Raw genomic sequence first — 72,089 nt, forward strand, 5'->3', positions numbered from 1 at the left:
ATTGTAGGATCATTACTCCTGATATTACATCCATACTCTGGGTAAGTTACTCATTGTAGGATCATTACTCCTGATATTACATCCATACTCTGGGTAAGTTACTCATTGTAGGATCATTACTCCTGATATTACATCCATACTCTGGATAAGTTACTCATTGTAGGATCATTACTCCTGATATTACATCCATACTCTGGGTAAGTTACTCATTGTAGGATCATTACTCCTGATATTACATCCATACTCTGGGTAAGTTACTCATTGTAGGATCATTACTCCTGATATTACATCCATACTCTGGGTAAGTTACTCATTGTAGGATCATTACTCCTGATATTACATCCATACTCTGGATAAGTTACTCATTGTAGGATCATTACTCCTGATATTACATCCATACTCTGGATAAGTTACTCATTGTAGGATCATTACTCCTGATATTACATCCATACTCTGGGTAAGTTACTCATTGTAGGATCATTACTCCTGATATTACATCCATACTCTGGATAAGTTACTCATTGTAGGATCATTACTCCTGATATTACATCCATACTCTGGGTAAGTTACTCATTGTAGGATCATTACTCCTGATATTACATCCATACTCTGGGTAAGTTACTCATTGTAGGATCATTACTCCTGATATTACATCCATACTCTGGGTAAGTTACTCATTGTAGGATCATTACTCCTGATATTACATCCATACTCTGGGTAAGTTACTCATTGTAGGATCATTACTCCTGATATTACATCCATACTCTGGATAAGTTACTCATTGTAGGATCATTACTCCTGATATTACATCCATACTCTGGGTAAGTTACTCATTGTAGGATCATTACTCCTGATATTACATCCATACTCTGGGTAAGTTACTCATTGTAGGATCATTACTCCTGATATTACATCCATACTCTGGATAAGTTACTCATTGTAGGATCATTACTCCTGATATTACATCCATACTCTGGGTAAGTTACTCATTGTAGGATCATTACTCCTGATATTACATCCATAATCTGGGTAAGTTACTCCTAATACCACAGTTAGGCTCTGTTCACACGCTTACTAAAAATGTCTGTAGATACGGAGCTGTTTTCAAGGGAAAACAGCTCCTGATTTTCAGCCATTTTTTTTAGCAGCTCGCATTGTTTACGGACGTTTTTGGAGCTGTTTTTCTAGAGTCAATGAAAAACGGCTCCGAAAACGGCTCAAGAAGTGACCTGCACTTCTTTTTCAAGGGCGTTTTTACACGGCCATTTAAAAATACGCCCATTAAAATCAACGTGCAGATGTTTGGAGGCGTTCTGCTTCCGATTTTTCGGCCCAAAAAGCGGCCGGAAATAAGCCGTGTGCACATACCCTTACTCATTCTAGGATTGTTACTCCTGATATTACATCCATACTCTGGATAAGTTACTCATTCTAGGATTGTTACTCCTGATATTACATCCATACTCTGGATAAGTTACTCATTGTAGGATCATTACTCCTGATATTACATCCATACTCTGGATAAGTTACTCATTATAGGATCATTACTCCTGATATTACATCCATACTCTGGGTAAGTTACTCATTGTAGGATCATTACTCCTGGAGTTAATAACTGGTTACTTATTCAGGATTATCCCTTTTGATATTACGTCCATACTTTGGTTTCGTTATTCCTACTTCCTCATTACTAACTCCGGCATTATCACTACTGATATTACTTTCACACTCTAGGATAGTTACTCACTACAGGATTATCACAGATAATATTACATCCTCACTCTAGGATAGTTACTGCTGCTTCTACATTACTCATTCTAGGATCATCACTTCTGACATTACATCCATACTCTGGGATAGTTACTCCTAATATCAGTTACTTCAGAATTATTACTCTTGATGTGACATCCATATTCTGGCATAATTACTCCTAATACCACAGTTACTCCCTCCGGGATTATAACGCCTGATAATACATCTATACTTATGAATAGATACTCCTAATATCAAACTCCAGAATTATTACTCCTAATACCACATTTACTCACTCCATTACATCCATATTCTGGTATAGTTACTCCAAATATAACAATTACTTCAAAATTATCACTCCTTATATTACATCCATACTCTGGTATACATGTAGTTACTCACTCCAGGTTTATCACTTTGGATATTACGTCCATACTCTGGGATAGTTACTCCTAATACCAGCAGTTACGAACGCAATTATTATTACTGCTGGTGTTACATCCATACACTTGTACAGTTACTCATCATATTAGTTACTTACTCCCAGAGTATCACTCCTGATATTACATTCACACTCTGAAATAGTTACTCCTATTACCACAGTTACTCATTCCAGGATTATTATTTCTGATATTACATCCATACTTTGGGAGAGTTATTCTTAATACCACAGTTACTCACTCCAGGATTACTACTCCTGATATTACATAAATAGTTAATCCCGATACTACATTATTCACTCTGAGGTTATTACTCCCGATATTACATCCATACTCCGGTATGGCTACTCTTGACACTAGATTATTTATTCAAGCTATATTACCTCCAATGCAGTTAAAACCATAAAGCCTGTTTCTATTACATCAGATATTATAATAGTCACTCCGGAACCAAGGACGGGACAAGAGATAGATGGACAAGGTGGCAACTTGGGGCGCCATTAAAGTGGGGGTGCCATGTATGACATAACACGCGTTCTCAGCAGCATCAAAGGTGCACGTTGCTGGGTGAATCAGGGCTATTATTACAGAATCTAAGGAACTCAGTATAGGGGTGCGTTCCAAAACTCCTGTGTCAGGCACTGACAGCTTGTCCAGGACTATTTCATCTCCGGAATTTTTTTTTACTCAATTTGTTACCCTCAAGCGAATTACAAAACTATTATGACTACTGTATGAAAGTCTATGCTATGCTTGGAGTTATCCAGAGGAGCATCTACATCTACTCTATTGGTGCTCGGTGCCTCTTACCTTCTGATATTCCAGTCCCCCCGAAGCTCCAGGGTCTCAACCAGTCCGGTATTAGTGAATTATCTTGAACTTTAGAGTTACTATCATTATTATAACTCTCACGACTTACTACAAGATTATTACTCTCAAGTAACCCACTACTGACTCTGATTTGTACCAGGTAATGCACTACTTACTCCAAAATGATTCCTTGAAGTACTCCACCTCTGACTCCAACATGTTCAATACTTCAGGATTATTACAACTATTCCAATATTACTTTACACAAGAGCAGTGCATAAATATTATTATTCTAAAATATTCCAATGCCTCAAGATGATTAGGGCTAGTTCACACGGAGTATTTTGGCTCTGTTTTTGACGTGGAAACCGCGTCGGAAGCAGCGCCAAAAAACGTCCGAAATCGCCACCCATTGATGTCAATGGAAGGCGGAGACGTTTTATTCCCGCAAGCGTAAAAAACGCTCTCCAGAGAAAGAAGCGACATGCCATTTCTTCGGGTGACCCGTCTCTGACATCCCATTGACATCAATGGGAGGCAGAGAATACGTTTCTCGCGGTGGTTTGTGCACACGGCGTTCAATGGCCGCAGGTGAAAAAAATCTGCCTAGAAATGCCTTATTTTTCTGCCTGCAAAATACTCAGTGTGAACATTCCCTAACTCTGAACTGTTCCAATACTTCATGAATATTCCTCTATAAGTAACTTACTTCGATAACTCCCCCCCCCCTTCTTATTCCAGGATTCTTATTATTGACTGTCCCATAATATTCTTTACTATTCCCATAATAAACTCCACGGCTCCTTTTAGCCAACATGGCCACCAATTGTTATGTATATCTGAAATATGAAAATATGAAATAAGATAATTGCTCACTACAACAAAAACAAAAACTTCTGTTCAGGGTAATAAGAGCCGTGGCGCTCGTTCTGGCCACACAGGTGATAAATCAATCAAGATATTCTGCCATTTGAACCCATCGTCCTGAGATGACATGAAGATTAGATTGGTCTTGAGAGCCCTCATGGTTTTCCTAGTAACCTGGATAATATGGTTCCCGGTATTTAGAGGCGCTTGGTGACCCCGATTATCACTGAAGTGACTCCCTCAATAGCATAGCATAAAAGCCTACGATTGGCGAATGTTTGGTCATCTTATGGTCAATGCAGCGTGGCAAAGTCCATGATAAGAGTGTGTGATCTGCAGACGTGGGGCAGAGATCATGTCTCATCCTGCAGCGGAGGGGAACAGGGTGGCTACTCTGTCTACTAATTGGGCACCAGGACTGTAAAAGCAGAGGATGCTCGTTAGGGTTAGCACTAGGGAGGTGCTGAGAGAGTCTGAGCATCCTTACAGCTGCTACAAGACAGCTAGATGGAGTGAAAGTGGGTGGGAGGGAGGCAGAAAGAGGGGGAAAGGAGCGAAAGTGGGAGGTGGAGGGAGAGACACAGACACAGTATCCTCACTACCAGACACACGCTGCTTGCTTTGTGTCGGGGGGTGGGTGGGTAACGGACCCCTTTAGGGTTGACCTGTGAGGTTTAGTGTCCTGTGTCCCACTCCATTTTCCTAACTAACACCAGGAGACTGCAGGAGAGAGGACAGAAGGACAGAGAGGAGGTGAGATGCTCACAAATAGGTGTGTCGGGAGGGGCGGTGTGCAGCACAATCGCGGGGCTTCTTTTTTTTACGTTGGGCGCATATGTTCATTTGTCTGTATGGGGTGTTGGCGCATGGGATCTGCTGACGAGGGGCAGGTGTGGGGGGTTCGTGGCTATAACACGCTATCTCACAGCTATGCGTTTTTTGGGTGCAATAGAACGATGTCTCATGATATACTGGTGCTGCTGTTAGTATGGGAGGAGGAGGAGGGATGGCTATGGAGTGATATGCTTACTATACAAGCTTCCAAACACATGCTGCGTAGGCATGGGTGAGCACACATGTACACAGGCACCACACGCGAGCCGAAGAGCCAAGTTGGCGCACACCTGGCACATGACACGAGTGTGTGTGAGACAGCGCGGCCGGCACACAACTAGTTAACATCTCATTCATCCCTTGTCCAGGTAAAGAGCTGACTCTGCGCTGCATCTTCATCCTCCCCCTCCCCCCTACTTTCCTGCATCTCATCTACATTCACATCTAATAGGTCCAGGAGCTGCAGAGGAGACAGTGCGGGTGCGCCATGTGTTGGTGCACAGCGGCTGTCTGGTGTGTGTACAGTATGAGGGGGGTGTACGGTGTGTATTGTGGGGGTGTCTGGTGTCTGTAGGTTCGGATAAGCGGAGCTTTTATATAATGAAACGTTTCTTCTGAAGATGAAATCCTGATGAGCATAGACATATATATATATAGTGGGGGGATAGTTACAGGTGGAGCGCTGGTGGGACATACATTAAGTAATAGCATTTATTATATGGAGTCGTCACACAGAATCATAGGGGGAGTTATATGGTGTAAGAAGAAGAGATATAATGAGGGGTGGGAGAGCGTCTGTAGTATAATAGGAGGAGATATAGGGAGACGTTATACGGTGTAAGAGAAGGAGTTATTGGGAGAGCATCTCAGGTGGAATACGAGGTGTTATAATAAATAGTAGCTATAGGGGAGTTATGTGGGGTAAAAAGAGGAGATATAATGAGGGGCGGGAGGAGTTTTTAAAGTAAGAGGTGGAGATATATAGGGGGGTATAGGAGTTATAAAGAGTAGGCACAGGATTTATGGAGCTATAGGGGAAGAATTATAATAAGTGGTGGGAGGATTCTAAGAGTAATAGGAGTTCTATGTAACATATATAATATAATGAGGGGTTATATGTAACTTCTATAGAATAACAGGAGGGGTTATATGTAACATCTATAGTATAATAGGAGGGGTTATATGTAACTTCTATAGAATAACAGGAGGGGTTATATGTAACTTCTATAGTATAATAGGAGGGGTTATATGTAACTTCTATAGAATAACAGGAGGGGTTATATGTAACTTCTATAGTATAATAGGAGGGGTTATATGTAACATCTATAGTATAATAGGAGGGGTTATATGTAACTTCTATAGTATAATAGGAGGGGTTATATGTAACTTCTATAGTATAATAGGAGGTGTTATATGTAACTTCTATAGTATAATAGGAGGGGTTATATGTAACTTCTATAGTATAATAGGAGGGGTTATATGTAACTTCTATAGTATAATAGGAGGGGTTATATGTAACTTCTATAGTATAATAGGAGGGGTTATATGTAACATCTATAGTATAATAGGAGGGGTTATATGTAACTTCTATAGTATAATAGGAGGGGTTATATGTAACATCTATAGTATAATAGGAGGGGTTATATGTAACTTCTATAGTATAATAGGAGGGGTTATATGTAACTTCTATAGTATAATAGGAGGGGTTATATGTAACTTCTATAGTATAATAGGAGGGGTTATATGTAACTTCTATAGTATAATAGGAGGGGTTATATGTAACTTCTATAGTATAATAGGAGGGGTTATATGTAATTTCTATAGTATAATAGGAGGGGGTTATATGTAACTTCTATAGTATAATAGGAGGGGTTATATGTAACTTCTATAGAATAACAGGAGGGGTTATATGTAACATCTATAGTATAATAGGAGGGGTTATATGTAACTTCTATAGTATAATAGGAGCGGTTATATGTAACTTCTATAGTATAATAGGAGGGGTTATATGTAACTTCTATAGTATAATAGGAGGGGTTATATGTAACTTCTATAGTATAATAGGAGGGGTTATATGTAACTTCTATAGTATAACAGGAGGGGTTATATGTAACTTCTATAGAATAACAGGAGGGGTTATATGTAACATCTATAGTATAATAGGAGGGGTTATATGTAACTTCTATAGTATAATAGGAGCGGTTATATGTAACTTCTATAGTATAATAGGAGGGGTTATATGTAACTTCTATAGTATAATAGGAGGGGTTATATGTAACATCTATAGTATAATAGGAGGGGTTATATGTAACATCTATAGTATAACAGGAGGGGTTATATGTAACTTCTATAGTATAACAGGAGGGGTTATATGTAACTTCTATAGTATAATAGGAGGGGTTATATGTAATTTCTATAGTATAATAGGAGGGGTTATATGTAACTTCTATAGTATAATAGGAGGGGTTATATGTAACTTCTATAGTATAATAGGAGGGGTTATATGTAACTTCTATAGTATAATAGGAGGTGTTATATGTAACTTCTATAGTATAATAGGAGGGGTTATATGTAACTTCTATAGTATAATAGGAGGGGTTATATGTAACTTCTATAGTATAACAGGAGGGGTTATATGTAACTTCTATAGTATAATAGGAGGGGTTATATGTAATTTCTATAGTATAATAGGAGGGGGTTATATGTAATTTCTATAGTATAATAGGAGGGGTTATATGTAACTTCTATAGTATAATAGGAGGGGTTATATGTAACTTCTATAGTATAATAGGAGGGGTTATATGTAACTTCTATAGTATAATAGGAGGGGTTATATGTAACTTCTATAGTATAACAGGAGGGGTTATATGTAACTTCTATAGTATAATAGGAGGGGTTATATGTAATTTCTATAGTATAATAGGAGGGGGTTATATGTAATTTCTATAGTATAATAGGAGGGGTTATATGTAACTTCTATAGTATAATAGGAGGGGTTATATGTAACTTCTATAGTATAATAGGAGGGGTTATATGTAACTTCTATAGTATAACAGGAGGGGTTATATGTAACTTCTATAGTGTAATAGGAGGGGTTATATGTAACTTCTATAGTATAACAGGAGGGGTTATATGTAACTTCTATAGTATAACAGGAGGGGTTATATGTAACTTCTATAGTATAATAGGAGGGGTTATATGTAACATCTATAGTATAACAGGAGGGGTTATATGTAACTTCTATAGTATAACAGGAGGGGTTATATGTAACATCTATAGTATAACAGGAGGGGTTATATGTAACTTCTATAGTATAACAGGAGGGGTTATATGTAACATCTATAGTATAATAGGAGGGGTTATATGTAACTTCTATAGTATAATAGGAGGGGTTATATGTAACATCTATAGTATAATAGGAGGGGTTATATGTAACTTCTATAGTATAATAGGAGGGGTTATATGTAACTTCTATAGTATAACAGGAGGGGTTATATGTAACATCTATAGTATAACAGGAGGGGTTATATGTAACATCTATAGTATAACAGGAGGGGTTATATGTAACTTCTATAGTATAACAGGAGGGGTTATATGTAACATCTATAGTATAATAGGAGGGGTTATATGTAACATCTATAGTATAATAGGAGGGGTTATATGTAACTTCTATAGTATAACAGGAGGGGTTATATGTAACTTCTATAGTATAATAGGAGGTGTTATATGTAACATCTATAGTATAATAGGAGGGGTTATATGTAACATCTATAGTATAATAGGAGGGGTTATATGTAACTTCTATAGTATAATAGGAGGTGTTATATGTAACATCTATAGTATAATAGGAGGGGTTATATGTAACATCTATAGTATAATAGGAGGGGTTATATGTAACTTCTATAGTATAATAGGAGGGGTTATATGTAACTTCTATAGTATAATAGGAGGGATTATATGTAACTTCTATAGTATAATAGGAGGGGTTATATGTAACTTCTATAGTATAATAGGAGGGGTTATATGTAACTTCTATAGTATAATAGGAGGGGTTATATGTAACTTCTATAGTATAATAGGAGGGGTTATATGTAACTTCTATAGTATAATAGGAGGGGTTATATGTAACTTCTATAGTATAATAGGAGGGGTTATATGTAACTTCTATAGTATAATAGGAGGGGTTATATGTAACTTCTATAGTATAATAGGAGGGGTTATATGTAACTTCTATAGTATAACAGGAGGGGTTATATGTAACTTCTATAGTATAATAGGAGGGGTTATATGTAACATCTATAGTATAATAGGAGGGGTTATATGTAACTTCTATAGTATAATAGGAGGGGTTATATGTAACTTCTATAGTATAACAGGAGGGGTTATATGTAACTTCTATAGTATAACAGGAGGGGTTATATGTAACTTCTATAGTATAATAGGAGGGGTTATATGTAACATCTATAGTATAATAGGAGGGGTTATATGTAACTTCTATAGTATAATAGGAGGGGTTATATGTAACTTCTATAGTATAATAGGAGGGGTTATATGTAACTTCTATAGTATAATAGGAGGGGTTATATGTAACTTCTATAGTATAATAGGAGGGGTTATATGTAACATCTATAGTATAATAGGAGGGGTTATATGTAACTTCTATAGTATAATAGGAGGGGTTATATGTAACTTCTATAGTATAATAGGAGGGGTTATATGTAACTTCTATAGTATAATAGGAGGTGTTATATGTAACTTCTATAGTATAACAGGAGGGGTTATATGTAACTTCTATAGTATAATAGGAGGGGTTATATGTAACTTCTATAGTATAACAGGAGGGGTTATATGTAACTTCTATAGTATAACAGGAGGGGTTATATGTAACTTCTATAGTATAATAGGAGGGGTTATATGTAACTTCTATAGTATAATAGGAGGGGTTATATGTAACTTCTATAGTATAATAGGAGGGGTTATATGTAACTTCTATAGTATAACAGGAGGGGTTATATGTAACTTCTATAGTATAACAGGAGGGGTTATATGTAACTTCTATAGTATAACAGGAGGGGTTATATGTAACTTCTATAGTATAACAGGAGGGGTTATATGTAACTTCTATAGTATAACAGGAGGGGTTATATGTAACATCTATAGTATAACAGGAGGGGTTATATGTAACTTCTATAGTATAACAGGAGGGGTTATATGTAACTTCTATAGTGTAATAGGAGGGGTTATATGTAACTTCTATAGTATAATAGGAGGGGTTATATGTAACATCTATAGTATAACAGGAGGGGTTATATGTAACTTCTATAGTATAACAGGAGGGGTTATATGTAACTTCTATAGTATAACAGGAGGGGTTATATGTAACTTCTATAGTATAACAGGAGGGGTTATATGTAACATCTATAGTATAACAGGAGGGGTTATATGTAACTTCTATAGTATAACAGGAGGGGTTATATGTAACATCTATAGTATAATAGGAGGGGGTTTATATGTAACATCTATAGTATAATAGGAGGGGTTATATGTAACTTCTATAGTATAACAGGAGGGGTTATATGTAACTTCTATAGTATAACAGGAGGGGTTATATGTAACTTCTATAGTATAACAGGAGGGGTTATATGTAACATCTATAGTATAATAGGAGGGGTTATATGTAACATCTATAGTATAATAGGAGGGGGTTTATATGTAACATCTATAGTATAATAGGAGGGGTTATATGTAACTTCTATAGTATAACAGGAGGGGTTATATGTAACTTCTATAGTATAACAGGAGGGGTTATATGTAACTTCTATAGTATAACAGGAGGGGTTATATGTAACTTCTATAGTATAATAGGAGGGGTTATATGTAACTTCTATAGTATAACAGGAGGGGTTATATGTAACTTCTATAGTATAACAGGAGGGGTTATATGTAACTTCTATAGTATAATAGGAGGGGTTATATGTAACTTCTATAGTATAATAGGAGGGGTTATATGTAACTTCTATCGTATAATAGGAGGGGTTATATGTAACATCTATAGTATAATAGGAGGGGTTATATGTAACTTCTATAGTATAATAGGAGGGGTTATATGTAACTTCTATAGTATAATAGGAGGGGTTATATGTAACTTCTATAGTATAATAGGAGGGGTTATATGTAATTTCTATAGTATAATAGGAGGGGTTATATGTAACATCTATAGTATAATAGGAGGGGTTATATGTAACTTCTATAGTATAATAGAAGGGGTTATATGTAACTTCTATAGTATAATAGGAGGGGTTATATGTAACTTCTATAGTATAATAGGAGGGGTTATATGTAACTTCTATAGTATAATAGGAGGGGTTATATGTAACTTCTATAGTATAATAGGAGGGGTTATATGTAACTTCTATAGTATAATAGGAGGGGTTATATGTAACTTCTATAGTATAATAGGAGGGGTTATATGTAACTTCTATAGTATAATAGGAGGGGTTATATGTAACTTCTATCGTATAATAGGAGGGGTTATATGTAACTTCTATAGTATAATAGGAGGGGTTATATGTAACTTCTATAGTATAATAGGAGGGGTTATATGTAACTTCTATAGTATAATAGGAGGGGTTATATGTAACTTCTATAGTATAATAGGAGGTGTTATATGTAACATCTATAGTATAATAGGAGGGGTTATATGTAACATCTATAGTATAATAGGAGGGGGTTATATGTAACTTCTATAGTATAACAGGAGGGGTTATATGTAACATCTATAGTATAATAGGAGGGGTTATATGTAACTTCTATAGTATAATAGGAGCGGTTATATGTAACTTTTATAGTATAATAGGAGGAGTTATATGTAACTTCTATAGTATAATAGGAGGGGTTATATGTAACTTCTATAGTATAATAGGAGGGGTTATATGTAACTTCTATAGTATAATAGGAGGGGTTATATGTAATTTCTATAGTATAATAGGAGGGGTTATATGTAACTTCTATAGTATAATAGGAGGGGTTATATGTAACTTCTATAGTATAATAGGAGGGGTTATATGTAATTTCTATAGTGTAATAGGAGGGGTTATATGTAACATCTATAGTATAATAGGAGGGGTTATATGTAACTTCTATAGTATAATAGGAGGGGTTATATGTAACTTCTATAGTATAATAGGAGGTGTTATATGTAACTTCTATAGTATAATAGGAGGTGTTATATGTAACTTCTATAGTATAATAGGAGGTGTTATATGTAACTTCTATAGTATAATAGGAGGGGTTATATGTAACATCTATAGTATAATAGGAGGGGTTATATGTAACTTCTATAGTATAATAGGAGGGGTTATATGTAACTTCTATAGTATAATAGGAGGTGTTATATGTAACTTCTATAGTATAACAGGAGGGGTTATATGTAACATCTATAGTATAATAGGAGGGGTTATATGTAACTTCTATAGTATAATAGGAGGGGTTATATGTAACTTCTATAGTATAATAGGAGGGGTTATATGTAACATCTATAGTATAACAGGAGGGGTTATATGTAACTTCTATAGTATAATAGGAGCGGTTATATGTAACTTTTATAGTATAATAGGAGGGGTTATATGTAACTTCTATAGTATAACAGGAGGGGTTATATGTAACATCTATAGTATAACAGGAGGGGTTATATGTAACTTCTATAGTATAATAGGAGCGGTTATATGTAACTTTTATAGTATAATAGGAGGGGTTATATGTAACTTCTATAGTATAACAGGAGGGGTTATATGTAACATCTATAGTATAATAGGAGGGGTTATATGTAACATCTATAGTATAATAGGAGGGGTTATATGTAACTTCTATAGTATAACAGGAGGGGTTATATGTAACATCTATAGTATAATAGGAGGGGTTATATGTAACATCTATAGTATAATAGGAGGGGTTATATGTAACTTCTATAGTATAACAGGAGCGGTTATATGTAACTTTTATAGTATAATAGGAGGGGTTATATGTAACTTCTATAGTATAATAGGAGGGGTTATATGTAACTTCTATAGTATAATAGGAGGTGTTATATGTAACTTCTATAGTATAACAGGAGGGGTTATATGTAACATCTATAGTATAATAGGAGGGGTTATATGTAACTTCTATAGTATAACAGGAGGGGTTATATGTAACATCTATAGTATAATAGGAGGGGTTATATGTAACTTCTATAGTATAATAGGAGGGGTTATATGTAACTTCTATAGTATAATAGGAGGGGTTATATGTAACTTCTATAGTATAATAGGAGGGGTTATATGTAACTTCTATAGTATAATAGGAGGTGTTATATGTAACTTCTATCGTATAATAGGAGGGGTTATATGTAACATCTATAGTATAATAGGAGGGGTTATATGTAACTTTTATAGTATAATAGGAGGGGTTATATGTAACTTCTATAGTATAACAGGAGGGGTTATATGTAACTTCTATAGTATAATAGGAGGGGTTATATGTAACTTCTATAGTATAATAGGAGGGGTTATATGTAACTTCTATAGTATAATAGGAGGGGTTATATGTAACTTCTATAGTATAATAGGAGGGGTTATATGTAATTTCTATAGTATAATAGGAGGTGTTATATGTAACATCTATAGTATAATAGGAGGGGTTATATGTAACTTCTATAGTATAATAGGAGGGGTTATATGTAACTTCTATAGTATAATAGGAGGGGTTATATGTAACTTCTATAGTATAATAGGAGGGGTTATATGTAACTTCTATAGTATAATAGGAGGGGTTATATGTAATTTCTATAGTATAATAGGAGGTGTTATATGTAACATCTATAGTATAACAGGAGGGGTTATATGTAACTTCTATAGTATAATAGGAGGGGTTATATGTAACTTCTATAGTATAATAGGAGGGGTTATATGTAACTTCTATAGTATAACAGGAGGTGTTATATGTAACTTCTATAGTATAATAGGAGGGGTTATATGTAACTTCTATAGTATAATAGGAGGGGTTATATGTAACTTCTATAGTATAACAGGAGGGGTTATATGTAACTTCTATAGTATAATAGGAGGGGTTATATGTAACTTCTATAGTATAACAGGAGGGGTTATATGTAACTTCTATAGTATAACAGGAGGGGTTATATGTAACTTCTATAGTATAATAGGAGGGGTTATATGTAACATCTATAGTATAATAGGAGGGGTTATATGTAACTTCTATAGTATAATAGGAGGGGTTATATGTAACTTCTATAGTGTAATAGGAGGGGTTATATGTAACATCTATAGTATAATAGGAGGGGTTATATGTAACTTCTATAGTATAATAGGAGGGGTTATATGTAACTTCTATAGTATAATAGGAGGGGTTATATGTAACTTCTATAGTATAATAGGAGGGGTTATATGTAACTTCTATAGTATAATAGGAGGGGTTATATGTAACATCTATAGTATAATAGGAGGGGTTATATGTAACTTCTATAGTATAATAGGAGGGGGTTATATGTAACTTCTATAGTATAATAGGAGGGGTTATATGTAACTTCTATAGTATAATAGGAGGGGTTATATGTAACTTCTATAGTATAATAGGAGGGGTTATATGTAACTTCTATAGTATAATAGGAGGGGTTATATGTAACTTCTATAGTATAATAGGAGGGGTTATATGTAACTTCTATAGTATAATAGGAGGGGTTATATGTAACTTCTATAGTATAATAGGAGGGGTTATATGTAACTTCTATAGTATAATAGGAGGGGTTATATGTAACTTCTATAGTATAACAGGAGGGGTTATATGTAACTTCTATAGTATAACAGGAGGGGTTATATGTAACTTCTATAGTATAATAGGAGGGGTTATATGTAACATCTATAGTATAACAGGAGGGGTTATATGTAACTTCTATAGTATAACAGGAGGGGTTATATGTAACATCTATAGTATAACAGGAGGGGTTATATGTAACATCTATAGTATAATAGGAGGGGTTATATGTAACTTCTATAGTATAACAGGAGGGGTTATATGTAACATCTATAGTATAATAGGAGGGGTTATATGTAACATCTATAGTATAATAGGAGGGGGTTATATGTAACATCTATAGTATAATAGGAGGGGTTATATGTAACATCTATAGTATAATAGGAGGGGTTATATGTAACTTCTATAGTATAATAGGAGGGGTTATATGTAACTTCTATAGTATAATAGGAGGGGTTATATGTAACTTCTATAGTATAACAGGAGGGGTTATATGTAACTTCTATAGTATAATAGGAGGGGTTATATGTAACTTCTATAGTATAATAGGAGGGGTTATATGTAACTTCTATAGTATAATAGGAGGGGTTATATGTAACATCTATAGTATAATAGGAGGGGTTATATGTAACTTCTATAGTATAATAGGAGGTGTTATATGTAACATCTATAGTATAATAGGAGGGGTTATATGTAACTTCTATAGTATAATAGGAGGGGTTATATGTAACTTCTATAGTATAATAGGAGGGGTTATATGTAACTTCTATAGTATAATAGGAGGGGTTATATGTAACTTCTATAGTATAATAGGAGGGGTTATATGTAACTTCTATAGTATAACAGGAGGGGTTATATGTAACTTCTATAGTATAATAGGAGGGGTTATATGTAACATCTATAGTATAACAGGAGGGGTTATATGTAACATCTATAGTATAACAGGAGGGGTTATATGTAACTTCTATAGTATAACAGGAGGGGTTATATGTAACTTCTATAGTATAATAGGAGGGGGTTATATGTAACATCTATAGTATAACAGGAGGGGTTATATGTAACATCTATAGTATAATAGGAGGGGGTTATATGTAACATCTATAGTATAATAGGAGGGGTTATATGTAACTTCTATAGTATAATAGGAGGGGTTATATGTAACATCTATAGTATAATAGGAGGGGGTTATATGTAACATCTATAGTATAATAGGAGGGGTTATATGTAACTTCTATAGTATAACAGGAGGGGTTATATGTAACTTCTATAGTATAATAGGAGGGGTTATATGTAACTTCTATAGTATAATAGGAGGTGTTATATGTAACTTCTATAGTATAATAGGAGGGGTTATATGTAACTTCTATAGTATAATAGGAGGGGTTATATGTAACATCTATAGTATAATAGGAGGGGTTATATGTAACATCTATAGTATAACAGGAGGGGTTATATGTAACTTCTATAGTATAATAGGAGGTGTTATATGTAACATCTATAGTATAATAGGAGGGGTTATATGTAACTTCTATAGTATAATAGGAGGGGTTATATGTAACTTCTATAGTATAATAGGAGGGGTTATATGTAACTTCTATAGTATAATAGGAGGGGTTATATGTAACTTCTATAGTATAACAGGAGGGGTTATATGTAACTTCTATAGTATAATAGGAGGGGTTATATGTAACTTCTATAGTATAATAGGAGGGGTTATATGTAACTTCTATAGTATAATAGGAGGGGTTATATGTAACTTCTATAGTATAATAGGAGGGGTTATATGTAACTTCTATCGTATAATAGGAGGGGTTATATGTAACATCTATAGTATAATAGGAGCGGTTATATGTAACTTTTATAGTATAATAGGAGGGGTTATATGTAACATCTATAGTATAACAGGAGGGGTTATATGTAACTTCTATAGTATAATAGGAGGGGTTATATGTAACTTCTATAGTATAATAGGAGGTGTTATATGTAACATCTATAGTATAACAGGAGGGGTTATATGTAACTTCTATAGTATAACAGGAGGGGTTATATGTAACATCTATAGTATAATAGGAGGGGTTATATGTAACTTCTATAGTATAATAGGAGGTGTTATATGTAACATCTATAGTATAACAGGAGGGGTTATATGTAACTTCTATAGTATAACAGGAGGGGTTATATGTAACATCTATAGTATAATAGGAGGGGTTATATGTAACTTCTATAGTATAACAGGAGGGGTTATATGTAACTTCTATAGTATAACAGGAGGGGTTATATGTAACTTCTATAGTATAATAGGAGGGGTTATATGTAACTTCTATAGTATAATAGGAGGGGTTATATGTAACTTCTATAGTATAATAGGAGGGGTTATATGTAACATCTATAGTATAATAGGAGGGGTTATATGTAACTTCTATAGTATAATAGGAGGGGTTATATGTAACTTCTATAGTGTAATAGGAGGGGTTATATGTAACATCTATAGTATAATAGGAGGGGTTATATGTAACTTCTATAGTATAACAGGAGGGGTTATATGTAACATCTATAGTATAACAGGAGGGGTTATATGTAACATCTATAGTATAATAGGAGGGGTTATATGTAACTTCTATAGTATAATAGGAGGTGTTATATGTAACATCTATAGTATAATAGGAGGTGTTATATGTAACTTCTATAGTGTAATAGGAGGGGTTATATGTAACTTCTATAGTGTAATAGGAGGGGTTATATGTAACATCTATAGTATAATAGGAGGGGTTATATGTAACTTCTATAGTATAATAGGAGGGGTTATATGTAACATCTATAGTATAATAGGAGGGGTTATATGTAACATCTATAGTATAATAGGAGGGGTTATATGTAACTTCTATAGTATAATAGGAGGTGTTATATGTAACATCTATAGTATAATAGGAGGTGTTATATGTAACTTCTATAGTATAATAGGAGGTGTTATATGTAACATCTATAGTATAATAGGAGGGGTTATATGTAACTTCTATAGTATAATAGGAGGGGTTATATGTAACATCTATAGTATAATAGGAGGGGTTATATGTAACTTCTATAGTATAACAGGAGGGGTTATATGTAACTTCTATAGTATAATAGGAGGGGTTATATGTAACTTCTATAGTATAATAGGAGGGGTTATATGTAACATCTATAGTATAATAGGAGGGGTTATATGTAACTTCTATAGTATAATAGGAGGTGTTATATGTAACTTCTATAGTATAATAGGAGGTGTTATATGTAACATCTATAGTATAATAGGAGGTGTTATATGTAACTTCTATAGTATAATAGGAGGTGTTATATGTAACATCTATAGTATAATAGGAGGGGTTATATGTAACTTCTATAGTATAATAGGAGGGGTTATATGTAACTTCTATAGTATAACAGGAGGGGTTATATGTAACTTCTATAGTATAATAGGAGGGGTTATATGTAACTTCTATAGTATAATAGGAGGGGTTATATGTAACTTCTATAGTATAATAGGAGGGGTTATATGTAACTTCTATAGTATAATAGGAGGGGTTATATGTAACTTCTATAGTATAATAGGAGGGGTTATATGTAACTTCTATAGTATAATAGGAGGTGTTATATGTAACTTCTATAGTATAACAGGAGGGGTTATATGTAACTTCTATAGTATAACAGGAGGGGTTATATGTAACTTCTATAGTATAACAGGAGGGGTTATATGTAACTTCTATAGTGTAATAGGAGGGGTTATATGTAACTTCTATAGTATAATAGGAGGGGTTATATGTAACTTCTATAGTATAATAGGAGGGGTTATATGTAACTTCTATAGTATAATAGGAGGGGTTATATGTAACTTCTATAGTATAACAGGAGGGGTTATATGTAACTTCTATAGTATAATAGGAGGGGTTATATGTAACTTCTATAGTATAATAGGAGGGGTTATATGTAACTTCTATAGTATAACAGGAGGGGTTATATGTAACTTCTATAGTATAATAGGAGGGGTTATATGTAACTTCTATAGTATAATAGGAGGGGTTATATGTAACTTCTATAGTATAACAGGAGGGGTTATATGTAACTTCTATAGTATAATAGGAGGGGTTATATGTAACTTCTATAGTATAACAGGAGGGGTTATATGTAACATCTATAGTATAATAGGAGGGGTTATATGTAACTTCTATAGTATAATAGGAGGGGTTATATGTAACATCTATAGTATAATAGGAGGGGTTATATGTAACATCTATAGTATAATAGGAGGGGTTATATGTAACTTCTATAGTATAACAGGAGGGGTTATATGTAACATCTATAGTATAACAGGAGGGGTTATATGTAACTTCTATAGTGTAATAGGAGGGGTTATATGCAACTTCTATAGTATAATAGGAGGGGTTATATGTAACTTCTATAGTATAATAGGAGGGGTTATATGTAACTTCTATAGTATAATAGGAGGGGTTATATGTAACTTCTATAGTGTAATAGGAGAGGTTATATGTAACATCTATAGTATAATAGGAGGGGTTATATGTAACTTCTATAGTATAATAGGAGGGGTTATATGTAACTTCTATAGTATAATAGGAGGGGTTATATGTAACATCTATAGTATAATAGGAGGGGTTATATGTAACATCTATAGTATAATAGGAGGGGTTATATGTAACTTCTATAGTATAATAGGAGGGGTTATATGTAACTTCTATAGTATAATAGGAGGGGTTATATGTAACATCTATAGTATAATAGGAGGGGTTATATGTAACATCTATAGTATAATAGGAGGGGTTATATGTAACTTCTATAGTATAATAGGAGGGGTTATATGTAACTTCTATAGTATAATAGGAGGGGTTATATGTAACATCTATAGTATAATAGGAGGGGTTATATGTAACATCTATAGTATAATAGGAGGGGTTATATGTAACTTCTATAGTATAATAGGAGGGGTTATATGTAACTTCTATAGTATAATAGGAGGGGTTATATGTAACATCTATAGTATAATAGGAGGGGTTATATGTAACTTCTATAGTATAATAGGAGGGGTTATATGTAACTTCTATAGTATAATAGGAGGGGTTATATGTAACTTCTATAGTATAATAGGAGGGGTTATATGTAACATCTATAGTATAATAGGAGGGGTTATATGTAACTTCTATAGTATAATAGGAGGGGTTATATGTAACTTCTATAGTATAATAGGAGGGGTTATATGTAACTTCTATAGTGTAATAGGAGGGGTTATATGTAACTTCTATAGTATAATAGGAGGTGTTATATGTAACTTCTATAGTATAATAGGAGGGGTTATATGTAACTTCTATAGTATAATAGGAGGGGTTATATGTAACTTCTATAGTATAATAGGAGGGGTTATATGTAACTTCTATAGTATAATAGGAGGGGTTATATGTAACTTCTATAGTATAATAGGAGGTGTTATATGTAACTTCTATAGTATAATAGGAGGGGTTATATGTAACTTCTATAGTATAATAGGAGGGGTTATATGTAACTTCTATAGTATAATAGGAGGGGTTATATGTAACTTCTATAGTATAATAGGAGGTGTTATATGTAACTTCTATAGTATAACAGGAGGGGTTATATGTAACTTCTATAGTATAATAGGAGGGGTTATATGTAACTTCTATAGTATAATAGGAGGGGTTATATGTAACTGCTATAGTATAATAGGAGGGGTTATATGTAACTTCTATAGTATAATAGGAGGGGTTATATGTAACTTCTATAGTATAATAGGAGGGGTTATATGTAACTTCTATAGTATAACAGGAGGGGTTATATGTAACTTCTATAGTATAATAGGAGGGGTTATATGTAACTTCTATAGTATAACAGGAGGGGTTATATGTAACTTCTATAGTATAATAGGAGGGGTTATATGTAACTTCTATAGTATAATAGGAGGTGTTATATGTAACTTCTATAGTATAATAGGAGGGGTTATATGTAACTTCTATAGTATAACAGGAGGGGTTATATGTAACTTCTATAGTATAATAGGAGGGGTTATATGTAACATCTATAGTATAATAGGAGGGGTTATATGTAACTTCTATAGTATAACAGGAGGGGTTATATGTAACTTCTATAGTATAATAGGAGGGGTTATATGTAACTTCTATAGTATAATAGGAGGGGTTATATGTAACTTCTATAGTATAATAGGAGGTTATAAAGAGTAGGAGTAATGAGTAATAGGAGGAGTTATATGGAGAGGTTATTTTGTGTACTGGGAGGTGTTATAAGGAATAATAGATGGGGTTATAGGGACACGTTATATGGAGCAATAGTAGGAACAATAAGGAGCTCAGTTACATATTGGAGTAACAGGGAGAGGTCATAATAATAGGGGTTAAAATGCTTTTTAGTTGTATTTATTATGTGTGATTATATTGAGCAAGAAGTGAGGAGTGAGACACGTGGAGATGTAGGGTTTAATGGCTTTTCCTATCATAGAGTAATAGGACAGGGTCATGAGGGTAAGGAATTTGTAGAGGAGGGTTACAGGAGGTAGCGGCACAGGTTACTGTAGGTACAGGGGATAGGAGAGTCGGCTATGGAGTTTAGAGGAGAATTATCCCGTTACGCTCTGTTCGTCAGTTTTCCTTTTTGGCCATCATTAAAATAATGTAATAGATGTAATTAATTCCCAGCTTTTTTCACCAATGTCCCTGCTAACCACTAACGTCTGTGTATTTACAGCCAGGCTTATGACTCTTCTATTTCTTCAACCATTTCAGAATCCAGCTCTTGCTTTCCTTCTTGACGTATCTCTTCTGGGCGCATTATCTCACAATCTTTCACAACTTTCTTCTCAACCTTCTCCACTGGCTCCTTCACCCATGGCAACACCTCCTGCAGACGCGGGGCCTCCACTTGAGGTTGAGACCACCACTCCAGCGGAGCCCTCCGAGCCTGTATGCTCTACCACAGTGGTGGTGGTAGAAGAGCCAGAGCCTGCTCAAGAGGCTGCTGCTTCAGAAGTGGAACCATCTGTGACCATCCAATCGAAATCTTCATCGCTTAATGATCTGAAGGCCCAGTCGGCAGTCAATGGAGGACCTCGGGCTCCTAGTCCGACTGGCTCTGAGGGACGGCTGGCTCAAGCCGCTTCCAATTCTCCCCGGCCAAGTCTCTGTCGACAAGGGTCTACTGCCACTGCCAGCGCCATTGAGGCAGAAAAGCCCAAGGACTATCTGCTCATTGCCATCTTGTCATGTTTTTGCCCTATGTGGCCGGTCAACATCGTTGGCTTTGCATATTCCATCATGGTAAGAAAAATGTCCATTGTCTTAAAGTCCTTTATGGATATCAAACATGATGTTCATTCATCATAAGGTCATTACTGCATTGTCTAACAAGTCTCGTCACCTATTATTTTCCTCTCTACATGACAAACATTTGGTGTGAGACTTAAAGATGTATTCCGTCTTCTTCCCATGGTATGCAGAGGTATATCTGCCCGTATGTGATATAGAGGATGAGTGTGCACAGCTAATGGGGCCGCCGTGTTCATGGTCATTAACAATGGTGGGCAGAGAAGTGATCACATCCATGCATCATTGATGACCGTCCTCACGTCACGGTCAACAGGTCGGCGGTAAATTAGTAGTCAGAAATTCAAACAGACAATTCGCAATTATCGCCAAGTACCCTCTCCGGTATTTATAAATGTGAGGCATTGAGAGTAGAACAAACATTGTGCAGTCATGACTTTAGCCGCGAGTCCAGTGAATCGAGGGCAACAGGAGATGAATTGGAAGGAATGACATGTTGCAAGGTTTTCGCATATTATTAAGCGGTCTGCAGAACCGGAGAGAAAGGGAAAATAGGAACCGAAGTAATCCAGACATCGATTTATTGCTGGTCAGAAGAAAATATCAGACATTCATTTCAGCAAGACATGGAGATAGGAAGGCCTTCCAAAGACGACAGATCCAGAGGGAGGAACTCTCATTGAGTGTAGAAGATCAATGGATATATCTAAGAAGGGCTTGTAGATGAGTGGATAGATGAATGGTAAGGAACACATAGCAGATGAAGAGCAGTAGGTGGAAGACTTCATCTTGAAGTAATATTAGGTCGACGGGAAGTTGAGTGAATGTGAAGAGTTAATATAAGCAACAGGGAATATTGAGATATTGAGGATATAGCAGCAAGGCCCGAGGAGGTAATATTAAACAAGAGAAGATCGAGGTGGGTGGCGTGAGAATGCGGCATGAAATGAGGAGGTGATGACAGGAGGATCAGCGATTTACAGCAAGGGTTTGAGAGGACTTTAATGATTTGTAAACAGGAATATGGTGTTTAGTGGATATTGGAAAATAGGGCAATAAAGAGTTAGATGGAGTGGAGGAACCATCCGTATTGAGGGAGTAGTTATGTCGGTGGAGATGTTGATCTGATGTCAGTAGCATGACGGACAGTGATATCAGGAAAGAAATAAGGGCGGGTGATGTAAGGCCATGGATAAGGTGTGGAATGATGGTAGATGATGTACAGATGGGTGATATGGTGGTGGGTGATATAGAGAGTTGTGCCTAGATGGAGGAGAAAGGATGGATGATGGGAGATATGATAGAGAAGGGCATTGGATGATGATATGAAAGGATGGATGATGGGAGATATGATAGAGAAGGGCATTGGATGATGATATGAAAGGATGGATGATGGAGAATGATAGAGAAGGGCAATGGATGATGATATGAAAGGATGGATGATGGAGAATGATATAGCACAGACATTGATTCTTCCCTTTCACTAATCCTACGGTTTTCCTTTATCCCAGTCCCGTAACAGCCTCCAACAGGGCGATGTGGACGGGGCCCTCAGACTGGGTCGTGTGGCCAAGCTGTTAAGCATCGTGGCATTGGTGGGAGGACTCCTGATCATCACTGTGTCCTGTGTCATCAACTTTGGAAGTAAGTGACGCAAATCCTACAACATTGGAACGTTCATACAGAATAAGTTATTACAATATAGAAGATGGATTCATAGAGAGGAGACAGATACATAGATATGAGATAGATAGATAGATAGATAGATAGATATGAGATAGATAGATAGATAGATAGATAGATAGATAGATAGATAGATAGATAGATATGAGATAGATAGATAGATAGATAGATAGATAGATAGATATGAGATAGATAGATAGATGAGATAGATAGATATGAGATAGATAGATAGATAGATATGAGATAGATAGATAGATAGATAGATATGAGATAGATAGATAGATAGATAGATAGATATGAGATAGATAGATATGAGATAGATAGATAGATATGAGATAGATAGATAGATAGATATGAGATAGATAGATAGATAGATAGATAGATATGAGATAGATAGATAGATAGATAGATAGATAGATAGATACATAGATAATAAAAAAAGAAAGAAAAGCAGCACAATAATAAGTATTGAGATGTGTGGACCTCAGACTCCAATCCAGAATTTGGAGAATAAGAAAGGCCCATGTTGAGGGCTGAATGAAACGTTGCATTCATGTATGGGTGAATAAAATCTTTTCACTTTTGAAATTTGTGTGGAGTGCTGCCTATTCTTTTCTATAAACAATTCTAGATAGATAGAAAGATAGATAGATATGAGATAGATAGATAGATAGATAGATAGATAGATAGATAGATAGATAGATAGATAGATAGATATGAGATAGATAGATAGATAGATATGAGATAGATAGATATGAGATAGATAGATATGAGATATAGATATGAGATAGATAGATAGATTGATAGATAGATAGATATGAGATAGATAGATAGATAGATATGAGATAGATAGATAGATATGAGATAGATAGATATGAGATAGATAGATATGAGATAGATAGATATGAGATAGATAGATATGAGATAGATAGATAGATAGATAGATAGATATGAGATAGATAGATATGAGATAGATAGATAGATATGAGATAGATAGATAGATAGATAGATAGATAGATAGATAGATAGATAGATAGATAGATAGATAGATAGATAGATATGAGATAGATAGATAGATAGATATGAGATAGATAGATATGAGATAGATAGATATGAGATAGATAGATATGAGATAGATAGATAGATAGATAGATAGATAGATAGATAGATAGATAGATAGATAGATAGATAGATATGAGATAGATAGATATGAGATAGATAGATAGATATGAGATAGATAGATAGATAGATAGATAGATAGATAGATAGATAGATAGATAGATAGATAGATAGATAGATAGATAGATAGATAGATAGATAGATAGATATGAGATAGATAGATAGATAGATAGATATGAGATAGATAGATAGATAGATAGATAGATAGATAGATAGATAGATAGATAGATAGATAGATAGATAGATAGATATGAGATAGATAGATATGAGATAGATAGATATGAGATAGATAGATATGAGATAGATAGATAGATAGATAGATAGATAGATAGATAGATAGATAGATATGAGATAGATAGATATGAGATAGATAGATAGATATGAGATAGATAGATAGATAGATATGAGATAGATAGATAGATAGATAGATAGATAGATAGATAGATAGATAGATAGATAGATAGATAGATAGATGAGATAATAGATACAGTGAAGGAAATAAGTATTTGATCCCTTGCTGATTTTGTAAGTTTGCCCACTGTCAAAGACATGAACAGTCTAGAATTTTTAGGCTAGGTTAATTTTACCAGTGAGAGATAGATTATATAAAAAAAAAACTGAAAATCACATTGTCAAAATGATATATATTTATTTGCATTGTTCACAGAGAAATAAGTATTTGATCCCTTTGTCAAACAAGACTTAATACTTGGTGGCAAAACCCTTGTTGGCAAGCACAGCAGTCAGACGTTTTTTGTAGTTGATGATGAGGTTTGCACACATGTTAGATGGAATTTTGGCCCACTCCTCTTTGCAGATCATCTGTAAATCATTAAGATTTCGAGGCTGTCGCTTGGCAACTCGGATCTTCAGCTCCCTCCATAAGTTTTCGATGGGATTAAGGTCTGGAGACTGGCTAGGCCACTCCATGACCTTAATGTGCTCCTTTGTTGCCTTGGCTGTATGTTTCGGGTCATTGTCGTGCTGGAAGACCCAGTCACGAGCCATTTTTAATGTCCTGGTGGAGGGAAGGAGGTTGTCACTCAGGATTTGACGGTACATGGCTCCATCCATTCTCCCATTGATGCGGTGAAGTAGTCCTGTGCCCTTAGCAGAGAAACACCCCCAAAACATAATGTTTCCACCTCCATGCTTGACAGTGGGGACGGTGTTCTTTGGGTCATAGGCAGCATTTCTCTTCCTCCAAACACGGCGAGTTGAGTTAATGCCAAAGAGCTCAATTTTGGTCGGTTCCCAATCACTCTCAGAATCATCCAGATGTTCATCTGTAAACTTCAGACGGGCCTGTACATGTGCCTTCTTGAGCAGGGGGACCTTGCGGGCACTGCAGGATTTTAATCCATTACGGCGTAATGTGTTACCGATGGTTTTCTTGGTGACTGTGGTCCCAGCTGCCTTGAGATCATTAACAAATTCCCCCCGTGTAGTTTTCGGCTGAGCTCTCACCTTCCTCCGGATCAAGGATACCCCACGAGGTGAGATTTTGCATGGAGCCCCAGATCGATGTCGATTGACAGTCATTTTGTATGTCTTCCATTTTCTTACTATTGCACCAACTGTTGTCTCCTTCTCACCCAGCGTCTTACTTATGGTTTTGTAGCCCATTCCAGCCTTGAGCAGGTCTATGATCTTGTCCCTGACATCCTTAGGAAGCTCTTTGGTCTTGCCCATGTTGTAGAGGTTAGAGTCAGACTGATCATTGAGTCTGTGGACAGGAGTCTCTTATACAGGTGACCATGTAAGAGCTGTCTATAATGCAGGCACCAAGTTGATTTGGAGCAGTAACTGGTCTGGAGGAGGCTGAACTCTTAATGGTTGGTCGGGGGTCACATACTTATTTCTCTGTGCACAATGCAAATAAATATAGATCATTTTGACTGTGTGATTTTCTTTTTTTATATAATCTATCTCTCACTGGTAAAATTAACCTAGCCTAAAAATTCTAGACTGTTCATGACTTTGACAGCGGGCAAACTTACAAAATCAGCAAGGGATCAAATACTTATTTCCTTTACTGTATATAGATAGATAGATATGAGATAGATAGATAGATAGATATATATATATATACGAGATAGATAGATAGATAGATAGATAGATGATAGATAGATAGATATGAGATAGATAGATAGATAGATAGATAGATAGATAGATAGATAGATATGAGATAGATAGATAGATATGAGATAGATAGATAGATATGAGATAGATAGATAGATAGATAGATAGATAGATAGATAGATAGATAGATATGAGAGATAGATATGAGAGATAGATAGATAGATATGAGAGATAGATAGATAGATAGATATGAGATAGATAGATAGATAGATATGAGATAGATAGATAGATATGAGATAGATAGATAGCTAGATAGATATGAGATAGATAGATATGAGATAGATAGATAGATATGAGATAGATAGATAGATAGATAGATAGATAGATATGAGATAGATAGATAGATAGATAGATATGAGATAGATAGATAGATATGAGATAGATAGATAGATATGAGATAGATATATAGATAGATATGAGACACTTCTTCCCATTAATCAGGCACTATAAGGAGCTCCCTCTTAGTCATGACATGTCTCATCTCCAGTAGAGCGAGTCTCAGGTTGGCTGCCGGTGGCAGGATCCAGTGAAGCGTGACAGACAGAGACACACAGGACACGCCATCTCTCTTGTAATTTCACTTTCCATCAATCTCTCGAGGTCTCTTCTCCCATTAGATCGGCTGTGTGTTACGTGGGGGGGGGGGGGGGGGGGGAGGGGGCTAATATTACATTCTCTATGGCTGTGTATATTGTGTCATTCCGGCCTTCTCTCTAATTCATAGTAAATTGACAGGTGGTGTTCCCATTACTTGCCTCAGGTGTATATATAGATCATGGGGCCTATACAATCAGGCATCGTTAGTCAGGGTGCAGGCTCTCACTCTTTTTGCTGTTGGTTGACAATAACCCGAATGATTGGACCTGAAGATGATCTGATTGGAGCGTACCCTAGAGTGGATGAACACGAGAATACGGATGTTGACTGCGTTCTGATTTACATCCCGTGCAGGGTACATATAACCCAGACTGACCCTTTGGTTTAAGATGATGCCAACTTTTTCTTGAGATCCCTTTACCCATTTCCATTTTGTTGACATGCAGTAGAAGGAGAGCAGATGCCCCTGTGTGGAGAACCATTAGTAGGAGGTTTTAACTCGCTAGATAAAATCTTCCAGGGGCCACTTCTATTAGCCAACCACTTTTTTTTTTTTTTAAAGGAGTTCACTTCTTTGGACAATTCCTACTTGTTAAAAAGTATCTCTCGACAATTAGCAGATCACAAAGTGTCTCCATACTGGGACATCACGCGATCAGCTGTGATCTGTGGGGAGGGGTTTTGCTTCCCTGCAGCACCACCATAGGGGAAATGAAGTATTACACAGGGTCCGTTCATATCAATGTGATGCCTGTGCAATACAGGACAGATCCTCCAGAGCGAGAGACGCTCTATGTAACTCAAATAGGGCATACAGACAAAGGTGGTCTTCATCAGACAACCCCTCTCATCAATTCCCCAATTATCGGTCCTTCCTGTTATAATCTTTGTCTTCCTTGCATTTAACAGAACTCCCATCTTTTCACTGTTCTTTATCTTTCCTTTTGTTGCTTCACTTTTTCTTATGCTAATAAACATAGCAGTGCATTTTTTTTCTTTTAAAAACAGGCCGTATAAAAAAAAAAATTTCCAAGGAGAATTATGACACTCTTTTGCCCAAGTAATAAAACGTCCATGTTTGCCAGAGGGCGACTGCCCATTATTTCCCTTGTTAGTGCAGCAGTTTGTTCTTCAGAGCGGTCATTCCTATTGTAATTGAGGAGAGGAAACTGTAACCATTTTCAGCCATTTTGGAGAAGATAGAAAGTGGTCACCCGGTCACCCACAGTGTTTACACTTTTCCGCCTGTCAATGTTGTGTATGTTATTTCCACAGTCCAGACTGCGATTTCTGGACCTGTCTAGAATTATTTCACAAGAGGACGCAACACCTGCGTTGAGGTTGGAAGGCCCACATAACAGCCGCCCGGGGAGCGCCAACTCCTCATTTTAGATTTTCCTTTCATTTTAATGTGATACATAGGCTGAAGACAGATACAAAAATATGTCATTACAATTGTGAAATAAAAATGATACAAAACGAACCGTGCAGCTTGAGGCACCGCACAACAAGAAACAAAGGATTCCAGGCAGCACTAGATCCCCCGACTAGACATACATACCCTCCGGCTGCTCCCATCAACAGCAAAATCAAAGAGTAATTGAATCTCTTTGTTCTTCTTGATGCCCCCTCCATGAGACTGGGCCCTTTGGTCTTTTATTGTTGCAAATACCACTCTTGATAGAAAGATTTCCCTGTAAAATATGTAAAATTTACAACAGAAACATTGATCACAAAGAAGTTGAGGTAGAAAACGATTATAGCCAATGTTTACCTTTGCAAACGATTTTTATTACTCCAATGCATCTAAAAGTAAGCAATACCATTTTGTGTCTACAGCTCCTATGCAGGCTCATGTGTCTCCATGGTTACAGACTGCAAAAAAGACCCTGCGTGGTCTGAATCTGCGGTCAAACTAGTTTGCATCAACCCCCTCTTTTTATTACCTACTAAATATATGTTACCAAGTAGTAAGGACAGATGGAAGGGAGTAACACATGAGTTCAGGATCAGACTACACAGGCTTTGTAGTCTGTAACCATGGAGCCAACTATATCTTTGATCCAATATGTCTGGAATCTATTTAAGAAAAAGCATGACAATTATTCCCAGAGTATTTACTCACTGATATGGTATAATAATCAAATTCCAGAATGTCAAAGAGGAATGGCGGTCCAAAGGCATCATATTATTATCTCAATTGTACATTGGAAATTCTTTTGAATCATTTGAACAACTTGGGCTTCGTTCACATCTGCGTTGGGGTCCAGTTTTGACGCTCCATCAGAGGTTTCCGTTTCCATTACCATTGATTTGAATGGTGACGGATTCGGTGCCCATGGTTCCCTTTTTTGTCTTTTGTGCACCGGACCCGTCAATTTGGTGGAAGCAATAGCGTAGTCGACTACGTTATTGCTTCCGGCAAAACGACGGTTCCGGGTGCACAAACGGGAACCATGGGCACCGGATCCGTGTATGAAGCCTTAAAGAAAAATTGAATCTTAAAAATAAATATTTTTATAAATATTTGCAATTGAGGTCGACAATAGTTAAACAAAATGTAAAATATTATTTAATTTAAAAAAAATAAATTAATAACTAGAACATAATCCTTTAAAAATCAAACCAAGAGAGGGGGAATTGTAAGGGTATGTGCACACACACTAATTACGTCTGTAATTGACGGACGTATTTCGGCCGCAAGTCCCGGACCGAACACAGTGCAGGGAGCCGGGCTCATCATAGTTATGTACGATGCTAGGAGTCCCTGCCTCTCTGCAGGACAACTGTCCCGTACTGTAATCATGTTTTCAGTACGGGACAGTAGTTCCACGGAGAGGCAGGGACTCCTAGCATCGTACATAAGTATGATACTAGGAGCCCGGCTCCCTGCACTGTGTTCGGTCCGGGACTTGCGTCCGAAATACGTCCGTCAATTACGGACGTAATGAGTGTGTGTGCACATACCCTGAATGTTAGTGAGTAACAATGAAAATCTTCTAGAACTGAAAAGAAAATGGGAAGATGATTGTTGTCTTAAGGGGGTTTTACACAGGGCGATTATTGGGCAGATAATTAGTTCATAGAACGCTCGTTGACGATTATTGCCCAGTGTAAACAGATCAGTGATCAGCCGATGAACGAGCAATCACTGGATCATCTGCCGGTCGTATAGTTTTAAAAAAAGTTAAATATTCCGGTTGTCGGCATGATAATAATGTATGAGGACGAGCGATTGTAGGGACGAGCACTTGTCCCCATACATAGATCTTTGTGACAGGAGCAAAAGAGCGCCAATCAACGATGTCTCAATGATCGGCACTCGCTGCACCGGCCGGTGCAAAAGGGCCTTTAGTTTGGGTGATGAATGGTTAAAGGGCTTTTCCCATCAGAGACATTTACGACATATCCACAGGATATGACAGATAGGTGCGGGGCCCAGAGTTGGGACCGGCACCTCTCTCTAAAGCGGGGCCCCTGAAACCCCGTTCTACTGCTCTGAGTTACGGCAGAAGCTTGTGATTTCCGACCATGAAGGAGAAAACAGCGTAGCTCGCAACGCTACGCTGTTTCCGTAACTACCATTCACTACTATGGGAGTTACAGAAACAGCGTAGCTCAGCGAGCTACGCTGTTTTCTCCTTCATGGTCAGAAATCACAAGCTTCTGCCGTAACTCAGAGCAGTAGAACGGGGTTTAGAGGGCCCTGTTCTAGAGATAGGTGCCGGTCCCAGAGTTGGGACCCGCATCTATCTGACATTTATAACATATCCCGTGGATATTCTATGTCATAAATGTCCCCTTTAAGGATATTGAGGATGTCCGACCCCTCATCTCCAATAGATTCTCCAATCTTGTTCTGCTATGTCAAGCCATCTTTTTTTCAACGGTACCGGCTAAATGTGGACCTAGAGTTTCGCCTCTGTGTCCTAAATGTTGAACTTAGGCTACATGCACACGAATGTAATTTTTATCCGTAATTGCGGATAAAGATAATAATACATTCATTTCTATGGCCCACGGACACCTTACCTTATATTTATCATGTGTGTCCTGGCCGTAGAAATGACCCGCAAAAAATAGGATGACCTATTTTTTTAATTTATTTTGTAATCACGGACCGTGCACACGGCTGGGGCTTTACCCAGGAACAATAATTGATTTACTTAGGAACTGCCCAAAATGAAGACGTTACTAGTCTGGCGTTATTCAGAAGATTAAAGGTCTACCATACAGATGTTATTTGATATCACATTTTGTATTCTTGGTTATACTTCTACATATAGTGAAACCAGTATACATTGTATTGGGTATATATAGGTTATTGTTAGCGGCTAGGCAAACCGTTCTGCAATTTTGGATCTCTCACAAGATACTGAGTCACAATGACTGTCTCGTGTGGGCATAATTACCCGAATTGAAAAATTGTATTTTGCCTCGTTAAATAACACAGAGAAAGCATAGCCATCTGGAGCCCATGGTTGGGCACATTGAATCATATTGTTGTGCCAGGTATGGGGAATAAAACGTGAATTTACGTGATTATTTAGTTGGTTTTTTTTTCTTTCTTACGGATGTTTTCTTTGTTAGAATAAAGATTGTGAAAATGAAAAAAAAAACAAAAAAACATGGAGCCGCATAGGTACGCATGGGAGCTGTATACACAACACAGTATTTCTTGATTTGTCTTTTTCGATCCATAGTAACAATGACATTAAATCGTTACAGTGTAAATTGTGTAAGAGATTTATATTAACTCCTTCCGATCCATAAACCGTGTGGTTTTGTCTTGCTAGGAAGAAAGATATAAAACGCTTTATTCCTATTTAATATTTAATTTGAGGAGACTTTACTTTCCTCTGTGGTTTCCTGTTGGGGAATGTTCTTGTTGTAGAATGCTATTATGTAGCTGGGGAGAGACAGATGGTGCCCATGTTATATGTAAGAGATGTAGCGTGCTCTGTATGTAGCTGGAGAGACAGATGGTGCCCATGTTATATGTAAGAGATGTGGCGCGCTCTGTATGTAGCTGGAGAGACAGATGGTGCACATGTTATATGTAAGAGATGTAGCGTGCTCTGTATGTAGCTGGAGAGACAGATGGTGCCCATGTTATATGTAAGAGATCTAGCGCGCTCTGTATGTAGCTGGGGAGAGACAGATGGTGCCCATGTTATATGTAATAGATGTAGCACGCTCTGTATGTAGCTGGGGAGAGACAGATGGTGCCCATGTTATATGTAAGAGATGTGGCGCGCTCTGTATGTAGCTGGAGAGACAGATGGTGCCCATGTTATATGTAAGAGATGTAGCGCGCTCTGTATGTAGCTGGGGAGAGACAGATGGTGCCCATGTTATATGTAAGAGATGTAGCGTGCTCTGTATGTAGCTGGAGAGACAGATGGTGCCCATGTTATATGTAATAGATGTAGCGCGCTCTGTATGTAGCTGGAGAGACAGATGGTGCCCATGTTATATGTAATAGATGTAGCACGCTCTGTATGTAGCTGGGGAGAGACAGATGGTGCCCATGTTATATGTAAGAGATGTGGCGCGCTCTGTATGTAGCTGGAGAGACAGATGGTGCCCATGTTATATGTAAGAGATGTGGCGCGCTCTGTATGTAGCTGGGGAGACAGATGGTGCCCATGTTATATGTAAGAGATGTAGCGTGCTCTGTATGTAGCTGGGGAGACAGATGGTGCCCATGTTATATGTAAGAGATGTAGCACGCTCTGTATGTAGCTGGGGAGAGACAGATGGTGCCCATGTTATATGTAAGAGATGTGGCGCGCTCTGTATGTAGCTGGGGAGAGACAGATGGTGCCCATGTTATATGTAAGAGATGTAGCGTGCTCTGTATGTAGCTGGAGAGACAGATGGTGCCCATGTTATATGTAAGAGATGTGGCGCGCTCTGTATGTAGCTGGGGAGACAGATGGTGCCCATGTTATATGTAAGAGATGTAGCGTGCTCTGTATGTAGCTGGGGAGAGACAGATGGTGCCCATGTTATATGTAAGAGATGTAGCACGCTCTGTATGTAGCTGGGGAGAGACAGATGGTGCCCATGTTATATGTAAGAGATGTGGCGCGCTCTGTATGTAGCTGGGGAGAGACAGATGGTGCCCATGTTATATGTAATAGATGTAGCGCGCTCTGTATGTAGCTGGAGAGACAGATGGTGCCCATGTTATATGTAAGAGATGTAGCGTGCTCTGTATGTAGCTGGAGAGACAGATGGTGCCCATGTTATATGTAAGAGATCTAGCGCGCTCTGTATGTAGCTGGGGAGAGACAGATGGTGCCCATGTTATATGTAAGAGATGTGGCGCGCTCTGTATGTAGCTGGAGAGACAGATGGTGCCCATGTTATATGTAAGAGATGTAGCGCGCTCTGTATGTAGCTGGGGAGAGACAGATGGTGCCCATGTTATATGTAAGAGATGTAGCGTGCTCTGTATGTAGCTGGAGAGACAGATGGTGCCCATGTTATATGTAATAGATGTAGCGCGCTCTGTATGTAGCTGGAGAGACAGATGGTGCCCATGTTATATGTAATAGATGTAGCACGCTCTGTATGTAGCTGGGGAGAGACAGATGGTGCCCATGTTATATGTAAGAGATGTGGCGCGCTCTGTATGTAGCTGGAGAGACAGATGGTGCCCATGTTATATGTAAGAGATGTGGCGCGCTCTGTATGTAGCTGGGGAGACAGATGGTGCCCATGTTATATGTAAGAGATGTAGCGTGCTCTGTATGTAGCTGGGGAGACAGATGGTGCCCATGTTATATGTAAGAGATGTAGCACGCTCTGTATGTAGCTGGGGAGAGACAGATGGTGCCCATGTTATATGTAAGAGATGTGGCGCGCTCTGTATGTAGCTGGGGAGAGACAGATGGTGCCCATGTTATATGTAAGAGATGTGGCGCGCTCTGTATGTAGCTGGAGAGACAGATGGTGCCCATGTTATATGTAAGAGATGTAGCGCGCTCTGTATGTAGCTGGGAGAGACAGATGGTGCCCATGTTATATGTAAGAGATGTAGCGCGCTCTGTATGTAGCTGGAGAGACAGATGGTGCCCATGTTATATGTAAGAGATCTAGCGCGCTCTGTATGTAGCTGGGGAGAGACAGATGGTGCCCATGTTATATGTAAGAGATGTGGCGCGCTCTGTATGTAGCTGGGGAGACAGTTGGTGCCCATGTTATATGTAAGAGATCTAGCGCGCTCTGTATGTAGCTGGAGAGACAGATGGTGCCCATGTTATATGTAAGAGATGTAGCGTGCTCTGTATGTAGCTGGGGAGAGACAGATGGTGCCCATGTTATATGTAAGAGATGTAGCGCGCTCTGTATGTAGCTGGGGAGAGACAGATGGTGCGCATGTTATATGTAATAGATGTAGCGTGCTCTGCTTGTAGCTGGAGAGACAGATGGTACCCATGTTATATGTAAGAGATGTAGCGTGCTCTGTATGTAGCTGGGGAGAGACAGATGGTGCGCATGTTATATGTAATAGACATAGCGTGCTCTGTATGAAGCTGAGGAGAGACAGATGGTGCCCATGTTATATGTAATAGATGTAGCGCGCTCTGTATGTAGCTGGGGAGAGACAGATGGTACCCATGTTATATGTAAGAGATGTAGCGTGCTCTGTATGTAGCTGGAGAGACAGATGGTGCCCATGTTATATGTAATAGACGTAGCGTGCTCTGTATGAAGCTGGGGAGAGACAGATGGTGCCCATGTTATATGTAATAGATGTAGCGCGCTCTGTATGTAGCTGGGGAGAGACAGATGGTACCCATGTTATATGTAAGAGATGTAGCGTGCTCTGTATGTAGCTGGAGAGACAGATGGTGCCCATGTTATATGTAAGAGATGTGGCGCGCTCTGTATGTAGCTGGGGAGACAGATGGTGCCCATGTTATATGTAAGAGATGTAGCGTGCTCTGTATGTAGCTGGAGAGACAGATGGTGCCCATGTTATATGTAATAGACGTAGCGTGCTCTGTATGTAGCTGGGGAGACAGATGGTGCCCATGTTATATGTAAGAGATGTGGCGCGCTCTGTATGAAGCTGGGGAGAGACAGATGGTGCCCATGTTATATGTAATAGATGTAGCGCGCTCTGTATGTAGCTGGGGAGAGACAGATGGTACCCATGTTATATGTAAGAGATGTAGCGTGCTCTGTATGTAGCTGGGGAGAGACAGATGGTGCGCATGTTATATGTAGTAGACGTAGCGTACTCTGTATGAAGCTGGGGAGAGACAGATGGTGCCCATGTTATATGTAATAGATGTAGCGCGCTCTGTATGTAGCTGGAGAGACAGATGGTGCCCATGTTATATGTAAGAGATGTAGAGCGCTCTGTATGTAGCTGGGGAGAGACAGATGGTGCCCATGTTATATGTAAGAGATGTAGAGTGCTCTGTATGTAGCTGGGGAGAGACAGATGGTGCCCATGTTATATGTAAGAGATGTAGCGCGCTCTGTATGTAGCTGGAGAGACAGATGGTGCCCATGTTATATGTAAGAGATGTAGAGCGCTCTGTATGTAGCTGGGGAGAGACAGATGGTGCCCATGTTATATGTAAGAGATGTAGCGTGCTCTGTATGTAGCTGGAGAGACAGATGGTGCCCAGGTTATATGTAAGAGATGTAGCGCGCTCTGTATGTAGCTGGGGAGAGACAGATGGTGCCCATGTTATATGTAAGAGATGTAGCGCGCTCTGTATGTAGCTGGAGAGACAGATGGTGCCCATGTTATATGTAAGAGATGTAGCGCGCTCTGTATGTAGCTGGGGAGAGACAGATGGTGCCCATGTTATATGTAATAGATGTAGCACGCTCTGTATGTAGCTGGGAGAGACAGATGGTGCCCATGTTATATGTAAGAGATGTGGCGCGCTCTGTATGTAGCTGGAGACAGATGGTGCCCATGTTATATGTAAGAGATGTAGCGGGCTCTGTATGTAGCTGGGGAGAGACAGATGGTGCCCATGTTATATGTAATAGACGTAGCGCGCTCTGTATGTAGCTGGGGAGAGACAGATGGTGCCCATGTTATATGTAAGAGATGTAGCGTGCTCTGTATGTAGCTGGGGAGAGACAGATGGTGCCCATGTTATATGTAATAGACGTAGCGCGCTCTGTATGTAGCTGGAGAGACAGATGGTGCCCATGTTATATGTAAGAGATGTAGCGTGCTCTGTGTGTAGCTGGAGAGACAGATGGTGCCCATGTTATATGTAAGAGATGTAGAGTGCTCTGTATGTAGCTGGGGAGAGACAGATGGTGCCCATGTTATATGTAAGAGATGTGGCGCGCTCTGTATGTAGCTGGGGAGACAGATGGTGCCCATGTTATATGTAAGAGATGTAGCGTGCTCTGTATGTAGCTGGGGAGAGACAGATAGTGCCCATGTTATATGTAAGAGATGTGGCGCGCTCTGTATGTAGCTGGAGAGACAGATGGTGCCCATGTTGTATGTAAGAGATGTAGAGCGCTCTGTATGTAGCTGGAGAGACAGATGGTGCCCATGTTATATGTAAGAGATGTGGCGCGCTCTGTATGTAGCTGGGGAGACAGTTGGTGCCCATGTTATATGTAAGAGATGTGGCGCGCTCTGTATGTAGCCGGGGAGGCAGATGGTGCCCATGTTATATGTAAGAGATGTAGCGCGCTCTGTATGTAGCTGGAGAGACAGATGGTGCCCATGTTATATGTAAGAGATGTGGCGCGCTCTGTATGTAGCTGGGGAGACAGTTGGTGCCCATGTTATATGTAAGAGATGTGGCGCGCTCTGTATGTAGCTGGGGAGACAGATGGTGCCCATGTTATATGTAAGAGATGTAGCGTGCTCTGTATGTAGCTGGGGAGAGACAGATAGTGCCCATGTTATATGTAAGAGATGTGGCACGCTCTGTATGTAGCTGGAGAGACAGATGGTGCCCATGTTATATGTAAGAGATGTAGCGTGCTCTGTATGTAGCTGGAGAGACAGATGGTGCCCATGTTATATGTAATAGATGTAGCGTGCTCTGTATGTAGCTGTGGAGACAGATGGTGCCCATGTTATATGTAATAGATGTAGCGCGCTCTGTATGTAGCTGGAGAGAGACAGATGGTGCCCATGTTATATGTAAGAGATGTAGAGCGCCCTGTATGTAGCTGGGGAGAGACAGATGGTGCCCATGTTATATGTAAGAGATGTAGCGTGCTCTGTATGTAGCTGGAGAGACAGATGGTGCCCATGTTATATGTAAGAGATGTAGCGCGCTCTGTATGTAGCTGGGGAGAGACAGATGGTGCCCATGTTATATGTAAGAGATGTGGCGCGCTCTGTATGTAGCTGGAGAGACAGATGGTGCCCATGTTATATGTAAGAGATGTGGCGCGCTCTGTATGTAGCTGGAGAGACAGATGGTGCCCATGTTATATGTAAGAGATGTAGCACGCTCTGTATGTAGCTGGGGAGAGACAGATGGTGCCCATGTTATATGTAAGAGATGTGGCGCGCTCTGTATGTAGCTGGGGAGACAGTTGGTGCCCATGTTATATGTAAGAGATGTAGCGTGCTCTGTATGTAGCTGGGGAGACAGATGGTGCCCATGTTATATGTAAGAGATGTGGCGTGCTCTGTATGTAGCTGGAGAGACAGATGGTGCCCATGTTATATGTAAGAGATGTGGCGCGCTCTGTATGTAGCTGGGGAGGCAGATGGTGCCCATGTTATATGTAAGAGATGTAGCGCGCTCTGTATGTAGCTGGAGAGACAGATGGTGCCCATGTTATATGTAAGAGATGTAGCACGTTCTGTATGTAGCTGGGGAGGCAGATGGTGCCCATGTTATATGTAAGAGATGTGGCGCGCTCTGTATGTAGCTGGAGAGAGACAGATGGTGCCCATGTTATATGTAAGAGATGTGGCGCGCTCTGTATGTAGCTGGGGAGACAGTTGGTGCCCATGTTATATGTAAGAGATGTGGCGCGCTCTGTATGTAGCTGGAGAGACAGATGGTGCCCAGGTTATATGTAAGAGATGTGGCGCGCTCTGTATGTAGCTGGGGAGGCAGATGGTGCCCATGTTATATGTAAGAGATGTAGCGCGCTCTGTATGTAGCTGGAGAGACAGATGGTGCCCATGTTATATGTAAGAGATGTAGCGTGCTCTGTATGTAGCTGGAGAGAGAGATGGTGCCCATGTTATATGTAAGAGATGTAGCGTGCTCTGTATGTAGCGCTGGTCGGGGCTGCGGGCCAGACTATTATAGATTTCCTCACTGAGGAGCTTGCGGTATCGCAGAGGAAGGACTGCGCTCTGCTGTACGACACTCTCGGCTCCGTCTAGACAGCTCTGAACTGTGGCCCAGAGGAGTGTGAAGGAAAATTACATCCCCTGTGGTTTGGAAGTAATAATACTGTGAACACGGAGGCGGCAGTGATACAAAACGAGGGAAAAAGTAACAAATCCCAGCGTAAAAAGAAAACAGAGCGGGAATGTATGAATCATAGAAAGCATAAGAGGAGTAGTAGTACTGCGCACATATATACAAGGAGGAAATGATGGGTGTCACGCACAGTACAACTTCCTACTGACAGAATTATTCTGCTCCTGTACGATGTGCAGCTTGTAAATATCTCTGAGATACTACAGGAAGATTGTAATAAAGGAAAACCGGAAATGTAAAGTCAAGTGTCTGATCTATAGACAAAGCACAATTATTCTACTCATTCAAAGTTCATTACATTACTACAAATATGAGATAGTCACAGATCCTCTGCTGCTGCTGAGCTGTGTATCTAATCCCATCATGTGTGATACTGTCTGCTGAGCTGTGTATCTAATCCCATCATGTGTGATACTGACTGCTGAGCTGTGTATCTAATCCTATCATGTGTGATACTGTCTGCTGAGCTATGTATCTAATCCCATCATGTGTGATACTGACTGCTGAGCTGTGTATCTAATCCTATCATGTGTGATACTGTCTGCTGAGCCGCGTATCTAGTCCTATCATGTGTGATACAGTCTGCTGACCTGTGTATCTAATCCCATAATGTGTGATACTGTCTGCTGAGCCATGTATCTAGTCCTATCATGTGTGATACTGTCTGCTGAGCTGTGTATCTAATCCTATGATGTGTGATACTGTCTGATGAGCTGTGTATCTAATCCTATCATGTGTGATACTGTCTGCTGAGCTGTGTATCTAATCCCATCATGTGTGATACTGACTGCTGAGCTGTGTATCTAATCCTATCATGTGTGATACTGTCTGCTGAGCTATGTATCTAATCCCATCATGTGTGATACTATCTGCTGAGCTGTGTATCTAATCCTATCATGTGTGATACTGTCTACTGAGCTGTGTATCTAATCCTATCATGTGTGATACTGACTGCTGAGCTGTGTATCTAATCCTATCATGTGTGATACTGTCTGCTGAGCCGCGTATCTAGTCCTATCATGTGTGATACGGTCTGCTGACCTGTGTATCTAATCTCATAATGTGTGATACTGTCTGCTGAGCCATGTATCTAGTCCTATCATGTGTGATACTGTCTGCTGAGCTGTGTATCTAATCCTATCATGTGTGATACTGTCTGCTGAGCCGCGTATCTAGTCCTATCATGTGTGATACTGTCTGCTGAGCTGTGTATCTAATCCTATGATGTGTGATATTGTCTGCTGAGCTGTGTATCTAATCCTATCATGTGTGATACTGTCTGCTGAGCTGTGTATCTAATCCTATCATGTGTGATACTGTCTACTGAGCTGTTGTATCTAATCCTATCATGTGTGATACTGTCTGCTGAGCTGCTGTATCTAATCCTACCATGTGTGATACTGTCTGCTGAGCCGTGTATCTAATCCTATCATGTGTAATACTGTCTGCTGAGCTGTGTATCTAATCCTATCATGTGTGATACTGTCTGCTGAGCCATGTATCTAATCCTATCATGTGTGATACTGTCTGCTGAGCCCTGTATCTAATCCTATCATGTGTGATACTGTCTGCTGAGCGGTGTGTCTAATCCTATCATGTGTGATACTGTCTGCTGAGCTGTGTATCTAATCCTATCATGAGTGATACTGTCTGCTGAGCCGTGTATCTAATCCTATCATGTGTAATACTGTCTGCTGAGCTGTGTATCTAATCCTATCATGTGTGATACTGTCTGCTGAGCCATGTATCTAATCCTATCATGTGTGATACTGTCTGCTGAGCCGCTGTATCTAATCCTATCATGTGTGATACTGTCTGCTGAGCCATGTATCTAATCCTATCATGTGTGATACAGTCTGCTGAGCCGCTGTATCTAATCCTATCATGTGTGATACTGTCTGCTGGGCTGTGTATCTAATCCTATCATGTGTGATACTGTCTGCTGAGCTGTGTATCTAATCCTATCATGTGTGATACAGCCTCAGAGAACCGCAGTGTGAGATTCCACATCATGACACATTAGTGGATTTCATGATACTTTTTCACATTGTGACGATCCCTCAGCTGTGAATTGGGGGGGGGGGGGTGATGACTTGTTTCATCTCTCATTTAACGTCTGTTCTTTTTCTTCTCTTGCAGTCTTGTGAAATGGTGCCACTCAGTCCCCCCTTTGCGGACACACAGGGTGAGGGGACCCCAAAGTTTCATAGAAAATCCTACACATTCCCACAGAGACACCAGCCAGAGAAATGAGAGAGACCCCGGGAGTGAGTGGAAGAGAGTGAGAGTGTGAGTGTGAGCTGGATGACTTTTATTCTCCTGGGTGTGAATGCGTCTGTGTCTCCTCATCTCATTTGTGATACATACACAGACACATATATATTATCCATCAGCGAAATAATCCTGTCCTACTAATAAGGACAGGAAATAAAAGCACATACACCACACATTACAACACTGCGCACACACACGCACACACACACACACACACACACACACACACACACACTGTGTATAAATATATATAATATATATACACACACACACAGTATTACAATGCCACAAGGCAACTCACTCATGTGCATTGTTCTATAACGGTGCAGTGGTGACCTCCAGTGGTCACTGTATGTATAGCAGGTGCATGCATTATTATTACACTCACCTACTGGTGCTGCACGGCATCAACCTATTAACCCTTCATCTTGTACACGACTGCAGAGCATCACTCCCCTTATCTAAACGAAGGCCTGTCTCTCATGCGACAAATTGTTTACCAAAAGCTCTGCAGAACCTCACTCACTGCTTTGCAGAGCATTACACCTTCATTCTCCCATGTGCACTAACCTTCAGTGCAGGTCATCACATTACTACTAACCCTCTCCCTATCTACACTGGTCACATGGAGGAGCTGGCTGGCTCGATTTAACCCTTCATTCTTCCCCATCAGGGAATGAATCCTCTGCAGAGCATCTCACTCCGGCTGCAGATGACTCCCTGTCTCCTTCGACCGGACTATCTATCCGTCTAATATCTGATGACTGTTACCTGTAATACTCACCTATGGTCCTGCATGCTGCTTGTATTACACGCACGCAGGGGAGGGCTCCTCACCCCTCTTTCTCTTGTTGGGGGAGAGAGGAACAGTGATGGAAACAGGAGGCGAAATTATTTTCCTAGAGAAGAAAGAGACACATTTACTTCTTTTACCTTCCCCCGACATGGCTCGTAAGGCATGCTGGGAGTTGTAGTTGCACAACAGCTGAGGAGCAGCATTTCGTTTCTGTTTTAGTTGCGAGAAGATTGTAAGCCTTTGGGGTTCAGAGCTCGTTCAAGCAGGTGGTTAGAATAAAGTTTACAAAACCTTTACAACAGGGGCCATTACAGGCGTCACCTATATGCTGCACAATCTATATATCAGTCAGGCACATTTTTTGGTATCTTCTGTGGCGATATTAACCCTTCACCGGTATATTAACCCTTCACCGGTATATTAACCCTGTCAGGTGTTGCAGGTTTGGCGGCTGCGCTGCACATAGCGGCCGTCTTGTCTGAATTAGGCCGTAACACAAGACATGATGTCGTTTCTTGCTCCTGGTTCTGCCCGTGCCGCTTCTCGCTATAGAATATTCACATCCAGGGCCGGATTATAGGGAGGGCACATGGGGCATATATCCCGGGGCCTTCACCACCCACAAAGTGTAGTGTGGCACTCTTATCGGGGGTACCATGCATATGGCAATATTTTGAGGAACACTATGTGAATGCCACCATTATTTTTTTGGGGGTGGCCGCCCATGCGTGTGGAGCAGCCTTTTGAAGTCGCCGGCTCGGCCGTCCCTATAACTGCTGTAGACCTCGGTGGAGAGGGCCCCGTGCACCCACCGCTCCTATATGTGACTGTAATAGGTGTCAGTTGGGTGGTCCTAGTGGTGGAATGGGTGCCGCCCCCCCCCCCCCACGACCGTAATCTGGCCCTGTTCACATCTGTGGGTGGGACCGTCACGGGCGCGGACGCTTGGAGGTGATCGCTGTACTTTTGTCTCTCTCTTCTGCCTCTTTTCTTTATATACCTGTTGTGGGGAGGGGGCATCGGGGGGGGGGGGGGGGGGGTTGAGAATGTATTTTTACTATATCATGTTCTTGCAGGAAAAATATATACAAGGAGCATGTCACACGTGAACCAGCGATGTTTGTATATTCTGCACATTTTTGTATGATCTGAGCATGAAATAAAATAAAACATTTATGCATGACGTGACGCGCTCCTCGTGTTTTCTACCGCGGCCATGACAGCGGCTCCTCCCGTCAGTGTCTTATAGAGATAAATAAACCCGACACGACTTGTGGTCCGAGACTCAACGCAGAAAGAAAACGCCGGCCCCACGTGACCGCCCGCACGATGCTGCAGAGATGTGGAGACACAACAGGCGGTAGGGACCATTTGGGACTCAGGAGGACAGGAAAGGGGACACTTTGGAGCTACGTCTAGTATTTTACATTTAACCCATTCGCTGCCAGGACAATTTTCACACTTTTGACACACAGAAATACCCATATATTTCATGTAATGAAACTCCTTACAAATAACAGCCGGCACTTTACACTCATGGACACCATCAAGCGTAAAAGGTTATAAAAAATGCCCCCCAAAAATCATGTTTGTGGCTATGAGTCTGACCCCAGCAGAGCCGGACACGTCACCCGTATCCTCCCCCGGGGGGTCACTGGAGGCTGCACAGGGGGAGATGACAGTAACCGGCTGCCATGTTTCTTCCTACAGTCGCATCCTACTCCCCAACCTCAAACGGGTGCTGTGCCCCAAAATTGCACCCAGAGCTTTGTGCTTATAATATGATATCAAGATCCGCTATATGGATAAAAGTATTGGGACACCTCCACATTCCACATTCCAGGAGCTTTTAGGTCGTCCCATTATAAACCCATAGAACTTAATATGACGTTGCTCCTTCCTTTTCCATAAAACATCTTCTGAGGGTTTTCTACAAGATTTTGGGATCTGTGGGAATTTTTGCCCCTTTAGCCAGAAGATAATTTGTGAGGTGAGACGCTGATGTTGGGGGAGGGGCCGGGCTTGTAATCGCCGTTCTAGTTCATTATAAAAAGGTGTTGGATGTGGTGGAGGTCAGGACTCTGTGCGGCCGGTCAAGTTCTTCTGCACCAAACTCCACCAATCAACCAACCAACCAACCAACCAACCGACCAGCCAACCAACCGTGTCTTTATGGGCCTTGTGCACAGGGGCACTGCAGTCATGAGGAGCAGAAAAGACCTGACCCCAAACTGTCCCCACAAAGTTGGAAGCAGAATGTCTCGTGTGCTGAAGAATAAACCCGTCACTGGAACTAAGAGGCCGAGCCCTGAAAAACACCCGCATTACCCCTCCCCCACCAAACTTAACAGATGGAACAATGTAGTCAGGCGGGTAACGTTCTCCAGGCATCACCAAACCCAGACACATCATCAGACCCCAGAGAGAGAAGCGTCACTCCACAGAACACGTCACATAGAGAAGCGTCACTCCACAGAACACGTCACATAGAGAAGCGTCACTCCACAGAACACGTCATATAGAGAAGCGTCACTCCACAGAACACGTCACATAGAGAAGCGTCACTCCACAGACCACGTCACATAGAGAAGCGTCACTCCACAGACCACGTCACATAGAGAAGCGTCACTCCACAGAACACGTCATATAGAGAAGCGTCACTCCACAGAACACGCCACATAGAGAAGCGTCACTCCACAGAACACGTCACATAGAGAAGCGTCACTCCACAGAACACGTCACATAGAGAAGCGTCACTCCACAGAACACGTCATACAGAGAAGCGTCACTCCACAGAACACGTCACATAGAGAAGCGTCACTCCACAGAACACGTCATATAGAGAAGCGTCACTCCACAGAACACGTCATATAGAGAAGCGTCACTCCACAGAACACGTCATATAGAGAAGCGTCACTCCACAGAACACGTCACATAGAGAAGCGTCACTCCACAGAACACGCCATAGAGAAGCGTCACTCCACAGAACACGTCACATAGAGAAGCGTCACTCCACAGAACACGTCATATAGAGAAGCGTCACTCCACAGAACACGTCATATAGGGAAGCGTCACTCCACAGAACACGTCACATAGAGAAGCGTCACTCCACAGAACACGTCACATAGAGAAGCGTCACTCCACAGAACACGCCATAGAGAAGCGTCACTCCACAGAACACGTCACATAGAGAAGCGTCACTCCACAGAACACGTCAGATAGAGAAGCGTCACTCCACAGAACACGTCATATAGAGAAGCGTCACTCCACAGACCACGTCACATAGTGAAGCGTCACTCCACAGAACACGTCACATAGAGAAGCGTCACTCCACAGAACACGTCACATAGAGAAGCGTCACTCCACAGAACACGTCACATAGAGAAGCGTCACTCCACAGAACACGTCACATAGAGAAGCGTCACTCCACAGAACACGTCACATAGAGAAGCGTCACTCCACAGAACACGTCATATAGAGAAGCGTCACTCCACAGAACACGTCACATAGAGAAGCGTCACTCCACAGAACACGTCACATAGAGAAGCGTCACTCCACAGAACACGTCATATAGAGAAGCGTCACTCCACAGAACACGTCATATAGAGAAGCGTCACTCCACAGAACACGTCATATAGAGAAGCGTCACTCCACAGAACACGTCACATAGAGAAGCGTCACTCCACAGAACACGCCATAGAGAAGCGTCACTCCACAGAACACGTCACATAGAGAAGCGTCACTCCACAGAACACGTCACATAGAGAAGCGTCACTCCACAGAACACGTCACATAGAGAAGCGTCACTCCACAGAACACGTCACATAGAGAAGCGTCACTCCACAGAACACGTCATATAGAGAAGCGTCACTCCACAGAACACGTCACATAGAGAAGCGTCACTCCACAGGACACGTCACATAGAGAAGCGTCACTCCACAGAACACGTCATATAGAGAAGCGTCACTCCACAGAACACGTCATATAGAGAAGCGTCACTCCACAGAACACGTCATATAGAGAAGCGTCACTCCACAGAACACGTCACATAGAGAAGCGTCACTCCACAGAACACGTCACATAGAGAAGCGTCACTCCACAGAACACGTCACATAGAGAAGCGTCACTCCACAGAACACGTCACATAGAGAAGCGTCACTCCACAGAACACGTCACATAGAGAAGCGTCACTCCACAGAACACGTCATCTAGAGAAGCGTCACTCCACAGAACACGTCATATAGAGAAGCGTCACTCCACAGAACACATCATATAGAGAAGCGTCACTCCACAGAACACGTCACATAGAGAAGCGTCACTCCACAGAACACGTCATAGAGAAGCGTCACTCCACAGAACACGTCATATAGAGAAGCGTCACTCCACAGAACACGTCATAGAGAAGCGTCACTCCACAGAACACGTCATAGAGAAGCGTCACTCCACAGAACACGTCACATAGAGAAGCGTCACTCCACAGAACACGCCATAGAGAAGCGTCACTCCACAGAACACGTCACATAGAGAAGCGTCACTCCACAGACCACGTCACATAGAGAAGCGTCACTCCACAGAACACGTCACATAGAGAAGTGTCACTCCACAGAACACGTCACATAAAGAAGCGTCACTCCACAGAACACGTCATATAGAGAAGCGTCACTCCACAGAACACGTCATATAGAGAAGCGTCACTCCACAGAACACGTCATATAGAGAAGCGTCACTCCACAGAACACGTCACATAGAGAAGCGTCACTCCACAGAACACGTCACTCCACAGAACACGTCACATAGAGAAGCGTCACTCCACAGAACACGTCATATAGAGAAGCGTCACTCCACAGAACACGTCATATAGAGAAGCGTCACTCCACAGAACACGTCATATAGAGAAGCGTCACTCCACAGAACACGTCACATAGAGAAGCGTCACTCCACAGAACACGTCACATAGAGAAGCGTCACTCCACAGAACACGTCATATAGAGAAGCGTCACTCCACAGAACACGTCATATAGAGAAGCGTCACTCCACAGAACACGTCACATAGAGAAGCGTCACTCCACAGAACACGTCACATAGAGAAGCGTCACTCCACAGAACACGTCACATAGAGAAGCGTCACTCCACAGAACACGTCAGATAGAGAAGCGTCACTCCACAGAACACGTCATATAGAGAAGCGTCACTCCACAGAACACACCATATAGAGAAGCGTCACTCCACAGAACACGTCATATAGAGAAGCGTCACTCCACAGAACACGTCATATAAAGAAACGTCACTCCACGGAACACGTCACATAGAGAAGCGTCACTCCACAGAACACGTCACATAGAGAAGCGTCACTCCACAGAACACGTCACATAGAGAAGCGTCACTCCACAGAACACGTCATATAGAGAAGCGTCACTCCACAGAACACGTCATATAGAGAAGCGTCACTCCACAGAACACGTCATATAGAGAAGCGTCACTCCACAGAACACGTCACATAGAGAAGCGTCACTCCACAGAACACGTCACATAGAGAAGCGTCACTCCACAGAACACGTCACATAGAGAAGCGTCACTCCACAGAACACGTCATATAGAGAAGCGTCACTCCACAGAACACGTCACATAGAGAAGCGTCACTCCACAGAACACGTCACATAGAGAAGCGTCACTCCACAGAACACGTCACATAGAGAAGCGTCACTCCACAGAACACGTCACATAGAGAAGCGTCACTCCACAGAACACGTCACATAGAGAAGCGTCACTCCACAGAACACGTCATATAGAGAAGCGTCACTCCACAGAACACGTCATAGAGAAGCGTCACTCCACAGAACACGTCACATAGAGAAGCGTCACTCCACAGAACACGTCACATAGAGAAGCGTCACTCCACAGAACACGTCACATAGAGAAGCGTCACTCCACAGAACACGTCACATAGAGAAGCGTCACTCCACAGAACACGTCACATAGAGAAGCGTCACTCCACAGAACACGTCACATAGAGAAGCGTCACTCCACAGAACACGTCATATAGAGAAGCGTCACTCCACAGAACACGTCACATAGAGAAGCGTCACTCCACAGAACACGTCACATAGAGAAGCGTCACTCCACAGAACACGTCACATAGAGAAGCGTCACTCCACAGAACACGTCAGATAGAGAAGCGTCACTCCACAGAACACGTCATATAGAGAAGCGTCACTCCACAGAACACGTCATATAGAGAAGCGTCACTCCACAGAACACGTCATATAGAGAAGCGTCACTCCACAGAACACGCCACATAGAGAAGCGTCACTCCACAGAACACGCCACATAGAGAAGCGTCACTCCACAGAACACGTCACATAGAGATGCGTCACTCCACAGTACACGTCACATAGAGAAGCGTCACTCCACAGAACACGTCACATAGAGAAGCGTCACTCCACAGAACACGTCACATAGAGAAGCGTCACTCCACAGAACACGCCACATAGAGAAGCGTCACTCCACAGAACACGTCATATAGAGAAGCGTCACTCCACAGAACACGTCATATAGAGAAGCGTCACTCCACAGAACACGCCATATAGAGAAGCGTCACTCCACAGCACACGTCACATAGAGAAGCGTCACTCCACAGAACACGTCACATAGAGAAGCGTCACTCCACAGAACACGTCACATAGAGAAGCGTCACTCCACAGAACACACCACATAGAGAAGCGTCACTCCACAGAACACGTCACATAGAGAAGCGTCACTCCACAGAACACGTCATAGAGAAGCATCACTCCACAGAACACGTCACATAGAGAAGCGTCACTCCACAGAACACGTCATATAGAGAAGCGTCACTCCACAGAACACGTCACATAGAGAAGCGTCACTCCACAGAACACGTCACATAGAGAAGCGTCACTCCACAGAACACGTCACATAGAGAAGCGTCACTCCACAGAACACGTCACATAGAGAAGCGTCACTCCACAGAACACGTCACATAGAGAAGCGTCACTCCACAGAACACGTCACATAGAGAAGCGTCACTCCACAGAACACGTCACATAGAGAAGCGTCACTCCACAGAACACGTCACATAGAGAAGCGTCACTCCACAGAACACGTCACATAGAGAAGCGTCACTCCACAGAACACGTCACATAGAGAAGCGTCACTCCACAGAACACGTCACATAGAGAAGCGTCACTCCACAGAACACGTCACATAGAGAAGCGTCACTCCACAGAACACGTCACATAGAGAAGAGTCACTCCACAGAACACGTCACATAGAGAAGTGTCACTCCACAGAACACGTCATATAGAGAAGCGTCACTCCACAGAACACGTCATATAGAGAAGCGTCACTCCACAGAACACGTCACATAGAGAAGCGTCACTCCACAGAACACGTCACATAGAGAAGCGTCACTCCACAGAACACGTCACATAGAGAAGCGTCACTCCACAGTACACGTCACATAGAGAAGCGTCACTCCACAGAACACGTCACATAGAGAAGCGTCACTCCACAGAACACGTCATATAGAGAAGCGTCACTCCACAGTACACGTCACATAGAGAAGCGTCACTCCACAGAACACGTCACATAGAGAAGCGTCACTCCACAGAACACGTCACATAGAGAAGCGTCACTCCACAGAACACGTCACATAGAGAAGCGTCACTCCACAGAACACGTCACATAGAGAAGCGTCACTCCACAGAACACGTCACATAGAGAAGCGTCACTCCACAGAACACGTCACATAGAGAAGCGTCACTCCACAGAACACGTCACATAGAGAAGCGTCACTCCACAGAACACGTCACATAGAGAAGCGTCACTCCACAGAACACGTCACATAGAGAAGCGTCACTCCACAGAACACGTCACATAGAGAAGCGTCACTCCACAGAACACGTCACATAGAGAAGCGTCACTCCACAGAACACGTCACATAGAGAAGCGTCACTCCACAGAACACGTCACATAGAGAAGCGTCACTCCACAGAACACGTCATATAGAGAAGCGTCACTCCACAGAACACGTCATATAGAGAAGCGTCACTCCACAGAACACGTCACATAGAGAAGCGTCACTCCACAGAACACGTCACATAGAGAAGCGTCACTCTACAGAACACGTCACATAGAGAATCGTCACTCCACAGAACACGTCACATAGAGAATCGTCACTCCGCAGAACACGTCACATAGAGAAGCGTCACTCCACAGAACACGTCATATAGAGAAGCGTCACTCCACAGAACACGTCATAGAGAAGCGTCACTCCACAGAACACGTCACATAGAGAAGCGTCACTCCACAGAACACGTCATATAGAGAAGCGTCACTCCACAGAACACGTCATAGAGAAGCATCACTCCACAGAACACGTCACATAGAGAAGCGTCACTCCACAGAACACGTCACGTAGAGAAGCGTCACTCCACAGAACACGTCACGTAGAGAAGCGTCACTCCACAGAACACGTCACGTAGAGAAGCGTCACTCCAGAGAACACGTCACATAGAGAAGCGTCACTCCACAGGACACGTCATATAGAGAAGCGTCACTCCACAGAACACGTCACATAGAGAAGCGTCACTCCACAGAACACGTCATATAGAGAAGCGTCACTCCACAGAACACGTCACATAGAGAAGCGTCACTCCACAGAACACGTCAGATAGAGAAGCGTCACTCCACAGAACACGTCACATAGAGAAGCGTCACTCCACAGAACACGTCACATAGAGAAGCGTCACTCCACAGAACACGTCACATAGAGAAGCGTCACTCCACAGAACACGTCACATAGAGAAGCGTCACTCCACAGAACACGTCACATAGAGAAGCGTCACTCCACAGAACACGTCATATAGAGAAGCGTCACTCCACAGAACACGTCATATAGAGAAGCGTCACTCCACAGAACACGTCACATAGAGAAGCGTCACTCCACAGAACACGTCACATAGAGAAGCGTCACTCCACAGAACACGTCACATAGAGAAGCGTCACTCCACAGAACACGTCATATAGAGAAGCGTCACTCCACAGAACACGTCATAGAGAAGCGTCACTCCACAGAACACGTCACATAGAGAAGCGTCACACCACAGAACACGTCATATAGAGAAGCGTCACTCCACAGAACACGTCATATAGAGAAGCGTCACTCCACAGAACACGTCATATAGAGAAGCGTCACTCCACAGAACACGTCACATAGAGAAGCGTCACTCCACAGAACACGTCACATAGAGAAGCGTCACTCCACAGAACACGTCACATAGAGAAGCGTCACTCCACAGAACACGTCATATAGAGAAGCGTCACTCCACAGAACACGTCACATAGAGAAGCGTCACTCCACAGAACACGTCACATAGAGAAGCGTCACTCCACAGAACACGTCACATAGAGAAGCGTCACTCCACAGAACACGTCACATAGAGAAGCGTCACTCCACAGAACACGTCACATAGAGAAGCGTCACTCCACAGAACACGTCACATAGAGAAGCGTCACTCCACAGAACACGTCACATAGAGAAGCGTCACTCCACAGAACACGTCACATAGAGAAGCGTCACTCCACAGAACACGTCACATAGAGAAGCGTCACTCCACAGAACACGTCACATAGAGAAGCGTCACTCCACAGAACACGTCACATAGAGAAGCGTCACTCCACAGAACACGTCACATAGAGAAGCGTCACTCCACAGAACACGTCATATAGAGAAGCGTCACTCCACAGAACACGTCACATAGAGAAGCGTCACACCACAGAACACGTCATATAGAGAAGCGTCACTCCACAGAACACGTCATATAGAGAAGCGTCACTCCACAGAACACGTCATATAGAGAAGCGTCACTCCGCAGAACACGTCACATAGAGAAGCGTCACTCCACAGAACACGTCACGTAGAGAAGCGTCACTCCACAGAACACGTCACATAGAGAAGCGTCACTCCACAGAACACGTCATATAGAGAAGCGTCACTCCACAGAACACGTCACATAGAGAAGCGTCACTCCACAGAACACGTCACATAGAGAAGCGTCACTCCACAGAACACGTCACATAGAGAAGAGTCACTCCACAGAACACGTCATATAGAGAAGCGTCACTCCACAGAACACGTCACATAGAGAAGCGTCATTCCACAGAACACGTCATATAGAGAAGCGTCACTCCACAGAACACGCCAGATAGAGAAGCGTCACTCCACAGAACACGTCACATAGAGAAGCGTCACTCCACAGAACACGTCATATAGAGAAGCGTCACTCCACGTCATATAGAGAAGCGTCACTCCACAGGACACGCCAGATAGAGAAGCGTCACTCCACAGAACACGTCACATAGAGAAGCGTCACTCCACAGAACACGTCACATAAAGAAGCGTCACTCCACAGAACACGTCACACAGAGAAGCGTCACTCCACAGAACACGTCACATAGAGAAGCGTCACTCCACAGAACACGTCACATAGAGAAGCGTCACTCCACAGAACACGTCACATAGAGAAGCGTCACTCCACAGAACACGTCATATAGAGAAGCGTCACTCCACAGAACACGTCACATAGAGAAGCGTCACTCCACAGAACATGTCATATAGAGAAGCGTCACTCCACAGAACACGTCACATAGAGAAGCGTCACTCCACAGAACACGTCACATAGAGAAGCGTCACTCCACAGAACACGTCACATAGAGAAGCGTCACTCCACAGAACACGTCACATAGAGAAGCGTCACTCCACAGAACACGTCACATAGAGAAGCGTCACTCCACAGAACACGCCACATAGAGAAGCGTCACTCCACAGAACACGTCACATAGAGAAGCGTCACTCCACAGAACACGTCATATAGAGAAGCGTCACTCCACAGAACACGTCATATAGAGAAGCGTCACTCCACAGAACACGTCACATAGAGAAGCGTCACTCCACAGAACACGTCACATAGAGAAGCGTCACTCCACAGAACACGTCACATAGAGAAGAGTCACTCCACAGAACACGTCATATAGAGAAGCGTCACTCCACAGAACATGTCACATAGAGAAGCGTCATTCCACAGAACACGTCATATAGAGAAGCGTCACTCCACAGAACACGCCAGATAGAGAAGCGTCACTCCACAGAACACGTCACATAGAGAAGCGTCACTCCACAGAACACGTCATATAGAGAAGCGTCACTCCACAGAACACGTCATATAGAGAAGCGTCACTCCACAGGACACGCCAGATAGAGAAGCGTCACTCCACAGAACACGTCACATAGAGAAGCGTCACTCCACAGAACACGTCACATAAAGAAGCGTCACTCCACAGAACACGTCACACAGAGAAGCGTCACTCCACAGAACACGTCACATAGAGAAGCGTCACTCCACAGAACACGTCACATAGAGAAGCGTCACTCCACAGAACACGTCACATAGAGAAGCGTCACTCCACAGAACACGTCATATAGAGAAGCGTCACTCCACAGAACACGTCACATAGAGAAGCGTCACTCCACAGAACACGTCATATAGAGAAGCGTCACTCCACAGAACACGTCACATAGAGAAGCGTCACTCCACAGAACACGTCACATAGAGAAGCGTCACTCCACAGAACACGTCACATAGAGAAGCGTCACTCCACAGAACACGTCACATAGAGAAGCGTCACTCCACAGAACACGTCACATAGAGAAGCGTCACTCCACAGAACACGTCACATAGAGAAGCGTCACTCCACAGAACACGTCACATAGAGAAGCGTCACTCCACAGAACACGTCATATAGAGAAGCGTCACTCCACAGAACATGTCATATAGAGAAGTGTCACTCCACAGAACATGTCATATAGAGAAGCGTCACTCCACAGAACATGTCATATAGAGAAGCGTCACTCCACAGAACATGTCATATAGAGAAGCGTCACTCCACAGAACATGTCATAGAGCCGCCTGTGTGATCAGCAGCGGGAGAGTAAATGACAGCCACATTCCTGCACTAATGGGCAAAAAAACTCAGATCCCAGTCATTTAACCCCTTATGCACTGCGAGGATCACCGATAGCATTGTGTGAACGCCAGGGCTGACTGGGTGAACAGCTATCGTTACAATGCCCTTCCCCATACAGCGCTGTCAGCGGTATTAAGGCCTCAAAAGTGCTGTCTCACCAAGATGCAGGTCTGTCTGCTGCTTCTGGCTCTAAGATCATCCACACCTGGACAATGCTTCTGTTTTTTCCTCATACGTGGCATCCACATCACCTGCGTAGACACCAGACCAGATGACAAAATTAATTCAGACCCCAACCAGCCCCTAAATAAACTCAGGCTCCCAAACAGACCCCTAAATGTAGACCCCAGACCTTTAACGAATTTACATTGCCAAAATTAATCCAGACCCTCAATTTATTTACACCACAAATTAGACACCAAATTTTTTTTTAAGACCCCTATGTACTTACCGCTCCCAGATCTTCTTGCCTCCACTTTCGGCCGGGCGCCTCTTTACTTCTGGCATCTGATGAACCGGACGCTTCGGCCCTGCTTCACAAGACTGACACCGGCCAGCATTAGTCTGATGAAGAAGGGAACGAGAACTGCAATGTAATGGGGCCTGTTCCTTTCTCCAAATTAACTATTGCTGGGGATAACTTTATATTGAGAGCAGCCGCGGACGGGCCCCTTATTTTTACGGGAGTAACAGTCAAACTGCCCTGATGGCAACCCGGTTAAAATCAAGGCAAGTCCATCATTTTGCTTCTCCTACTAAGAGCAATAAGACTTTTTTTAGTGCTGACCGGCCTCTGTGCTGACCGGCCTCTGTGCTGCCTTGTCGCTGTGCTGTCCGCCTCTGTGCTGCCTTGCCGCTGTGCTGCCTTGCCGCTGTGCTGTCCGCCTCTGTGCTGCCTTGTCGCTGTGCTGTCCGCCTCTGTGCTGCCTTGTCGCTGTGCTGTCCGCCTCTGTGCTGCCTTGCCGCTGTGCTGTCCGCCTCTGTGCTGCCTTGCCGCTGTGCTGTCCGCCTCTGTGCTGCCTTGCCGCTGTGCTGTCCGCCTCTGTGCTGCCTTGCCGCTGTGCTGCCTGTATGGAGAGCACATGGCTCATCCGGTGGTGACATTGAAAGAGGACTGTAAGAATAAGGAGCTACTAATTAATTTTCTGCAGGAAATGACTGTAGAGAGATTTAGGGATCCTGAGAATGTCTTCAACACATCAACTAAGTGCACCAAAAAGCCATCTATGAAGTAGAGAGTCCAGGATCTCTTCAGAGTCCAGAGGAGACAGCTGGAAGAACTAGAGGAGAGATTGCACGGCGAGATCTCCACAAGTAGTAGGTGTCACCCTGATTGTCTCACGTGACGCGTCACACCTCATCTGCCATGATCCTTGGGTATGTGGACTCACTAGGCCGCACTGCCATACAAAGTCCTAGTACCAGTGATAGTCCAGACAGTAGCAGAGGCTTAGGCACAGGTGTAACTTGAAGGTTGACGCCACACGTGGCGGATGATAGCAGGCGTGACAGGTGGCACAACACGACTCCAACACTCTAAGGCCCAGGAACGAACACAGCACGGGATGCAGGTAGCAGGGCACGGAAACAGGACAACACCAAGGGACCATTTACTAAGACTAACATGGGAGTACACAACAACGCTCAGGCAAGGAGTGAAAGGGCAGGGCCCTTTTATAGTCCAGGTTGATCTGAGGAGAATTTATTATTTACATGTGCGTGCACTGGCCCTTTAAGGCCGGGAACGAGCGCATGCATCCTAGTGGTCGCTGCAGGGCAGAGCGGCCGGATGTGCTGGCGTCTCCGGGTAGGGAGACGTCGGCAGGAGGAGAGAGGTCTGCGGTCGCGCCTGTCAGCATGTAAGGGGAGGCGGCGGCCGCGACCATTATAGTACCCCCCCCCCTTCTTGGGTCCAGAGCGAGAGAGGAACTTTTTAACGACGGTAGGGGCATTAAGTTTCTCTTCTGGTGCCCAGGACCTCTCCTCAAAACCAAACCCTCTCCAGTCCAACAAATAGAAAGTCCTTCCTCCTACCCTCTTGTAGACCAGGATCTCCTTTACCTCGAACACATCAGAAGAACCGCTGAGAGCAACTGCAGGACTAGGTGTCTTACTGTAGCAGTTCACAGGTTTCAGGAGGGACACATGGAAGGAGTTGGGGATCCTGAGGGTAGGAGGCAGCTGTAGCTTATAAGAGACAGGGTTTATCTGTTGTAGGATCTCAAAGGGTCCAAGGAACATGGGAGCAAATTTGTTTAAGGGCACCTTCAAACAAATGTTCCTTGAGGACAGCCAGACTTTGGTTCCCGGAGAGAAGTGAGGCGGCTCTCTTCTGCTGAAATGCTGACAAACGAAGAAGTATAGAGGACCGGGTCTGTTGTCAGATTTGTTGAAAGTCCCCAATCAGAATCAGAATCAGCAGCGGGTACCTAAAAGGAAGAGGGATTCGTGGATGTTGGCCGTTTACAATGTAGAACGGTGTGGAAGTGGTGGACTCACTTGTGTGGTTGTTGTATGAGAACTCGGCCCATGGAAGAAGCTGTACCCAGTTATCGTGCTGTAAAGAGATGAAGATAATTCTCCATAATTTGGTTAATCCTCTTGACTTGACCATTGGACTGGGGGTGATAGGCCGAGGAAAAGTCCAATTTTACGTCCAGGAGTTTACAGAGGGCTCTCCAGAATTTCGGAGGTGAACTGAACCCCCTGATCGGACATGATATGAAGGGGCAAGCCTTGCAAACGGAAGATGTGAAAAATGAAGAGATGTACCAGTCAGCGGGGTAAAATGTGTCATCTTTGAGAACTGGTCCATCACCACCCAGACCGTATTGCATGCTGCTGAGGAAGGAAGAATCGTGACAAAGTCCATTGCAATGTGCTGCCAGGGAGCGTTGGGCACAGGCAGTGATTGGAGTAGAACGACAGGCCTGGAGTGAACAACCTTTTAGAAGCACACACAGTGCAGGACGGGACAACGTCCACAATATCCTTAGCGTGGGCCACCAGAAATGACAAACAATCAGATCTCGAATCTTACGGACACACGCTTGCCCAGTCAGTTTGGAGTTCTGTCCCCTGCGAAGGATTCTCCTCCTGTCTGCCAAACGAACAAAAGTCAAACCGGGATGGATGTCTCTAACTTGCAGGGGATTAACAGTGACAATGCAGGACGGGTCTATGATACATTGAGGGGTCTCCACAGTGTCCTCTGTTTCAAACTATCCAGATAGGCCATCGGCCCTCACATTTGGCTTGACGGGGGTTTATCCGTTGAGCCAACTGGAAATAGGTGAGGTTCTTGTGGTCTGTGTATATGGGATGAACTGTGCCCTCTAGCATGATGTCCAGTGCCAACTTGATGGCCAGTAACTCCCGCCCCCCGATAGAGTAATTGCTCTCTGTGGCAGAAAAAAAAGTCGCGTAATAGCCACACACCACTGCCTTTCCTTTGAAGCTTCTCTGAAACAGAAGTGCACTTGCACCAACAGAGGAAGCGTCCACCTCAAACGAGAACGGTCGAGAAACGTCAGGATAATGGAGAATTGGGGCAGAATTGAAGGCACTCTTGAGCCTATTAAATGCAGATTCCGCCTCTGGGGTCCACACCTTGACGTTCATACCTTTCTTGGTAAGGGTAGAGATGGGAGCTGTCAGTGATGAGAAATTTGAGATAAACTGCGGGTAGAAGTTAGCGAATCCCAAAAAACGCTGTATGGACAGCAGGCCCGGAGGACGTGACCATTCCAGGACGAACTTTACTTTCTCAGTGTCCATCTTGAGGCCTTGATCCGAGATGATGTAGAGCTCCAACTTGGAGCTTCAGTGGCTTGGTCTGAGACGCGATCGGATCAGGCAGAGGAAGTTTATTCATCGAGGCAACAGCCAGGGTCGTCTGCAGAGGAACTGTGGGCAACTGGAGATGATCCACTAAGTCTTGGTGGATGAAGTTTGCCATGGACCCGGAGTCCAGATGGGCAGACCAGGTGCGTCTTCTCGCCGGACACTATGGTCACGGGAATGGGCAGTTTGATAGAGAATTTTTTATTCCGCCTAGGGTTGTCTCCCCAACCAATCCTAGGCACTGGAGTTTTTGGGCTTCCGGGGACACAAACGCACAAAATGGCCTCCAAGGCCGCAATACAGACAAAGTTCCGAAGTGCGTCTGAGTTGCCTCTCCTGGACTAACAATTTGAGCTGGTCCACCTGCATAGGCTCCTCTGGTGGGACAATCGATAACGGCAGCAGGGGCTGCTGGAAACTAGGCACCAGCCTAGGGAATCTGCTCTCCCGGCGAACCTCTTGGGAACGCTCCCGAATCCTCATGTCAATCCGGGTGGCTAGAAGAAAGAGGTCATCTAGGGTAGGTGGCAGATCTCGAGCGACGAGCTCGTCTTTAATCTCAAAAGACAGTCCCTGGCAGAATATAAAACCTAAGGGGGGAAAAAAAAAAAAGAAGGTACACAGCGCCACATCGTGCAAGAAAAACCTGGTGGATAAGGTAGAACAATTGTAAGGAGAGGTGATTGCGCTCACCGTTACGGGTTGTACAAGTCAGGTACAACACTGATGTAAACATGTAAAGATTTAAAAACAGCTGCAGCTCCCCAATCCAGATGACGGTAACGTGAAATGTAGTACCGCAATTCGATAATTGAAATGGAAGAAAATGTATGGATATACAGGAGAGCGCTACTGGTAGGAAAACGATCAATGGTAGATTCCTTGATTTATTTGATATAGGCAACGCGTTTCGACACAGGACATGGGTCTTCGTCAGGACAAGGAAGAACAAACCGTACAGAAAGACTTCTCAAATAAAAAACCAAACAGGATTACACAAATCCAGAACAGCCCAAAAAAACAAAAAAAGCGCGACAGCAGAGCTCATGGAGAGCAGCGGTCAGTGACGTCATCATATGAACAGATGTTAATGCAGATCTCGTAAATTAGCCAAAAACAAACATAGTAAGTGATTAATGATGCATCGTTCCGTCAATACATGTAAGATGTGCAAAAATGGAAAGTAAAAAAACAGGGGTACACAATGATACAATGTGCGCGGTCGAGCTGTGGAGAGCAGAAAAACAGGGAGACACTTAAAAAAACAGCATTTAGGAGTAGCAATTAACAATTTAAAAGTAATTGTGTTATATTTACCTGTATCCTAGTTAGATCCACCAGAGGAGTAACGCAGCAGTGGAGACGAGCAAGCCGTTAGCGAATGGCACGAAAAGTTTCCCGTAGTTAAGGCAACGGAGCAGGGACGGGAGCCGCAGAGGGCCAAAAAGAGAAAGAAGGCAAAGCAAGGTAAACAGTATAAGCTCCCCAAGAGGAAGAACGAGAAGATGAAGAGAGATGAAGCGACGAGACAATGGATAGGAGAGTGTGCACAAGGAGAGACATAGGCGAGGGGAGAGAATGAAAAAGTTGATCAATAATAAAATGTTCTCTAAGATATTGTCATGGGGTGATATGTTACAAAGTGTGGCTGAATTGATAAAATAAAATTTGGGAATGAAATAATGAATAAAAAAAATTAATGAACAAAAACTGTGTGTACATTATTAAGGCAAATAGAGAATAAAGATAAAAATAATAAATAAAAAATTATAAATAAATGTAAAAATAATAATAAATAAATTAAAAATTATATATATGAAAAATAATGCATTAATAATACATAAAGTGCTAAGCACGACATAAAAAGATAAAATACAGTGACTTAAAAATGTATATCAAAATGATATACTTCAACATGTGTAGAAACAGTCAAAAATCATGAATAAAGAACAGGCGGAATCGATCAACATGTCAATTAATGAGTTGAGGGTTTAATCCACTGAGGATTCGCATAAATCATGGAGGCCACTGGGTTGTAAACATCCAGACACACTATGATTCATAAATCCAATGTTCACATTAGTTCTATGCTTGTTGTTCCTACATCTTAATTGTTGTTTGGTTCTTCCCACATACTGAACATTGCAAGGACATTTAAGAAAATATATCACAAAATTAATACTATAGTTGGAGTGATTTTATTGGGAAAGATTCGCTAGTTGTAGAGACATGAAGGTTTTGCAACCATGTGTGATATTGGTGCAAGACATGCTCTCTGATGTCCACAGCGGAAAGAGCCCCTGATGGAGGAAGCGTATTGTGGGTTTTCATGCCTATATTCCGCAATCTTCTGGGTGCTGATAGGTGGCGTAACGTTTGGGACCTTCTGAACGTGATTGAAGGTTTGTCAGGGAGAATTCCTTTCGGATATGGGTCGCTTTTTAGGATATGCCAATGTTTTTTAATAATGTTCAAACAAGATCTGCTGCCAGAGTTATATGTAGTAAGAAAATTGTACCCAAAATGGTTGGAATCGTCACTTATTTTTTGTTATTCTATTAGGGGGTATAATACGTGAGTCCTGTGTGAGTTTGGATGCTTTATGCATTGCTCCTTTTATTAGACTGTGCGGAACATGTTTCTCCTTAACACGTTTTTTTGTAAATGGTGCATTCTGAATGAAATTGCTTGTTGCCAGAGCAATTCTTTCTAACGCGCCTGAATTGCCCAAATGGTTTGTTGCGGAGCCAGGAGGGATGGTGCGCACTTTTAAAATCAAAACAGCTGTTGACGTCAAATGCGTATTAGTGGTAAACAGCCTCTTCTCGTCTTTGTTAATGATAAGATCTAAGAAATCAATTGAAGAGGAGGAATATTTGTGGGTAAAAGTCAGACCAACGTCATTAATATTTAAAAAGTTAATAAAAGGATTTTGCCTCTGTTTCATTCCCCTTCCAAATAAAAACCAGATCATCAATATATCGTCTGTACAATACAATGTTCTCCCTAAATGTACGGTTGTCAAAGATAAAAAGATCCTCAAAGCTGCCCATAAAAAAAGGTTTGCATATAAAGGAGCAAATCTAGAACCCATTGCACATCCCCTCCTTTGTCTAAAACATTGTTCATTAAAAGTAAAAATATTGTGTTCCAGAATAAAATCTATGCACTCTAAAAGAGAAAGGATTGGGAACGAGGGATATGACCGTCCGATGGTAAAAAAGACTCCATGGATAGTAAACCCTTGAGGGATATTGGTATATAGGGCCGATACAGCCGCTGTCAGGAAGCTGAGACTTCCGCTGTGGACATCAGAGATGCATGTGTTGCACCAATATCACACATGGTTGCAAAACCTTCATGTCTCTACAACTAGCAAATCTTTCCCAATAAAATCACTCCAACTATAGTATTAATTTTGTGATATATTTTCTTAAAGGGAACCTGTCACCAGCATTTCACCTATTAAACCGACTATACCTGGTGGTAGTGGATGAAAAATCATTTCCATATAACCTATAATTGTCTTCTTAGTCGGCTCTGTAGCTTTAGTATTCAGCTTTTTAGTGTTCCCACACCGTATGCTAATGAGCAGAAAAGAGTCAGATCTTCATTTGAAAAGAGTCAAATCTTCGTTTGGAAAGAGTCAAATCTTCGTTTGGAAAGAGTCAGATCTTCATTCCTCAAGTCTTTCCAAGTTTACTTCGCCTCCTTACTTTTGATTGACAGCTCCTCGCCTTCCCCCAGCACACAACATCCCGCGCTTGTGCATTGATGTCCTCTTCTGGTGTGTGCGCACAAAGGGACACCACATAATTACGATAAAAGGCGCAAAACGTTTGCAGACCGATATTTACAGTTGGAAGGAGTTTAGGAGCGGGGATAACGGCAATGAACTTTTTATAGCAGCGGCCAGTGAGGGAGAAGTAAAGTTCAATAGGTGAAATGCAGGTGACCGGTTCCCTTTAAATGTCCTTGCAATGTTCAGTATGTGGGAAGAACCAAACAACAATTAATATGTAGGAACAACAAGCATAGAACTAATGTGAACATTGGATTTATGAATCATAGTGTGTCTCGTCACTACATCACAGTGCATAATAGTGATCTCAGTAATATCCCAGTCACCCCAATAGTAGACATCCCCCCTTCATATGGCGATAGATTTACTAGATTAAAACGGAGAGAACATTTCTGGATATTGAAGCTCTCCTGTTTACAACACAATGGCCTCCATGATTTACCCGAATCCTCAGTGGATTAAACCCTCAACTCATTAATTGACATGTTGATGATATACATTTTTAAGTCACTGTATTTGATCTTTTTATGTCGCGCTTAGCACTTTATGTATTATTATTTTTCACATATATAATTATTATTTTTTTATTTATTATTTATTTTTATCTTTATTCTCCATTTGCCTTAATAATGTACACACAGTTTTTGTTCATTCATTTTTTTATTCATTATTTTATTACCTAAATGTTATCAATTCAGCCACACTTTGTAACATATCACCCCATGACAATATCTTAGAGAACATTTTATTATTGATCAACTTTTTCATTCTCTCCCCTCGCCTATGTCTCTCCTTGTGCACACTCTCCTATTCATTGTCTCGTCGCTTCATCTCTCTTCATCTTCTCGTTCTTCCTCTTGGGGAGCTTATACTGTTTACCCTGCTTTGCCTTCTTTCTCTTTTTGGCCCTCTGCGGCTCCCGTCCCTGCTCCGTTGCCATAACTACGGGAAACTTTTCGTGCCATCCGCTAACGGCTTGCTCGTCTCCACTGCTGCGTTACTCCTCTGGTGGATCTAACTAGGATACAGGTAAATATAACACAATTACTTTTAAATTGTTAATTGCTACTCCTAAATGCTGTTTTTGTAAGTGTCTCCCTGTTTTTCTGCTCTCCACGGCTCGACCGCGCACATTGTATCATTGTGTACCCCTGTTTTTTTACTTTCCATTTTTGCACATCTTACATGTATTGACAGAACGATGCGTCATTAATCACTTACTATGTTTGTTTTTGGCTAATTTACGAGATCTGCATTAACATCTGTTCATATGATGACGTCACTGACCGCTGCTCTCCATGAGCTCTGCTGTCGCGCTTTTTGGGCTGTTCTGGATTTGTGTAAATATGTTTGGTTTTGTATTTGAGAAGTCTTTTTGTACTGTTTGTTCTTCCTTGGCCTGACGAAGACACATGTCCTGTGTTGCAACGCGTTGACTATATGAAATTAAGGAATCTACCATTTATAATCGTTTTCTTATCAGTAGCGCTCTCCTGTATATCCATACATTTCCTACCAGAATGTAGCCACCAAGGCCTCGTTATTCCAGGTCAGATCTGCAGCCAGGGTACAGAACTGAATGGTGTGCTCGCCCACGGAGATGTCTCCCTGGCAAAGGGTCAGCGGAGATGCAGCAGCAGAAGAAACTCTCCGTGGTTCCTCAAATACTATACAGAAAGTCTATAAGAAACACTAAGTCACGGGTCTCTGATCCCTGACGTTCTCAAATGGGGTTCGCCCATGCCAGGGCCTTGCCAGTAAGGAGAGAGATTATGAAGGCGATCCTAGCGTCATCAGAAGGGAAGGCCTTTGCATGCAGTCTGAAGTGGATCTGGTTCAGAAATCCCCTGCAGGTCCTCACCTCTCCGTCATAGCGAGGAGGTAGTGGCAGGAAAAATCGGAGTCGGTACTGGTATTGACAGGTGTAGCAGGAGGAACAGCAGGAGCAAAAGGAACCGGTGTCGTGATGACGGCAGCTTGCAGGTCCAGCCAATGTGCAATGGCGTTCATCGCCTGGAAGAGTTAGTCTTGTCGTGACCGAGGGCCTCGAAGGTCTGCCTTGCATGACTTGTGACATGGTCATGGTCTTGGGTTGACCACCTGGGTCCATGGCTTGAGCGTACTGTCACGATCCGTGGGTATGTGGACCCACTAGGCCGCAGCAGCTGACGAACAACAGTCTACACAATGTCCTAGTACAAGAGTACCTGTGATAGTCCAGATAGTAGCAGAGGCTTAGGCAAAGATGAAACTTGAAGGTAGATGACACCACACGTGGCGGATGATAGCAGGCGTGACAGTTGCCACAACACGACTCTAAGTCCCCATGCACACGACTGTATAATACCTCCGTGATTGCGGACCGTATTACGGGCCCGCCCAGTTGTATTGGCCGCAGACACCTTTCCGTATCACTACAGATAGGTATCCGTGCCGTAGAACCGTGCCGTGAAATATAGAGCATATCCTACTTTTCTGATTTTACGGGCCGTGCTCCCATACTTTGTATTTGATTATAGGAAATATATATATATATATGCCCCAATTGTAACTGTTCAGGAACGCAGGTAACGCCGGTACTTCCGCAGGTAAAAGCCGCACCTAATGTTGCGTTTTTTTATGCGTCTTTAGGTGCAGTTTTTACATTTTGCTCTGCTTGGGACTCAAGCAATATTCAATGTGACAGCCCCTTGCGGTCATGTTCACGATCAGCACATGAAGCAAGAGCGCAGTCACGTGGGGCGGTGCCGCAGCGTCATCACTATTAGAAAAGCTCCAGCTCTTCCTGAATAATTCATGAAGTTTGAACTGCACCATTTAGTACAGAACTTTTAATTAACGTCTATTAGTAAGTTACTTAGTTTCACATAAATATATTATTGCAATGCAACTTTTGGTCCCCGGATAACCCCTTTAAGATCTAGTTGGTTTGGAGTAAGAGATCAGGAATTTTGAGAATTTATTGTTTCCTGAAATAAAGACTTAAAATCCACCAAACCCACCCTGGGTAGATGAAGTGTAGAGGCCATTAGACCGGCTCACATTGTTAGATCTCTGATCCACCTCATATTACTAGAGCCCCCTCTACTAGAGCAGTGTCCACCTCATATTACTGGAGCCCCCTCTACTAGAGCAGTGTCCACCTCATATTACTAGAGCCCCCTCTACTAGAGCAGTGTCCACCTCATATTACTGGAGCCCCCTCTACTAGAGCAGTGTCCACCTCATATTACTAGAGCCCCCTCTACTAGAGCAGTGTCCACCTCATATTACTAGAGCCCCCTCTACTAGAGCAGTGTCCACCTCATATTACTAGAGCCCCCTCTACTAGAGCAGTGTCCACCTCATATTACTAGAGCCCCCTCTACTAGAGCAGTGTCCACCTCATATTACTGGAGCCCCCTCTACTAGAGCAGTGTCCACCTCATATTACTAGAGCCCCCTCTACTAGAGCAGTGTCCACCTCATATTACTAGAGCCCCCTCTACTAGAGCAGTGTCTACCTCATATTACTAGAGCCCCCTCTACTAGAGCAGTGTCCACCTCATATTACTAGAGCCCCCTCTACTAGAGCAGTGTCCACCTCATATTACTAGAGCCCCCTCTACTAGAGCAGTGTCCACCTCATATTACTAGAGCCCCCTCTACTAGAGCAGTGTCCACCTCATATTACTAGAGCCCCCTCTACTAGAGCAGTGTCCACCTCATATTACTAGAGCCCCCTCTACTAGAGCAGTGTCCACCTCATATTACTAGAGCCCCCTCTACTAGAGCAGTGTCCACCTCATATTACTGGAGCCCCCTCTACTAGAGCAGTGTCCACCTCATATTACTGGAGCCCCCTCTACTAGAGCAGTGTCCACCTCATATTACTGGAGCCCCCTCTACTAGAGCAGTGTCCACCTCATATTACTGGAGCCCCCTCTACTAGAGCAGTGTCCACCTCATATTACTAGAGCCCCCTCTACTAGAGCAGTGTCCACCTCATATTACTAGAGCCCCCTCTACTAGAGCAGTGTCCACCTCATATTACTAGAGCCCCCTCTACTAGAGCAGTGTCCACCTCATATTACTGGAGCCCCCACTACTAGAGCAGTGTCCATCTCATATTACTAGAGCCCCCTCTACTAGAGAAGCGTCCACCTCATATTACTAGAGCCCCCTCTACTAGAGCAGTGTCCACCTCATATTACTGGAGCCCCCTCTACTAGAGCAGTGTCCACCTCATATTACTAGAGCCCCCTCTACTAGAGAAGTGTCCACCTCATATTACTAGAGCCCCCTCTACTAGAGCAGTGTCCACCTCATATTACTAGAGCCCCCTCTACTAGAGCAGTGTCCACCTCATATTACTAGAGCCCCCTCTACTACAGCAGTGTCCACCTCATATTACTGGAGCCCCCTCTACTAGAGCAGTGTCCACCTCATATTACTAGAGCCCCCTCTACTAGAGCAGTGTCCACCTCATATTACTAGAGCCCCCTCTACTAGAGCAGTGTCGACCTCATATTACTAGAGCCCCCTCTACTAGAGCAGTGTCCACCTCATATTACTGAAGCCCCCACTACTAGAGCAGTGTCCACCTCATATTACTAGAGCCCCCTCTACTAGAGCAGTGTCCACCTCATATTACTAGAGCCCCCTCTACTAGAGCAGTGTCCACCTCATATTACTAGAGCCCCCCTCTACTAGAGCAGTGTCCACCTCATTACTAGAGCCCCCTCTACTAGAGCAGTGTCCACCTCATATTACTGGAGCCCCCTCTACTAGAGAAGCGTCCACCTCATATTACTAGAGCCCCCTCTACTAGAGCAGTGTCCACCTCATTACTAGAGCCCCCTCGACTAGAGCAGTGTCCACCTCATATTACTAGAGCCCCCTCTACTAGAGCAGTGTCCACCTCATATTACTAGAGCCCCCTCTACTAGAGCAATGTCTACCTCATATTACTGGAGCCCCCTCTACTAGAGCAGTGTCCATCTCATATTTACTAGAGCCCCCTCTACTAGAGCAGTGTCCATCTCATATTACTAGAGCCCCCTCTACTAGAGCAGTGTCCACCTCATATTACTGGAGCCCCCTCTACTAGAGCAGTGTCCATCTCATAATACTAGAGACCCCTCTACTAGAGCAATGTCCACCTCATATTACTAGAGCCCCCTCTACTAGAGCAGTGTCCACCTCATTACTAGAGCCCCCTCTACTAGAGCAGTGTCCACCTCATATTACTAGAGCCCCCTCTACTAGAGCAGTGTCCACCTCATATTACTAGAGCCCCCTCTACTAGAGCAATGTCTACCTCATATTACTGGAGCCCACTCTACTAGAGCAGTGTCCATCTCATATTTACTAGAGCCCCCTCTACTAGAGCAGTGTCCATCTCATATTACTAGAGCCCCCTCTACTAGAGCAGTGTCCACCTCATATTACTGGAGCCCCCTCTACTAGAGCAGTGTCCATCTCATAATACTAGAGACCCCTCTACTAGAGCAGTGTCCACCTCATATTACTAGAGCCCCCTCTACTAGAGAAGTGTCCACCTCATATTACTAGAGCCCCCTCTACTAGAGCAGTGTCCACCTCATATTACTAGAGCCCCCTCTACTAGAGCAGTGTCCACCTCATATTACTAGAGCCCCCTCTACTAGAGAAGTGTCCACCTCATATTACTAGAGCAGTGTCCACCTCATATTACTAGAGCCCCCTCTACTAGAGCAGTGTCCACCTCATATTACTAGAGCCCCCTCTACTAGAGCAGTGTCCACCTCATATTACTGGAGCCCCCTCTACTAGAGCAGTGTCCACCTCATATTACTAGAGCCCCCTCTACTAGAGCAGTGTCCATCTCATATTACTAGAGCCCCCTCTACTAGAGCAGTGTCCACCTCAAATTAGTGGAGCCCCCTCTACTAGACAAGCGTCCACCTTATATTACTGGAGCCCCCTCTACTAGAGAAGCGTCCACCTCATATTACTGCAGCCCCCACTACTAGAGCAGTGTCCATCTCATATTACTAGAGCCCCCTCTACTAGAGCAGTGTCCACCTCATATTACTGGAGCCCCCTCTACTAGAGCAATGTCCATCTCATATTTACTAGAGCCCCCTCTACTAGAGCAGTGTCCACCTCATATTACTGGAGCCCCCTCTACTAGAGCAATGTCCACCTCATATTACTAGAGCCCCCTCTACTAGAGAAGCGTCCACCTCATATTACTAGAGCCCCCTCTACTAGAGAAGCGTCCACCTCATATTACTAGAGCCCCCTCTACTAGAGAAGCGTCCACCTCATATTACTAGAGCCCCCTCTACTAGAGAAGCGTCCACCTCATATTACTAGAGCCCCCTCTACTAGAGAAGCGTCCACCTCATATTACTAGAGCCCCCTCTACTAGAGCAGTGTCCACCTCATATTACTGCAGCCCCCACTACTAGAGCAGTGTCCATCTCATATTACTAGAGCCCCCTCTACTAGAGCAGTGTCCACCTCATATTACTGGAGCCCCCTCTACTAGAGCAGTGTCCACCTCATATTACTAGAGCCCCCTCTACTAGAGCAGTGTCCACCTCATATTACTAGAGCCCCCTCTACTAGAGAAGCGTCCACCTCATATTACTGGAGCCCCCTCTACTAGAGCAGTGTCCACCTCATATTACTGGAGCCCCCTCTACTAGAGCAGTGTCCACCTCATATTACTAGAGCCCCCTCTACTACAGCAGTGTCCACCTCATATTACTGGAGCCCCCTCTACTAGAGCAGTGTCCACCTCATATTACTAGAGCCCCCTCTACTAGAGCAGCGTCCACCTCATATTACTAGAGCCCCCTCTACTAGAGAAGCGTCCACCTCATATTGCTAGAGCCCCCTCTACTAGAGAAGTGTCCACCTCATATTACTAGAGCCCCCTCTACTAGAGCAGTGTCCACCTCATATTACTGGAGCCCCCTCTACTAGAGCAGTGTCACCTCATATTACTAGAGCCCCCTCTACTAGAGCAGTGTCCACCTCATATTACTAGAGCCCCCTCTACTAGAGAAGCGTCCACCTCATATTACTAGAGCCCCCTCTACTAGAGCAGTGTCCATCTCATATTACTAGAGCCCCCCTCTACTAGAGCAGTGTCCACCTCATATTACTAGAGCCCCCTCTACTAGAGAAGCGTCCACCTCATATTACTGGAGCCCCCTCTACTAGAGCAGCGTCCACCTCATATTACTAGAGCCCCCTCTACTAGAGAAGCGTCCACCTCATATTACTAGAGCCCCCTCTACTAGAGAAGCGTCCACCTCATATTACTAGAGCCCCCTCTACTAGAGAAGCGTCCACCTCATATTACTAGAGCCCCCTCTACTTGAGAAGCGTCCACCTCATATTACTAGAGCCCCCTCTACTAGAGCAGTGTCCACCTCATATTACTGCAGCCCCCACTACTAGAGCAGTGTCCATCTCATATTACTAGAGCTCCCTCTACTAGAGCAGTGTCCACCTCATATTACTGGAGCCCCCTCTACTAGAGCAGTGTCCACCTCATATTACTAGAGCCACCTCTACTAGAGAAGCGTCCACCTCATATTACTGGAGCCCCCTCTACTAGAGCAGTGTCCACCTCATATTACTGGAGCCCCCTCTACTAGAGCAGTGTCCACCTCATATTACTAGAGCCCCCTCTACTACAGCAGTGTCCACCTCATATTACTGGAGCCCCCTCTACTAGAGCAGTGTCCACCTCATATTACTAGAGCCCCCTCTACTAGAGCAGTGTCCACCTCATATTACTAGAGCCCCCTCTACTAGAGCAGCGTCCACCTCATATTACTAGAGCCCCCTCTACTAGAGAAGCGTCCACCTCATATTGCTAGAGCCCCCTCTACTAGAGAAGTGTCCACCTCATATTACTAGAGCCCCCTCTACTAGAGCAGTGTCCACCTCATATTACTAGAGCCCCCTCTACTAGAGCAGTGTCCACCTCATATTACTAGAGCCCCCTCTACTACAGCAGTGTCCACCTCATATTACTGGAGCCCCCTCTACTAGAGCAGTGTCCACCTCATATTACTAGAGCCCCCTCTACTACAGCAGTGTCCACCTCATATTACTAGAGCCCCCCTCTACTAGAGCAGTGCCCACCTCATTACTAGAGCCCCCTCTACTACAGCAATGTCCACCTCATATTACTAGAGCCCCCTCTACTAGAGCAGTGTCCACCTCATATTACTGGAGCCCCCTCTACTAGAGCAGTGTCACCTCATATTACTAGAGCCCCCTCTACTAGAGCAGTGTCCACCTCATATTACTAGAGCCCCCTCTACTAGAGAAGCGTCCACCTCATATTACTAGAGCCCCCTCTACTAGAGCAGTGTCCATCTCATATTACTAGAGCCCCCCTCTACTAGAGCAGTGTCCACCTCATATTACTAGAGCCCCCTCTACTAGAGAAGCGTCCACCTCATATTACTGGAGCCCCCTCTACTAGAGCAGTGTCCACCTCATATTACTAGAGCCCCCTCTACTAGAGCAGTGTCCACCTCATATTACTAGAGCCCCCTCTACTACAGCAATGTCCACCTCATATTACGAGAGCCCCCTCTACTAGAGCAGTGCCCACCTCATATTACTAGAGCAGTGTCCACCTCATATTACTAGAGCCCCCTCTACTAGAGCAGTGTCCACCTCATATTACTAGAGCCCCCTCTACTAGAGCAGTGTCCACCTCATATTACTGCAGCCCCCACTACTAGAGCAGTGTCCACCTCATATTACTAGAGCCCCCTCTACTAGAGCAGTGTCCACCTCATATTACTAGAGCCCCCTCTACTACAGCAGTGTCCACCTCATATTACTAGAGCCCCCCTCTACTAGAGCAGTGTCCACCTCATTACTAGAGCCCCCTCTACTAGAGCAGTGTCCACCTCATATTACTGGAGCCCCCTCTACTAGAGAAGCGTCCACCTCATATTACTAGAGCCCCCCTCTACTAGAGCAGTGTCCACCTCATTACTAGAGCCCCCTCTACTAGAGCAGTGTCCACCTCATATTACTAGAGCCCCCTCTACTACAGCTGTGTCCACCTCATATTACTAGAGCCCCCCTCTACTAGAGCAGTGTCCACCTCATTACTAGAGCCCCCTCTACTAGAGCAGTGTCCACTTCATATTACTGGAGCCCCCTCTACTAGAGCAGTGTCCACCTCATTACTAGAGCCCCCTCGACTAGAGCAGTGTCCACCTCATATTACTAGAGCCCCCTCTACTAGAGCAGTGTCCACCTCATATTACTGGAGCCCCCTTTACTAGAGAAGCGTCCACCTCATATTACTAGAGCCCCCTCTACTAGAGCAGTGTCCACCTCATTACTAGAGCCCCCTCGACTAGAGCAGTGTCCACCTCATATTACTAGAGCCCCCTCTACTAGAGCAGTGTCCACCTCATATTACTGGAGCCCCCTCTACTAGAGCAGTGTCCACCTCATATTACTAGAGCCCCCTCTACTAGAGCAGTGTCCACCTCATATTACTAGAGCTCCCTCTACTAGAGCAATGTCCACCTCATATTACTGGAGCCCCCTCTACTAGAGCAGTGTCCACCTCATATTACTGGAGCCCCCTCTACTAGAGCAGTGTCCATCTCATAATACTAGAGACCCCTCTACTAGAGCAGTGTCCACCTCATATTACTAGAGCCCCCTCTACTAGAGCAGTGTCCACCTCATATTACTAGAGCCCCCTCTACTAGAGCAGTGTCCACCTCATATTACTAGAGCCCCCTCTACTAGAGCAGTGTCCACCTCATATTACTAGAGCCCCCTCTACTAGAGCAGTGTCCACCTCATATTACTAGAGCCCCCTCTACTAGAGCAATGTCTACCTCATATTACTGGAGCCCCCTCTACTAGAGCAGTGTCCATCTCATATTTACTAGAGCCCCCTCTACTAGAGCAGTGTCCATCTCATATTACTAGAGCTCCCTCTACTAGAGCAGTGTCCACCTCATATTACTGGAGCCCCCTCTACTAGAGCAGTGTCCATCTCATAATACTAGAGACCCCTCTACTAGAGCAGTGTCCACCTCATATTACTAGAGCCCCCTCTACTAGAGAAGTGTCCACCTCATATTACTAGAGCCCCCTCTACTAGAGCAGTGTCCACCTCATATTACTAGAGCCCCCTCTACTAGAGCAGTGTCCACCTCATATTACTAGAGCCCCCTCTACTAGAGCAGTGTCCACCTCATATTACTAGAGCCCCCTCTACTAGAGCAGTGTCTACCTCATATTACTAGAGCCCCCTCTACTAGAGCAATGTCTACCTCATATTACTGGAGCCCCCTCTACTAGAGCAGTGTCCATCTCATATTTACTAGAGCCCCCTCTACTAGAGCAGTGTCCATCTCATATTACTAGAGCCCCCTCTACTAGACAAGCGTC

General features: G+C 42.4%; 1 protein-coding gene across 2 annotated transcripts; it reads left to right on the forward strand.

Moving 5' to 3' along the window:
- The first annotated feature begins 4,429 nt into the window (after window positions 1-4,429).
- Window positions 4,430-43,163, forward strand: LOC142656055 (proline-rich transmembrane protein 2-like). Of its 2 annotated transcripts, XM_075830913.1 has the most exons (5): window positions 4,430-4,622; window positions 21,314-21,844; window positions 23,362-23,494; window positions 41,050-41,095; window positions 41,858-43,163. In XM_075830913.1, the coding sequence occupies exons 2-4, from the start codon at window positions 21,416-21,418 to the stop codon at window positions 41,055-41,057; spliced, it is 570 nt and encodes a 189-aa protein (XP_075687028.1). In that variant the 5' UTR covers window positions 4,430-4,622; window positions 21,314-21,415; the 3' UTR covers window positions 41,058-41,095; window positions 41,858-43,163. The 2 variants fall into 2 exon arrangements, with proteins under 2 accessions (XP_075687028.1, XP_075687027.1); XM_075830912.1 differs by having other exon boundaries at window positions 4,432-4,622; window positions 41,050-43,163.
- The last annotated feature ends 28,926 nt before the right edge of the window (window positions 43,164-72,089 follow it).

This window comes from Rhinoderma darwinii, chromosome 6 (assembly GCF_050947455.1).
Source record: "Rhinoderma darwinii isolate aRhiDar2 chromosome 6, aRhiDar2.hap1, whole genome shotgun sequence".
Classification (NCBI taxonomy): domain Eukaryota; kingdom Metazoa; phylum Chordata; class Amphibia; order Anura; family Rhinodermatidae; genus Rhinoderma; species Rhinoderma darwinii.

Excerpts from the sequence above, each read along its gene's own strand:
- LOC142656055 (XM_075830913.1), top strand. The coding sequence starts at position 21,416 with ATGGCAACACCTCCTGCAGACGCGGGGCCTCCACTTGAGGTTGAGACC. Across the intron at positions 21,845-23,361 it reads GCTTTGCATATTCCATCATG|TCCCGTAACAGCCTCCAACA; the intron begins GTAAGAAAAATG and ends CCTTTATCCCAG.